The sequence below is a fragment of the Bos taurus genome, chromosome 10 (assembly GCF_002263795.3).
Source record: "Bos taurus isolate L1 Dominette 01449 registration number 42190680 breed Hereford chromosome 10, ARS-UCD2.0, whole genome shotgun sequence".
Classification (NCBI taxonomy): domain Eukaryota; kingdom Metazoa; phylum Chordata; class Mammalia; order Artiodactyla; family Bovidae; genus Bos; species Bos taurus.
The window spans coordinates 31,691,138-31,763,226 of record NC_037337.1 but is presented as its reverse complement, the minus strand read 5'-3'; the positions used below and the strand labels follow the sequence as shown (position 1 = coordinate 31,763,226).

Here is a 72,089-nt window from a genome sequence, read left to right as displayed (position 1 = left end):
TAGCATGGTTGTCTTCTTAATAGGATAAGCAGTTAGTTACCCTGTTGGCCTAATTGTAAGGGAAATATTATCTACAGTACTGTCTACTGGAAACCTCAAAACCTATTTAGGAGGCAGTATCTTTACATACTTGATTCTATGGCTACTCATCTTTTCAGCAGGTGTGCATTTACTGAATTAACTGTCCAATTTATTCCTTGAGTTTTTTCTTGGGCTTGATATTCAACATCCCTGTTAGAAAGAGTTATTATGCTTTTGTCCTCCTAATAGAAAAACATTTCTCTACCACAACCTCTTGTGATTAAAAGCATAGCCTTCAGGATTGCCCTCATACTAGGACATTTTGATAGGATGATACAAACTGAAATTTTCACTGTTATCTAACTTGAGCTCACTGCAGCAATTTGACACAAATACATCTTTAATTGCATTTTAAAGATATTGGTGCATTCTTTCCTATTGAAGTTTTATCCATATATTAAAATCCAGCATTAACCTCAAAATTTCTACACCTAGGCTATGCATTAAGATGATGTCTGTATATTGCCACACTTCACATTATGTTGTTGCCTTTTAAGTATCGTCCAGTTTACTAATGAGCATTTATGATTTCATAAAGGAATGGTCCATATTTTTCCCTAGCACTTTGGGTAATTGGTCTACAAAAGTGGCTGTGTTTTATAAATGCATAAATGTGAAACAGCAAAAACTCAATGTGAGCACACACTAGTTCATTTTGACAAGCATCTATAGAGGGCCTACTGTGTGCTAGGCTCTGCATTGTTCAGGGCACTGAGATCTACAAAAACAAAATGACAACCTCCCATTTTTTTTAGAGAAAACAGATATAAAATCATTTCAGTGCCATATGACATATTGAATAATGAATATTTCTATACATATGATATAGAACCAAAGTAGGGTCAAAAAGGAGGTGATAGCTGAAGAAGCTTTAGGCCAGGAGGGATCCACGATAATCCTCATTTTCTTTCTACTCTGGAAATAGAGAAGCTGGTAGAAATTATACTAGCACTAAGTACCAGCAGGCTTTAGTTTTATTTATCCAGGGTTTTGTGATTTGTGTAAAGGCATTAGGCCTTAATGATTTATTAGAGTCCTTTTATTTAATATATACCCCTACCAAAGAAATCCACATGATATATATCTTAGTTTTATGACATCATAAACTCATCCATTATTGTCTGGGAGCTAGTCATAATCCTAAACTTGAAAAATTAAAATAATTGACAAGAGAAAACATTGTGAAAGGCAGCCTTCCTATGTTGATAGTTTCTAAAGATGTAGTAAGAATTGAGATAGAGCACCCCTTGTTTTGGGGTTTTTGTAATTCAGAAGTGGCCTACTCGTTAGAGATTAAAACAAAGGACATAGATTTGCGTTGAAGAGCAAGGTTATGATCAAGTCAAGGAAAAGAGTTTGTTAGTAATTACATGGTATGCTACAGGAGAATTACTACTTATGTCATCTGGCTTTTATAACCTAGAGCTGGATTCATGATTCTGATTTTTGTTTATAAACTTATTTTTAGATTCACCAATATATAATGATATCTCATTTCACATAATGCTTTTAAAGAACTGATGGAAAAAATTTATTCCATAGTACTTGGGACATGCAAAGCATGACAGTTTGTATATCATTTTTTAAATGTAAAAATCACCCTCATATTAATAAGTATATACATTTTCTTTTGCCGAAATATTGAAAGTAAAGAGAGTGGTATTGGTTATTACTACCACCCCTGTGGTAGAGAAAGAATTTTTCATTTATGATACAGAGCTAAAGGTTTTTTAAAGTTGAAAGAGAGAGGGAAAGAGATGATTTGAAGGCCAGGGAAATATATAATTTCACTCTTTCTGTTGTTTGCTCTGTCTGCTTACTATTGATTTGTTTTTGAAAAGAAAAAAGTTGAAGCTGATATACCTCCACTCTGTGATTTCTAGCTACATTACATCTCTCAAATTCAACATTTCTAATCTATATCTTCGTTAAAAACCCCAAATTTAAATTTTCCTTATTTTTCATATGTTCCTCTACCTCTTCTTTCCTTATAACAGTCTCTCCTTCACTCTCCTGTCAGACAGTCTTTCTAAAGTTTATATCTAATTATGTAATTCCCCATTGCTTACCAAATTAAATGCAGTTTCCTTACCCAACCCTTTGAATCCAAGCAGACTGAATTCTTACTAAACTTTCGCTCATATAGCTGACAATCCTCTCTTACTGGATGATTCATTTTCCCCTGATGCCCCATAGCCTTATCCTGGGACTTCTACACATTTTGAAACCTGTCCTCAAGTGTCATCTGTCACATGAGAGTTTTCCTGATCACTGTTTGGTATCCCTCTTATTTGAACTCCAGTGGTATATGGTACATCTGCCATGGTGTTTATTTCCATACACATGTTGATGTGATCTAACTAGAAAGAAGTGTGCCCAGCAGCGAGAAATTAGGGATAAGTCAAAGATTCTGACACAGTTCCCAGGAAAAGACTGCAAACACAAAGAAGTGTTCTCAATACAGTGTTGATAAGTATTGTGTTGAGTCCAGAGCCCTGGAGGAGAAATAAAGAATAAAGGAAGAAAACAAAACCCTCAACTAAATGATTTGGGAAAGACATACTGAAGCAAATGGTATGACAGTGAAAGTGAAAGTCGCTCAGTTGTGTCTGATTCTTTGCAACCCCACGGACTGTAGCCTGCCAGGCTCCTCTGCGGTGGGATTCTCCAGGCCAGAATACTGGAGTGGGTAGCTGTTCCCTTCTCCTGGGGATCTTCCAATCCAGATATTGAACAAGGTCTCCCACATGGCAGGTGGATTCTTTACCATCTGAGACACCAGGGAAGCATGGGGGTGGGGAAGGGGGCACAGGGAGGAGCTTAACATTTGTATAGAAATTATCCAGGCTGGAAGGAAGAGGGAGTTTAAGCTATGTTAGTGCAGAAGGCATAGAGGTGGGCGCAGTAGGATGCTGAGCTGGGCTGTGCAGCCTCACAAGAGTTACTGTGAAATATTCAGGAACTTTAAGAGCTGTTTGTTCAACTGTTGATTGTTTGAAAGCAAGCTGGGAGTATATATATCATGGATATTGACAAACATTACAAACTAGAGGTTTTTAATTTGTTTTCAGAAAGCAAGTTAACCAGGACACCCCTGGTTGTAAGAGAACATGAAAGGTTCAGAGAATTGCAAGTAATTTAAATTTTACTCTAGTTGGAAATTTGCACATGGGAAAATGACCCTTGGATTAGATTCTAAGCTTCCAGAAGGAAGGAATGTTTCCTTATTCATCTTAAAATCCTCTTATTGTGCCTCCGATAAAAGTAGGTAGGTGGTCAACATAGTCCATCGATTCATTCTAGTTTAGAGAAGAATGAATCACTTCAGACAAAAAATGTGCTTCTTAAATTTTAGTTAAATGCATTTGCCTTTTACTGCTTACGATTACTTTCTCTCTCAATGAAAATAAACAGCTCTTAAAGTATTGGGTTTAGAAGCAGTTATCTGCCAGAAAGGACACTAGGGAATTATAGTGGTTTTATACAAAATGTTTAGTTTTTACTTGTATCTATTTAGCAGGATTTTCTAATAATCCTTTTCTTAAAACATTTTGCTTAAGGTTGAGAAATAATCAGTTGTCCAGATTAAGAAATGTTATTGAGAAAGGAGCTTTTAGAAAAGATAATTTCAAGGAGAACAGAAAGTTCTCTTACATTCAGTTCAAGTTTTCTGCTCACTCATTTATGTTCATGCCTCTGCCAACAACTGGCCCAGTTGACTGTAAGAATCAGCTGTAATGTTTGTTAAATGGATGGATAAATTATTTTTAAAATAACCAATATTTATCAAGTATTTTCTTGGTGTCAGGTACTGTTCTAAACCTTTGCATAATTATCTCATTTGGTACTTACAAGACCTAATTTCCTTTTACAAATTAGGAAACAGACTATCACATTTGGTAGGTCTTAAAGAGCTTTCTAATAATGAATGACCAAATGTCTGATGTAAATAATAAATTCTTTCACACTTGTATGAATATATGCTAACCTATTTCTGTTAGGCTTTAAGAACGTAAAATTAGATTAACTAGAAGTTCAGGGAACAGAGTTGTTGTTGTTTAGTCACTAAGTTATGTCCAACTCTTGGAACCCCAAGAACTGTAGCCCACCAGGCTCCCTCTCTCCATGAGATTTCCCAGGCAAGAATACTGGACTGGGTTGCCATTTCCTTTCCCAGGGGATCATCCTGACTCAGAGATTGAACCCGCTTTTCCTGTGGCTCCTGCATTGGCAGGCAGGTTCTTTACAACTTAGCCACCAGGGAAGCCCAGAGGGAAGAGTAGCTTATTGCATTTTCTGACTGTTAAAACTAATGCTTAAAAATAATTTCTAAAAAGTGGCTTCAAATTTTCTGAAGCAGATCCTCATCTAAATTCCTCTTTTAAAGTGATATAGATTATACGTATGGTTACTGGGGAATTTCATTTCTATTTTTTTTCCCCCCAAGACCTAGGTCACCACCATCTAGTGTAGTGTAGATGAAGGGAATTTAGGGGAATTTCTAATAAACTAAGACAACATGCCAATTCCTTCAACATATTTTATTATTTGTTTTTTTTAACCTGAAATTTAGGCAGAGTAAGATATATTTTTATTTAATATTTCAACTCATTCAGTTCAGTTCAGTTCAGTTGCTCAGTCGTGTCTGACTCTTTGTGACCCCATGAATCACAGCACACCAGGCCTCCTCCCTGTCCATCACCAACTCCTGGAGTTCACTCAAACTCATGTCCATTGAGTCGGTGATGCCATTCAGCTAACGCATCCTCTGTCGTCCCCTTCTCCTCCTGCCCCAATCCCTCCCAGCATCAGTCTTTTCCAATGAGTCAACTCTTCGCATGAGGTGGCCAAAGTATTGGAGTTTCAGCTTTAGCATCAGTCCTTCCAAAGAGCACCCAGGACTGATCTCCTTTAGAATGGACTGATTGGATCGCCTTGCAGTCCAAAGGACTCTCAAGAGTCTTCTCCAAAACCACAGTTCAAAATCATCAATTCTTCGGCGCTCAGCCTTCTTCACAGTCCAACTCTCACATCCATACGTGACTACTGGAAAAACCATAACCTTGACTAGACGAACCTTTGTTGGCAAAGTAACGTCTCTGCTTTTGAATATGCTATCTAGGTTGGTCATAACTTTCCTTCCAAGGAGTAAGCGTCTTTTAATTTCATGGCTGCAGTCACCATCTGCAGTGATTTTGGAGCCCAAATAAATAAAGTCTGCCACTGTTTCCACTGTTTCCCCATCTATTTCCCATGAAGTGATGGGACCAGATGCCATGATCTTCGTTTTCTGAATGTTGAGCTTTAAGCCAACTTTTTCACTCTCCTCTTTCACTTTCATCAAGAGGCTTTTGAGTTCCTCTTCACTTTCTGCCATAAGGGTGGTGTCATCTGCATATCTGAGGTTATTGATATTTCTCCTGGCAATCTTGATTCCAGCTTGTCCTTCATCCAGCCCAGTGTTTCTCAAGATGTACTCTGCATATAAGTTAAATAAGCAGGGTGACAATATACAGCCTTGACGTACTCCTTTTCCTATTTGGAACCAGTCTGTTGTTCCATGTCCAGTTCTAGCTATTGCTTCCTGACCTGCATATAGGTTTCTTAAGAGGCAGGTCAGGTGGTCTGGTATTCCCATCTCTTTCAGAATTCTCCACAGTTTATTGTGATCCACACAGTCAAAGGCTTTGGCATAGTCAATAAAGCAGAAATAGATGTTTTTCTGAAACTCTCTTGCTTTTTTGATGATCCAGCAGTAGTTGGCAATTTGATCTCTGATTCCTCTGCCTTTTCTAAAACCAGCTTGAACATCTGGAAGTTCACAGTTCACGTACTGCTGAAGCCTGCCTTGGAGAATTTTAAGCATTACTTTACTAGCGTGTGAGATGAGTGCAATTGTGCAGTAGTTTGAGCATTCTTTGGCATTGCCTTTCTTTGGGATTGGAATGAAAACTGACCTTTTCCAGTCCTGTGGCCACTGCTGAGTTTTCCAAATTTGCTGGCATATTGAGTGCAGCACTTTCACAGCATCATCTTCCAGGATTTGAAATAGCTCAACTGGAATTCCACCACCTCCACTAGCTTTGTTCGTAGTGATGCTTTCTAAGACCCACTTGACTTCACATTCCAGAATGTCTGGCTCCAGGTGAGTGAGCACACCATCGTGATTATCTTGGTCATGAAGATATTTTTTGTACAGTTCTTCTGTGTATTCTTGCCACCTCTTCTTAATATCTTCTGCTTCTGTTAGGTCCATACCATTTATATCTTTTATCGAGCCCATCTTAGCATGAAATGTTCCCTTGGTATCTCTAATTTTCTTGAAGAGATCTGTAGTCTTTCCCATTCTGTTGTTTTCCTCTATTTCTTTGTATTGATCGCTGAGGAAGGCTTTCTTATCTCTTCTTGCTATTCTTTGGAACTCTGCATTCAGATGCTTACATCTTTCCTTTCTCCTTTGCTTTTCACTTCTCTTCTTTTCACAGCTATTTGTAAGGCCTCCCCAGACAGCCATTTAGGTTATAGCTAATTAAGTCTTTAATATTAGCCTAGCGTAGACTGTGGAGTCTATATCACTCAACTTGACTAGGTTAAGTCATTGGTCTCTCTTGGTGACTGGAACTCGTCTGAGTTTACCTGAACTTTCTTTACTCTCAGAAGTATCCTTTGAATGACATAATATCTAACATCAAGAAAAACTTACTTGTAGATTCATAAGCTATTTTCTTCGTTTTAAAGTATTTTTTAAAAAGTTGTTCCTAATATCTTGGTTGTTTATTTGCCCATCTCTATCCCCATAGATTGTTTTGAAATTTGTGTGTCCAGTTGTTAAAGTCAAGATGATTCTTGTTCACACCCAAAGTTCCCATTGTGGAAGATTGTGTTGCCATTCCCCAATACTCTCTCTCCTCCTTGTGAAAGCATTACTCATCCCTGTCCATTGCTGTGTGATCCTTATTACCTGCTGTGAAGATGCAGCTGTATGTTGACTAAATAACATGCATGACATGACAGTTGTGAGTTAAGTTTTATTTGGGGCAAAATGAGGACTGCAGCCCGGGAGACAGCGCCTCAATTACTTCTAAGAGACTGCTCCAAAGAGGCAGTGGGGGAAGGTCATTATATATGAGATTTTGGTGAAGGGGGAGTTCAATACAATTAAGTTCTCATTTTACAAAAGGTTTTCTGCTAGCCATGAGGAGCTGATGTCATCATGAAGGGATTTAGTGCTTTTCTAGATATGAAGAGAAGCAAGGATTAGGATTATGATATCTGCTGCTGCTAAGTCACTTCAGTTGTGTCCGACTGTGCGACCCCATAGATGGCAGCCCACCAGGCTTCCCTGTCCCTGGGATTCTCCAGGCAAGAACGCTGGAGTGGGTTGCCATTTCCTTCTCCAATGCATGAAAGTGAAAAGTGAAAATGAAGTTGCTCAGTCGAGTCCGACTCTAGCAACCCCATGGACTGCAGCCTACCAGGCTCCTGTCCATGGAATTTTCCAGGCAAAAGTACTGGAGTGGGGTGCCATTGCCTTCTCTGATTATGATATCAGTTCCTGAAAATATCTGTCTAAAGTCAGGTCCCACCAGATTCCCTGGAGCACGGAGTGCCTCACTCCATTCTGAACTCCCTCAGGAGGTTTTGAAGGTCAACACCTGCAGCAGCACAAGGTTCAACCTCCATCCAGGCAGATGGCAAATGCCCCTGTTGTTCACTTGCTGGCAATAGTCCTGACAAGTGCCAATTTGTAGTTGACATATATGACTTACTTGGACAATGAAACGAAAGCAGAGATCTAAAGAGCCACCACATGGTTTTGTTAGTCCACTGCAATAAGAAGGCTTACCTCTGACAGAAACGGCTCTTTCAGCACAGACCCAGAAAGAAGATACCTCTCTCACTAGAGTTGCTGAGCAGAGATAGTCAGCTATCTCCAGCCAACATCTAACCTAAGCAGTCACTGTTTTGTTGGTATAAATCTCTGATATTTGAGAGGTTTGTTACTTCAGCATAAGTACTGAAAAGCTGAGTTGTACATCATGTAACATGTCAAGAAAAGCTCTGTGAAATTAATCAAGGAGAGCAGGTTGACTTCTCTCTTTGCTACTTGCCATGTATACTTGGTCACATTGAGCATAATTAGAGTTTATGATTCTTTCCTGGTATGAACTTCTACTGAAAGGACTTTAGTCATACTTCCCGTCTCCTGATGACTATGATCCTGGGGCACTGGCATGAAACTGTTTCTGTGATCCTTTTGCTGATTCTTTGCAAGTATGTTCTCCTATAAGTTCCACAATGATGGTAGAAAATATTCCATGTCCCTGGGAATAGATGGAATTGTCTCAAAGTCCTTAGGGCATAAGCTTTCTCATGAGACCTTCTCTTTTCCTGCAGAGACCTTATTGCACACACCCTAAGAAGGCAGTGATTCCTCCTTTTGTCTCATTTCCAGAAGAGTCCCTTAGTAATATATTGGCCTTAATTTCATGAGTATAGACTTCTTGCTTCTACTGACTCTAGATCTAGTTACTGCATCTACTCCCTGAGATATTTACCCCTTAAGACTATTTTCCTGTTGGGAAATTATTGCTATAAACTGATTAAGGGAGCCACCCTCTCCTTTCTTAAAGATAGGCTTAGTTATTACTTCAGAAGCAATGTGATTACATAAGATTAGTTAGATTAATCAATGCTTTACAAGGTTAGTGAGCTCTTCTAAATTGGATAGTGCCTTAGCCACTTCCTCATTTTGACCACTGCCAAGATAATTCAAATGTTTTGCTTTTTTTTTTTTCCCTCCTAAGAGGATCCAATTCTCATTACTAAATGTGACCCCCCACCCCCCAGCCCCGCCACCAGTGCAACTTGTAAATGAGAAGGTTGATATTTTCCCTGTTGTGTCGTGAAAGAATTGGTGATGTAGTTATTCTGTCAGAAGAATGAATGCCGTTCCTCAAAACTTGGGGCTTTCTTTTGGTCATTGGAAGACTTTTTGTTTTGGTTTGCCAGTCACTGAACTTTCAGTCACAATCCAAGCTGATAGGTCTCAGGCAGAGTCAATACTACAGCTTGTTAATGGTACTCCATCTGTTGACCTATGAGGGGGACCACAGAGTAAACTGTGCTCTGTGAGGCAAATTTTGATCACCCTTGAACTTAAGAAGGGTCAGAAACTGCCAGAATAATAACAAACAAAATGACATCCACTTTCAGCTTTGGTCTTCATCACCCCCCACCCCAAGCGTCTGACTCAGGAGTCACTTTTTACTAGTAGGATTTTCTCATGCATTTGCCTTTGAATATACATTGTACTTATAATTGTGCTCTGCTTCAAGAAGCCACTTGTAAAAACCTGTTACGATATTTTGCCTATATAAAGACACATTTTATTTGATAGAAGTATTGCTTAATTTTTAAGAGGAGGTTTCTTTTTTTTTTTTTAAGACATATATCTTTTATTTTTATTTATTCTATAAACCAGGCAACTTATTTTGTGAAATACCAGCAAAGCTGGATATTGGAATCCTATTCCTTCACATATGGTATTAATATATCTCTGTCTTTGCATTCATGCAACACAGCAACAGATGTCTAACATTTCTGGTTTCTAATAGGCATCTGATCTTGGGAAGGTCCTTTTTGGAATAGGCAATAGTATATGTTTTTAAAGCTACAGCTCATTTACAAGATTGTGTTTTATAGAATTTGTTTTTACTAATGATATAGATTTCACCCTCATTCTGAAATTTTCATTAAACATATAAGCCAGCAGCGAATTTGCTTGGTGTGCAGATGAACACTTGCATCATTAATATCCTTAAAAGGAAAGATTGGCTTTAACTCTACCTGGAAGTAGAATACGGTGACCTGTGGTTATGCGCCTTTAATTGATACAGCCTATTTTAACTTTTCACAGATGTGCTATTGGCGCAGCTCTTTCACATACGTTCTGACAGCTTTGGTCAAATAGCTCTGGTTTAGAATCTGTAGAGGAGATAGTGGAGGGGTAAAGAGACTTTTTTAGTGAAAGTTGAATTTCATTTTCACCATGGGATGTCACAGTGAAGACTGTCACTAATTTATTTATTTATTTTTTATTATAGCATTTCATACCTGGTTGAAAAGATTATGAACCATGCAGGGAAACTTTAGTTCACATGTTGTCTGAAGGGTTAGTCTATAAGGGACCATATCTTCGTTTTGATTAGTAAATGCTATAAGGAGCTTTATTAGCCTGATGATAATTTTATGGTGATATACTCTTGAGTCTAGCTTTCTATGAATATACTGGGTTGATCAAAAAGTTTGTTTGGGTTTTTCCATACCATCCTTCAGAAAAAAAACCAGACAAACCTTTTGGCCAAACCAATATCATATTAAAACAACAACAAAAAATGCTAGCAGTACTGGAAAACTTTCTGATTAACCCATACAATATTCAAATTTGAGATTTTTTATAGTTTTATTCAAAATGTCAACTACAGAGAACAAATGAGAATACACTTGAAATTCATCATAATGGCATGTGAGATAAGTTTACTGGCACCTGTAATTTCTATATGAGGATGGATTGAAAAAATTTTAAGATTAAAAAAATCTAATCAATGCCTCATACTCAAAACATTTTAGGGGAAAGACTAGCTTTTCAGAAAGATACTCTTTTAGACTATTTATTCAATGTTCCTTAGTTTTCCAGTTTTCAATTAAGTAAGAGAAGCAATCAAATTCAAGTGTTTTGTGCTTAATATTTCAATGCCTACTTTAAATATGAAATTGTTAGTTTAATAGAATGCTAAATTTTGGACATTGAGGAAAAAAGAGTGAGTGAGTGTGTGTGTGCGCGCGTGTGCGCGCTCTCCACTATTCACCTCAAAACCGGAATACTATAGGAAAATCAGCATAATAATTTCTTATTGCAGAAAATTGTGAGTGTAGGGGGTGTAGAATATTTGTATTTCGTTCAAGAGAAAAAATGCTTAATCGAGGATCAAACTGCGTAGAGCTAAAAGAATAGCCAGATTCAATCTGTTCTAATTTTTAGACCTTCCTATCATCAACCAAGATTTTAAAAAATGAATTAAATAAGACTATAAGGGAGATAATTATATCAATCTACCTTGGTGCAGAAAGCAATAAAATAACCTCACAAAGTTTATATGTTGGTTTGTAAAATTCTATTTGCCTTTATTAACAAGTGCTTAAGGCTAATTTCTCAGCCTAGATCATAATTTCATCCATTTCTCATGCTGTGCTTTCATCAGGGTTACACTGAGGGGCTGAGAAACCTCATTCTTAGGAAGGCTATAAGGAGGCTGCTATTTTGATTGTTTTTGATCGAGTGCCTTAATTAGGTCGCCAAAAAAGTGTATTTTAATAACCTTTGTCATTATCACAGAAAAGGGATTTAAATTCTACTCTAAAGAGCTTTCTTTAGTGTCAAACATCTGTTCTAAAACTTATCATGGCAATACAGTCACTGAATTGCATGAACAAATTTGATTAGCATCAACTTCTGGGAATGGTTTCTAGCTGATTGACCTGGGGACCCTATCTTTAAATATTGGCATTGTATGGATTAACCAAAATCCAAGAGAATGTCAGATATTAAGACACATAATTGCAGGTTAATTGGAAGATAAAGATACTTAATCTAATGGTGAGCTGGGGAAATATTGATGGTATTAACTTATTAGCTTGGCTGAGGAGAATAATCTTATTACCATAAGGAGAACTAAGGTAGCATTGTCTTTGTGTAAATGTTTCTTTCCTGAAATTTCTGTAATAAACAATTTGGGATTCTGACCCTAAGTGATTGTTTTATTTGTTTTTTTAACTGGTGCTCCCTACCACATAGTAACCAGCTGTATGAATAAAGAAATTTCAGATAAATTAGAATTTCTTAATTTTTAGAGAAACACAAATCGAGGTGCCTGTACAATGTAATAGCTCCCTTTCTAGTTGATATTTAAGGAACATAGTCTATTTTACAACATCTAAGGAAAATATTTTGGATATATTCACAAATTTATCGAATCCCAAATGGCAAAAAGATTCTAGTTTAGGGAAATGGGAAGAGACATGGAGACAAAACAGTAACTCTTGAAATGTAGGGGAAGAGGTTCAGTGTTTTAAATCTTCTGCTATGTTTTTGATGCTTTAAACTGCCTTCAAAAAGCTGCATCCAAAGCTAAGATTTATTTATACAAGACTGTTGCTCAGAGGTAAAGGGAGGTTCCCCGGGGCTTCCTAGGTGGCTCAGTGGTGGAGAATCTGCCTGTCCGTGCAGGAAATGTAGGAGACATGAGTTCGGTCCCTGGGTTAGGAAGATCCCTGGAGAAGGAAATGGCAACCCACTTTAGTGTTCTTGCCTGGAAAATTCCAGGGATAGAGGAGCCTGGCAGGCTACAGGCCTTGGGACCTCAAAGAGTCAGACACAACTGAGTGAGTGAGCATAAAGGGAGAATTAAAAGAAAAAATTGGAGAAGGCAATGGCAACCCACACCAGTACTCTTACCTGGAAAATCCCATGGACGGAGGAGCCTGGTAGGCTGCAGTCCATGGGGTCGCGAAGAGTCGGACACGACTGAGCGACTTCACTTTCACTTGTCACATTCATGCATTGTAGAAGGAAATGGCAACCCACGCCAGTACTCTTGCCTGGAGAATCCCAGGGACGGGGGAGCCTGGTGGGCTGCCGTCTATGGGGTCACACAGAGTTGGACACAACTGAAGCGACTTAGTGGCAGCAGCAGCAGCAGCAGCAAGAGAAAAAATAAGCTTTTTCTAAGCACCTGATAGAGTAGCCACTTTATGACTTGGGCGGGTGAGGAGTGGAGTCATTAAAGATCTTTTCAGGCTTTCAAGTTTCTTTCAAGTCAGGTAACTCCCTTGAGGTCACACAAATGTAAATGTGAAAGTGATATGGAACCCAGGGTTTCCTGATTTGAGAATTCATGATTCCACTTATTATGTTACAACTTTATGTGTAAGAATAAATTACTTGTGTGTCCAAGACACATCATCTCCAAATTCCTTTCTCTATCAGCTCTGTTCACTCTTGGTGGCTTCTATTTGGACATAAATGACAAAACAGAATAAGCAGTGTTGGTAAAGTGATGATCAAGGAAGCCTTATAGTAATGGCCCCAAGTGAGAAAGGCAATTCTATTTCAGTTTTAATAGGTTTTTCTTATGATTATGGCTCTGATGTGATCTAGTGATATGAAGTTAGACAAACGTAGTAACTTTATTTCATGTCCTGTAAAATTGTAGGGTTCATAATGGGATGGGCAGTGGGCTTTAGTGTAATCAGAGGAGAGTACTGGAATTGGGAGGATGGTTCTCTACCAAAACTGGCCAGTCCCCAGCTGATGCTGAGGCACCAGTAGTTTATGTAACAGTTAAGAAGGATAATTTCCTAGATCAGCTCCAGTTCTCAATGTTAAATCATAATTCTAGTTTTCATTTTTTGTAACAAAATTCTTTGTACCAGATTCATTGCATCAGTTCAGTTCTGGCTCCTGTCAGTTTTAAATCCATGGCAAGGCCCCATTGGTAAGGGAAGGAAGGAGATACAAAGGGGATATTCTGGATTTATAATACTTCAAAATCTGACATTTTTATAGCTAAACCATTTTAAAAATGCTGGAGACTCAATGCACCTAACTGTAATCATATAGGCTTTTCAGATGTGTCTCCATCATTTTTGAGAACTTCCTTTTTCTCTGCCACAATGAGACATTTTAAGTTCATTTGTTTTTTTTTTTAAATTTTATTTTATTTTTAAACTTTACATAATTGTATTAGTTTTGCCAAATATCAAAATGAATCCACCACAGGTATACATGTGTTCCCCATCCTGAACCCTCCTCCATCCTCCCTCCCCATACCATCCCTCTGGGTCATCCCAGTGCACTAGCCCCAAGCATCCAGTATCGTGCATCGAACCTGGACTGGCAACTCGTTTCATACATGATATTATACATGTTTCAATGCCATTCTCCCAAATCTTCCCACCCTCTCCCTCTCCCACAGAGTCCATAAGACTGTTCTATACATCAGTGTCTCTTTTGCTGTCTCATATACAGGGTTATTGTTACCATCTTTCTAAATTCCATATATATGCGTTAGTATACTGTATTGGTGTTTTTCCTTCTGGCTTACTTCACTCTGTATAATAGGCTCCAGTTTCATCCACCTCATTAGAACTGATTCAAATGTATTCTTTTTAATGGCTGAGTAATACTCCATTGTGTATATGTACCATAGCTTTCTTATCCATTCATCTGCTGATGGACATCTAGGTTGCTTCCATGTCCTGGCTATTATAAACAGTGCTGTGATGAACATTGGGGTACACATGTCTCTTTCCCTTCTGGTTTCCTCAGTGTGTATGCCCAGCAGTGGGATTGCTGGATCATAAGGCAGTTCTATTTCCAGTTTTTTAAGGAATCTCCACACTGTTCTCCATAGTGGCTGTACTAGTTTGCATTCCCACCAACAGTGTAAGAGGGTTCCCTTTTCTCCACACCCTCTCCAGCATTTATTATTTGTAGACTTTTGGATCGCAGCCATTCTGACTGGTGTGAAATGGTACCTCATAGTGGTTTTGATTTGCATTTCTCTGATAATGAGTGATGTTGAGCATCTTTTCACGTGTTTGTACTTCCTCAGCCCTGAAATCAGCCATTCCTCAAAGACAGCCTCTTTTCTTTAGTGAAGAGAATGGTACTTAGAAACAAAGCTCTGAACACAAGGCATGCTTTTTGCTTCCAGTTACTACTAGTACTCTTGGTGAACAGAACTAGGAAATATATGTGTGTATACATATGTATATCACATATCCACCCACACAGCCCTTTCTCTCCTTATGTGTGTGCAAACCCATAAACACACATCTATTTCTCTATCAATCTATATATAGTAGATAGGCACATATGTAGATTGATAGAGAAATAGATATGTATGGATACACATATGTGAAAATGTAGCCGCACAGTTGTGTCCGACTCTTTGTGACCCCATGGACTATAGCCCGCCAGGCTCCTCTGTCCATGGAATTCTCTAGGCAAGGATACTGGAGTGGATCACCATTCCCTTCTCCAGGGGATCTTCCCAACCCAGGAATTGAGCCTGAGTCTCCTGCATTGCAGGCTGATTTTTTACCATCTGAGCCACCAGGGAAGCCCCAAGGATATATATGGACATACATAATTCAGTGTATATGCACAAATATGTAGTTCATTGTGTATTATATGTATACACACATGTAGTCATGGGTTCATTCAGATAACTCTAATCTCAGCCCAATTCTGCTGGGTTTATCCTAGCTTCTCCCCTTTCCATATTTGTTTTCCTTTGGACAATGAGCTATCTGTCTTTCATTGTCCACAGTATATTTACCTATGTTACTAAATCCTAGATTACATAGAAAGTAATTTCAAAATTGCTTATTCATAACTCTGTAGGAGAAAAGAAGATTACCAAGAGGGTTTAACATTTGTTTATAATTCTTTTGTCTTTAGCTTGAGGACATGTAGCCCAAATACTATTGCAGAAATACTTATGTCCCCCACTCCCCCTCACTGTAGTTATGCTATTAACCTGAGATTGAGTTTGGTCCATTTGGTTCTGTTTATTTCTCATTTTGGAGATTTCTCCCTTATCCTTTCAGGTTATATACATTTTTGTTAGTTATATTTGTAACATGATTCCAAAAATGAGAACTATGCAAAAATGTATACTCAGAGAAATGTCTATCTGCCCATTCCATCCATCTCATGTAGGTCATCTGTATCTGTAGTTTTTAATTCACCCCTCAATTTTGCATATATGAGCAGACATAGGCATATTTTCTTATTCCACCTTTTTTTCTTACATATATCTTTCCTTTATGTTTTTTCTTATCATAGCATTATAAAATAATACAGGTATTTCTCATTCTTTTACACAGTTGCATAATACTCTCGAGAAACAAAATATAATCATGTTTATTCAACAACTATCCTATATATAGGCAATCGCATTGTTTATAGTCCTTTGAAATTACAAATAATGCTCAATAAAGAGCTTTGTCCATGCAAGTTTGTGTGTGTGTGTGTGTGTGTGTTTAGCAATGTATCTTTAGGCTGAATCCCAGAAATGGCACTAGTAGATTAAAGGTAAATAGTTTTGGTGGTAGTGGTGCTGGTTTAGTTGCTAAATCGTGTCCAACTCTTGCGAACCCATGGACTGTAGCCTGCCAGAATCCCTTTCCTTGGGATTCTCCAGGCAAGAATACTGGAGTGGGTTGCCAGTTTCTTCTCCAGGAGATCTTCCCAACCCAGGAATTGAACCTGGGTCTCCTGCATTGCAGGCAGATTCCTCACCAACTGAGCTACGAGGGAAGCCCAAATAGTTTTGGTAGATATTTCCAAATCTTCTATAAGAAAACTTGATCTTTTCACTAGCAAATTATGAGTGCCTGTTTCTCCACAGCCTTTCTCTAAAAGAGTGTATTTTCATACTTGGAAATTTTTGCTAATCTGATTGTTTCCTTGTGATTTTATTTTACTTTCTCTTGTGAGGGTGTTTGTATATCTTTTCATATACTGAAGAACTATTTTAGTAGCTTTCAAAATATTGTCTTGTTTATATCTTTGGCAAATTGGTCTATTAACGTTTTTAGTTCTATTTTCTTCTATTTTAAAGATTTCTTAAAATATTAGAGATCAATCCTTTACCTATAAGATATATTACGAATATTTTTATTTTTAGTGTCTTTGTTTATAGTAATTTTGACATGAACATAGCTTTTAATATTATGAATTCAACTTTGTCATTGTTTCTTGCATCTGTGTTTTGAGCAGTTAGATATGGAATGTTCTTTCAAGGCTTTTGTGTGTCCTTTGAATGTCCCTTGGTGTTCCACCCCTATTCAAAATCCTCTCAACCATGAAATAATGACTATTCCTTTCTTTTTGGGTTAATGTAAGCATTTTCTGTGATTTTTTTTACCATACATATTACAACCTAAACAAGGTATTATTTATTGTCATGTATTTTTGAACTTAGGATAATGTAAACACACATTGTACAATGTATATCTTTATCAGTCATATTTTGTGATTTACTGTCATTCAATACTATCCTGCTGAATTATTTATCTTGTTTCCCATAGCTTCACTGCTGTATAGTATTCTATTGCATTAAATATGATATAGCATTTGAGTCATTTCTAGGCTTTATTTTCCTACTATAAAAGAATATGAATTATATGAATGTTTCTTCACATACAGAAGTTTCTCTATATTCCTATATCTATATTCTCTATATATTCCTTTATCTAGGAATAGAATTTTTAAGTCACAGGTGAGAGTGGTTTTCAATTCCAGTATATATGCCAAAGTGCTTTTTATTATAAAATTGCTGCTGCTGCTGCTGCTGCTGAGTCGCTTTGGTCGTGTCCAACTCTGTGCAACCCCATAGACGGCAGCCCACCAGGCTCCCCTGTCCCTGGGATTCTCCAGGCAAGAAGACTGGAGTGGGTTGCCATTTCCTTCTCCAGTGTATGAAAGTGAAAAGTGAAAGTGAAGTTGCTCAGTCGTGTCTGACTCAGCGACCCCATGGACTGCAGCCTACCAGGTTCCTCCATCCATGGGATTTTCCAGGCAAGAGTACTGGAGTGGGGTGCCATTGTGTTCTCCGATAAAATTGCTGGTACCCATTTTTACTCCCACCAGCAGTGTATAGAAATTTTTCCTCAATCACATCAGAAACAATATTTGCTAGTTATTTATGAATTTGTTTATCTTTTTAAAGCATGTTGGCTTTTTTACTTTCCTTTTTAGGGAAGTGCCTGTCAAAATCTTTTGCCTTTTTTGGATTGCCTTTTTTCTTAGTGATTCACTAGAGTTCTAGATCTGAATCATTTGATTGTTTTGTGCTATTAATACAAGTATTTCCTCCAAGTCTACTCACTTTTTAGTATAATTTGATGAACTAGAAGGTTTTAATTTTCATGTTGTTGAAAATATCACTTTTTCCTTGCCTTGAACACTTCTTGTATCTTGCTCAAAATGTACATCCCTACCTTGAGGACAGAAAAACATTCTCTTATTGTTTCCTAAAATTTTCATCAATTTTGCATTCATAATTTAAGCTTTAATTCACCTGGAGTTGATTTTTAGTTATGGAATGACATAAGAACCAAATTTCTTTTCATTTGTATAACCAGGTGTCTCTCAAGTTATTTATTGAAAAATGTATGTATCTCATATTTACCTACAATACCAACTCTGCCATAAATCAAATATTCATAGTTCTACTCTATTTCAAGATTTTTTGTTCTGTTTAATTGCTATATCCCTTAAAAAGTACCACATTGTCTGAAATAGTACAGTATTATTTTAAGGTTGGATGTATGCTAAGACAATTGCCCTAACAGTCATCATCTTCAGGAACAATGTGTTATTTTTGTCCCTTTATGCATCCTCATAAATTTTAGATCAGTTTTCAAGTATTTCCCAGACTCATTCTCTCTCTCCTCTTCCACACACACACACCCTATTGGCATTTTGATTGGATCAACTTGAATCCATAGATTAATTTGGGGAAAATTAACATTTTTCCAATATTAAGTGATATAATTTTATAATATATCTCTATTTTTAGAACTTCTTACAGTAAAATTTATATTTTTTCCATAATGGGTTTGCACATTTTAAAAATATTTATCCTTTTATTTTTTATCTTTTATAAATACTTGCTATTTTATGAATTAATTTTTGCATTTTGTAAACAGAAATGAAATTGATGTGATATCTAAGAAATTTGTTAATATAAATTTTAATTTTAACAAATTACCTATTGATTCCTTTGGGAGAGTGTTGACAATCAAATTATTTGTCAATAATATACACTTTCTTCTTTTCCAATACTTATATCTTTTATACTTCTTTATTTTCTGCATCATTTGTTCTAGTTTCATAAAATATGGTGGAAGTTTTCTTCTTTTTCTGTATTCCTTAATTGTGTGTGTAACTTTAGAATTATTTTTTCCTTCATTACTAGATAGACTTAGAAAAATCTGAGACTAGTGTTTTCTTTTTTGGGAGGGTTTTTTGTTGTTATTTATTTTTGTTTTACTAGTATTTACATATATGCTAAATTTGACCTCAGTCTTAATATTTGGTTAAAAGTCACTATTTAGCTTCTTCCTCAACCTCTGGAAACCTCAGAAGACAAATACTACTTTGATAAGAAATGTGCAAACTAGAATTTATGCATGATCAATGATCATGTGGTCAGGCACCATTTCCATGCATCTATTGAGGAAAAACTGTCTCAATACAAATAAGTTGATATTCAATTTTCTATTAAAGTACAAATCTTCATGTAGATAAGCATTCTAGAAATATATATTTCTTCCTTATATATTAGCTATTTTTTCCTCTTACATGTTTATATCTATTTGAATATTTATATTAATGATGAATGCTAAAACAACTTTTAGACCCAACCTAGCATTCGCCATCAATATAAACATTCAAATAGTTAAGAACTAACATCTCCAATATGCTACTGGAGATCAGTGGAGAAATAACTCCAGAAAGAATGAAGGGATGGTGCCAAAGCAATACCAAGTTGTGGGTGTGACTGGTGATAGAAGCAAGGTCCGATGCTGTAAAGAGCAATATTGCATAGGAAGCTGGAATGTCAGGTCCATGAATCAAGGCAAATTGGAAGTGGTCAAACAGGAGGTGGCAAGAGTGAACATCGACATTCTAGGAATCAGAGAACTAAAATGGACTGGAATAGGTGAATTTAACTCAGATGATCATTATATCTACTACAGTGGGCAGGAATCCCTTAGAAGAAACGGAGTAGCCATCATGGTCAACAAAAGAGTCCGGAATGCAGTACTTGGATGCAATCTCAAAAATGATAGAATGATCTTTGTTCGTTTCCAAGGCAAACCATTCAATATCACAGTAATCCAAGTCTATGCCCCAACCAGTAATGCTGAAGAAGCTGAAGTTGAACAGTTCTATGAAGACCTACAAGACCTTTTAGAACTAACACCCAAAAAAGATGTCCTTTTCATTATAGGGGACTGGAATGCAAAAGTAAGAAGTCAAGAAACACCTTGTAACAGTAAATTATAAAAGTAAAAGTAACAGGTAAATTTGGCCTTGGAATATGTAATGAAGCAGGCAAAGGCTAATAGAGTTTTGCCAAGAGAACACACTGATCATAGCAAACACCTTCTTCCAACAACACAAGAGAAGACTTGCCAGGAGCCGGCGAGAGACATTCCGCTCGTGACAAAGGTCATGAGGAAGGAGGCTCGGCATACGCAAAGGCGGGATCGAGCCTCGGGAGTCTCCCCGGATATTCTCGAGTATCTTCCCCCAAAAAACCAGAGTCTGCCTACTTTATTGCTTTGTGCTCTCACCTCTGACTTTACTGGGGGCTGTCCCCTACCACCATCTCGCTCTCTCTGTCAAAGAGTTAACTTACAGCTCCAATTAATAAAGTTCCTGGGCAATTTGGAGTGTTTAAATCCAAACCCCTCAGATGGCTCTCTAACTCGCCTGACAAGTTTACCCGGACTCCTGCAGCTATGCATATGATTGTTTACAGTCTCCCAGCCTCGAGAGGCATGGGAAGCTTAAGATATTCAAATAGCTTAGAGCCTCTCAGAGACTTAGAAACTGTCAGAATAAGACTAGTAAAGGATTTCATTGATGAGTCAATGCTTGTTGCCAAGTTTTCACATCCCCTGAATTGTATCCTTGAATGTGTATTAATTAATAGTGGGTATGTAGAAAAAATAAGTAGTGGCCTTGGTGTTAGTAACTTTAGACCCTTAAGGTAATAAATTCTTTCCTTTGTTGTAAACCCATTACACATCCACCCTATAGGAATGCAATTTTATCTTTGGAAGATGGCGCCAAACCTTAAAATAATTACTCTTAGAGAAAGTAAGTCTTTGTTGATAAGTCCTTGTCAAGAGTCATAAAATGTTAGTAGGCCTTCTGGCCAGAAGATGATGTAAATCACCTAAACCATTTGTATACGATAAATTTGCAGGAAAGAAACCCTGGTTTTTGATAAGGATCAAAAACTGCTGACTTTGCATCCCCTATTATCCTCTATGTGTAACTTAGGGTATAAAAGCCCCTGTTAAAAATAAAGCTATGGGCCTTGCTCACCGATGCTTGGTCTCCCCATGTCATTCTTTCCTTTAACTTCCGGCTGAAGTCTCCATCTGGAGCGTGGATATCCTCTGCGACCACTTATTTGTCTGGGCTTCTAAGACCCACTCGAGAAGGTGTCTAAGGTGGGGCACCTTCCGCTATTTGAGAGGGCGCCTGCGGCCTCCGTGGTCAGAGCTAACCTGGTGTCATGGGTTATATTGATTTTCCGCGTAAACCAAGCTACTCAGCCTCTTTTCTCCACTGAATTTTCCTACTGAGCTATCCTCATTCTATTACTCTTTATATCTCTAATTACCATTTGAATAGGTCGCCGACGCCGTCTCCCCTTCGAATACCCTGGATCAGCCGGGGCTGGTCCTCGGCAAAGACTCTATACATGGACATCACCAGATGGTCAATACCGAAATCAGATTGATTATATTCTTTGCAGCCAAAGATGGAGAAGCTCTATACAGTCAGCAAAAACAAGACTGGGAGCTGACTGTGGCTCAGATCATGAACTGCTTATTATCAAATTCAGACTTAAATTGAAGAAAGTAGGGAAAACCACTAGACCATTCAGGTATGACCTAAATCAAATCCCTTATTATTATACAGTGGAAGTGAGAAATAGATTTAAGGGACTAGATCTGATAGATAGAGTGCCTGATGAACTATGGAATGAGGTTTGTGACATTGTACAGAAGACAGAGATCAAGACCATCCCCATGGAAAAGAAATGCAAAAAAGCAAAATGGCTGTCTGAGGAGGCCTTACAAATAGCTGTGAAAAGAAGAGAAGTGAAAAGCAAAGGAGAAAGGAAAGATATAAGCATCTGAATGCAGAGTTCCAAAGAATAGCAAGAAGAGATAAGAAAGCCTTCCTCAGCGATCAATGAAAAGAAATAGAGGAAAACAACAGAATGGGAAAGACTACAGCTCTCTTCAAGAAAATTAGAGATACCAAGGAAACATTTCATGCAAAGATGGGCTCGATAAAGGACAGAAATGGTATGGACCTAAGAGAAGCAGAAGATGTTAAGAAGAGGTGGCAAGAATACACAGAAGAACTGTACAAAAAAGATCTTCATGACCCAGATAATCACGTTGGTGTGATCACTGACCTAGAGCCAGACATCCTGGAATGTGAAGTCAAGTAGGCCTTAGAAAGCATCTCTATGAACAAAGCTAGTGGAGGTGATGGAATTCTAGTTGAGCTATTTCAAATCCTGAGAGATGATGCTGTGAAAGTGCTACACTCAATATGCCAGCAAATTTGGAAAACTCAGCAGTGGCCACAGGACTAGAAAAGGTCAGTTTTCATTCCAATCCAAAAGAAAGGCAATGCCAAAGAGTGCTCAAACTACTGCACAGTTGCACTCATCTCACATGCTAGTAAAGTAATGCTCAAAATTCTCTAAGGCAGGCTTCAGCAATACATGAACCGTGAACTTCTAGATGTTCAAGCTGGTTTTAGAAAAGGCAGAGGAACCAGAGATCAAATTGCCAACATCCGCTGGATCATCGAAAAAGCAAGAGAGTTCCAGAAAAACATCTACTTCTGCTTTATTGACTATTCCTAAGCTTTTGACTGTGTGGATCACAATAAATTGTGGAAAATTCTGAAAGAGATGGGAATACCAGACCACCTGACCCGCCTCTTGAGAAACCTGTATGCAGTTCAGGAAGCAACAGTTAGAACTGGACATGGAACAACAGACTGGTTCCAAATAGGAAAAGGAGTATGTCAAGGCTGTATATTGTTACCCTGCTTATTTAACTTATATGCAGAGTACATCATGAGAAACGCTGGGCTGGAAGAAGCACAAGTTGGAATCAAGATTGCCGGGAGAAATATCAATAACCTCAGACATGCAGATGACACCACCCTGATGGCAGAAAGTGAAGAGGAACCAAAAATCCTCTTGATGAAAGTGAAAGTGGAGAGTGAAAAAGTTGGCTTAAAGCTCAACATTCAGAAAATGAAGATTATGGCATCTGGTCCCATCACTTCATGGCAAATAGATGGGGAAATAGTGGAAACAGTGTCAGACTTTATTTTCTGGGGCTCCCAAATCACTGCAGATGGTGATTGCAGCCAGGAAATTAAAAGACGCTTACTCCTTGGAAGGAAAGTTATGACCAACCTAGATAGCGTATTGAAAAGCAGAGACATTACTTTACCAACAGAGGTCTGTCTAGTCAAGGCTATGGTTTTTCCTGTGGTCATGTATGGATGTGAGAGTTGGACTGTGAAGAAAGCTGAGCACTGAAGAATTGATGCTTTTGAACTGTGGTGTGGGAGAAGACTCTTGAGAGTCCCTTGGACTGCAAGGAGATCCAACCAGTCCATTCTAAAGATCAGTCCTGGGTGTTCCTTGGAAGGACTGATGCTAAAGCTGAAACTCCAATACTTTGGCCACCTCATGCGAAGAGTTGACTCATTGGAAAAGACTCTGATGCTGGGAGGGATTGGGGGCAGGAGGAGAAGGGGACAACAGAGGATGAGATGGCTGGATCGCATCACCAACTTGATGGATGTGAGTTTGAGTGAACTCCAGGAGTTGGTGATGGACAGGGAGGCCTGGTGTACTGCAATTCATGGGGTCATAAAGAGTCGGACATGACAGAGCGGCTGAACTGAATATATATTAAAATAAAGCCACTATATGAATTTAATAAGATTATTTTGATCCAAATTATGCTTTTAAAAAGTTAAGTATTAATATAAGGGGGAACAGTGGATATTGGATTATATTTTAATCCTAAACTTTGAAAGTTATTTATTTTGTCATAATTCCCATCAACAAATGGATTATAAATAGAATATAAATGTTATCAGCTATAAATAGTATGAAAAATAAAACTTCAATATAACACAAACTTTAATCCATGAGTGTACATATATAAACAAATAATACGAAGAAAATAATATGCTAGAGAAATTTTATTCTTGCTAATAAAACTTGGCTTGGATGTAATTTAAGATGATTCTTAGGGTTTTTATGGAGTCTAAAAATGTAAAAGAAAATATCTGTAAAATGATAGTCAAGGATTCATTACAAATTTTAGTAGCTAAAAGTATAAGAAGTTCTTTAAAAAAATTTTATCCAATTTTTAAATTCCACATGTGAATTTACTACTAGAAAATATTTTATGAAAAACTTTTTCCTCTGTTATATTCAGCCAGCTATAAAGAAGTTTGTTATGTTTTTAAATATGCCAGTTGGAAAAACAGCATATTTGGTATCACTACTATATAATAGCTTGGCTACATGGCAACTGACCCTAAAAAGAAATTACTGTTCTTTAGCCAATTATGAAAGTTTGACACTATAATTGCTATCAGAAACAAATATTTCAAATAAATTTTAGATTTACTACTATATTCCAGAAATTTGTTCTGTGATAATTTTATTTGAATTTTGCCTTGGCTTTGGTTGAATGTTTGTTTAATATTTGGCAATAGCGTATGACCAAAGTGAACTTTTAGTACAACTCTAATTATACAATCTTCAGATTTTCTATTTCCTCATTACTTTTTCTAAAAATTAATTTCATCTATGTTCTCAAGTGTAATGCTAAAAAGTTATATTTAGTGTTCACATTTTCTCTTTTAAATACATCATCTAAGTTGTATACTCTTTTATCTTAAAATTGTTTTATTCTCTCATTTTTCTTGGTCAATCTACTTTAATGCTTGTATATTTCATTTTCTATTTAGAAAACTTGTGGCTTTACTGTCTCTATTCTAGATTCATTTTTTTAATTAATTTTTATTGGAATATAGTTGCTTTGCAATGTTGTTTTAGTTTCTGCTGTGCAGCACAATGAATCAGCCATACATGCACACATGCTGCTGCTGCTGCTGCTAAGTCGCTTCAGTTGTGTCCAACTCTGTGCGATCCCGTAGACGGCAGCCCACCAGGCTCCCCGGTCCCTGGGATTCTCCAGGCAAGAACACTGGAGTGGATTGCCATTTTCTTCTCCAGTGCATGAAAGTGAAAAGTGAAAGTGAAGTCGCTCAGTCGTGTCCGACTCTTAGCAACCCCATGGACTGCAGCCTACCAGGCTCCTCCGTCCAGGTACATATATCCCCTCCCTTTTGGACTTCTTTCCATTCAGGTCACCACAGGGGATTGAGTTCCCTATGCTATACAGCATGTTCTCATTAGTTATCTATTTTATCCGTAGTAGCAATAGTGTATATGTCTCAATCCGAAATTACTTTTCATTGTTTTCTTAAGCCTTTCTGTTGAGGTATAGCATGTATACTATAAAGTGCACAAATCTAAAATATGCAGTCAAATGCATTTTACAAACGAATATTTCTGTGAAACCACCATCCAGGTCAAGAGACAGAACATTTCAGACAGTTCAGTTCCCTTGTGCCCCTTTTCAGTTATTCTCTTCAGAGAAAATTTCTGTCATTTTTATCACTACTGATTCATTTTGTCTGCTCTTGAACTTCATGGAATAAAACCATACAGTACATAACCTTTGCACCTGGTTGCTTTTAATCAACATTATATCTATGAGAGACATCCAGATTGTTGCGAAGGAATAGTAAGTAGTTTGTTCTCTTTTTTATTGCTATGTATTATTCCTTCTTTTAATCCCCACCCCCACTTCTTTTCCTAAGATATAAAATGTAAGTAATTAGCTCACTGATTGAGACTTTCTTCTTTTCTTTTATGAAAAGGTACTAATTTGGCTGTATTTCATTAATTATAATATTAAGTATTTTCAGTATTCCATTCTGAATATTTTTAAAATCCTGTGATCTAACTCATGCCTTATTTAGGAAGGCACTCATTAATTTTCAAAAGTACAGTGTGGGTTTTGTTTTATTAGTATCATTTTCTTATTAGTTCTAATTTCCTTGCACTATGGTCAAACAAATTTGTTATGATTTCTTTTTTTTTTTTTTTTAGTGTCCTCGGATAGAGGACGTATCAGATATTAAACTGATAAGAACAGATACTACACTTGATCTTAGCCAAAAGGCCGAGAAGCGATGTTATGATTTCTTTAAGGCTATGTTTATAATCAGTTTTCATAAATGTTTTGTGTGCTTAGAAGGAATATCTGTTACCGGTGTAGTGTATAATTTTCTTCTATTTTTCTTTTTCTATTTTTAGTGTATAATTTTCTATGTGTCTATAAAATCAAAGTTGCTTGTTTCTTCAGATTCTCTTTCTGATTTTTTTGGCCTATTTTATCTGTAAGTTACTAAGAAATATGTATTAAAATATTCAACTATGATGGTGAATTAATCAGATTCTCTCTGTAGTTTTGTCAGTTTTTACATGATATGATTTGCTTCATAAAGCTTAGAATTCTTATACATTTTTAATAAAGTGAATTTTTATCATTTGCCTCTGCCTTAAAGTCGGAGAAGGCAATGGCAACCCACTCCGGTACTCTTGCCTGGAAAATCCCATGGACAGAGAAGCCTGCTGGGCTGCAGTCCATGGGGTTGTGAAGAGTCATGACTGAGCAACTTCACTTTCACTTTTCACTTTCATGCATTGGAGAAGGAAAGGGCAACCCACTCCAGTGTTCTTTCCTGAGAATTCCAGGGACGGAGGAGCCTGGTGGGCTGTCATCTATGGGGTTGTGCAGAGTCGGACAGGACTGACGTGACTTAGAAGCAGCAGCAGCTGCTGCCTTAAAGTTTCTTTTGTCTGGTACAACATATCTATGAGGAGTTTATTTGGATAATTATGTGTCTTATATGCTCTTTAACACTTTCATTATTTAAATTAATTTTTATTGAGAATAGTTGATTTATAATGTTTTTCTGTTGTACAGCAAAGTGAATCAGTTGTATATATATAGAAGTATCCACTTTTTTATAAATTCTTTTCCCATGTAGGTTATTACAGAGTATCAAGTAGAGTTCCCTGTGCTATAGAGTAGATTCTTATTAGTTATTTATCTTATATTTAGTAGTGTGAATATGTCAGTCCCAATCTCTGAATGTATCCCTCCCCCCTTTTCCCCCTTGGTATGCATAAGTTTGTTTTCTACATTTGTGACTTTTTCTGTTTGTTAGTTTTTAACACTTTTATATTAAAGCATTTTTTATAGATTGCCCTTCTGTAAATATCATATAGCTTTTAATTTTTTCAGTCCTGTTAGACTTTGTATATTCAGGCATTTTGTATCCTTATATTTTAGATTGACTTCTATAAATATCATATATTTTTTAATATTTTCATTTCTGTTAGACTTTAAATATTAAAATAAATAATACTTATAATAAATATTATAGTACTATAATAAATAAACAAAGCTCTTTAAATATTTAAATGTAATCACATATTTTATATGACTGATATTTTTATTTTGTGCATTCTATTTGATCCACTGTTTTTATTTTCTCCATCTTGCCTTTTTATGAATAGATCAAATACATTATATCATTCCATTTTTAAAATCCTCTAATTTTAGTAAACTGATTTATACCATCAAATTTCTATCTTTTAGAATGCATTAATTTAAGGTTTACTTATTTCCTGCACAATACAAGGACCTTAAAACATCTTATCTCTATTTAAGATGGCCTGTTTGTTAACAGTATTTTAATTTCTCTCATATGTACTTTTTATTGAGCTATAATTAACCTATGGTTAGTTTTAGATATACAACATAATAATTTAGTATTTTTATCTATTGTAAAATGGCCACTACAATAGGTCTAGTTAACATCCATCACCATACAAAATTATAAAATTTGTTTATTCTTGTTATGAGAACTTTTAAGTTCTAATCTCCTAGCAACCTTCAAATATACGATAAAATATTGTTAGCTCTAATCACTATGTTGTGCATTAAAGCCCCATGCCTTATTTTGTAATTGAAAAATAGCAGTTTTTAACTCCCTTCACACTTTTCAGAAACCGCAAACCCCTGCCTCTGGCAACCACCTATCTGCTTCTCTGTCTCCAAGAGTTCATTAAATTTTATTCTAGATATAAATGAAATCAGATAGTATTTGTCTTTTTCTGCCTGATTTATTTCATTTAGCATAATGCCCTGAAGTTCCATCCATATTGTTGCAATTAGCAACATTTATGTCTTATGGCTGAAAAATAATCCGTGGTAGGTATAAACCATAATTTATTTATCCATTCATCCATTGATGGATGCTTAGGTTGTTTCCTTATCTTTGCTATTGTAAATAATTCTGCAATGAATATGGGGATATGTATATATTTTTGAGTTAGAATATTCATTTTCTTCAGATATATACACAAAAGTAGAATTTCAGAATCATATGGAGGTTCTATTTTTAATTTTTTGAGGACCCTCCATACAATTTTCACAAAAGCTACACCAATCCACATTCCTACTGTCAACTACAAATTGGCACTTACCAAGAGCATTGCCAACAACTGAACAACAAAGGCATCTGCCGTCTCCCTCCATGGAGATTGAACCCCTGCTGCTATAGCTGTGACCTTCAACAATCCGAGGGAGTTCAGGGAGGAGGGAGGCACTCTGTGCTCCAGGGAATCTTTAGATAGTTGGATGTGTTTAGGAACAGATTTTATGATCTCAATCCTTGCATCTCCTCCTATCTAGAGAAGCACTTACATTGACTTTCCCCCACTGCCGCTTAGGAGCAGTCTCTCAGAGCTCTCTGAGATGCTGCCTCCCGGGCTGCAGTCCTCATTTTGCCCCAAATAAAACTTAACTCGTAACTCTCAAGTTATACATCTTTTCTTTTAGTTGAAACTCCCAACAGTGCAGAGAGTTTCCTTTTCTGTAGATTCTTAAAAAAACTTGTTATTTCTTATATTTTTTGATGATGGCCATTCTAACAGATGGGAGGTGATACCTTACTGTGGCTTTGACATCCATTTCCCTGATCATTTGTGATGCTAAGCACCTTTTCATGTACCCCTTACCTGTATGTCTTCTTTTGAAAATATCTATTCAAATCTGCGCATTTTAAAATTAGATGGTTTATTTCTTGCTAATGAGTTGTATGAGTTATTTATACAGATTTGAAATTAACCCCTTATCAGATATATAATTCGCAAATGTTTTCTGCTATTCAGCAGACTGTCTTATCATTTTCCTTGATGGTTTCCTTTGTTGTGCAGAAGCTTTTAAGTTAAATGTAATCCCACTTTGTTTATTTTTGTTTTTGCTGCCTTTCCTTTGGTGTCAGATACCAAAAAAAGTCATCACCAAGATCAGTGTCAAGAGTTTACTACCCTGTTTTCTTCCAGGAGTTTTATGGTTTCAGATCTTATATTTAGGTTTTAAATCCATTTTAAATTAATTTTTCTATATGGTGAAAGATAGTGTTTCAGTTTCAGTCTTTTTCTTGTAGCTGTCCTGTTTTCCAAATATTGCTGATCGATAACAAAAAATTGTTACTTATAATGAATATTATTGAATAAACATTCCTTTACCTTTTGTATATTCTTAACTCCTTTGTCATAAATTAATTGATCATATATGTGTGGGTTTATTTTGGAGCTCTATATTCTATTCCATTGATTTCAGTGTCTGTTTTTATGCCAGTATTATACTGTTTCGATTTCTATAGCTTCGCAATACAGTTTGAAATCAAGGACCGTGATGCTTCCAACTTTGTTATTCTACCCCAACATTGCCTTGATTATTCAGGTTGTTTTATGGTTCCATAAAAACTGTAGGATTATTTGTTCTATATTTGTTAAGTATTATTGAAATGTTGATAGGGATTGCATTGAGTCAATTGATTGCTTTGGGAAGTGTGGACATTTTAAGAATATTCTTCCAATCCATGAACACAGACTATCTTTCCATTTATTTGTTTCTTCAGTTTCTTTCATAAATCTGTTATGGTTTTCAGTGTATATGTCTTTCATCTCCTTGGATAAATTTATTCCCATGTACTTTATTATTTTTGATGCAACTGTAAATGTGATTGCTTTCTAAAATTCTCTGTTTGTTACTATATAAAAATACAACAGATTTTATATATTGATTTTGTATCCTGTAATTTTTTGGAATTTGTTGATTAGTTCTTACAATTTTGAGTGAAGCCTTTAGGGTTTTGAATATATGACATCATGTCATTTGTATATATTGATCGTTTCATTTCTTCCTTTCCAATTTGGATGGCTTTTATTTCCTTTTCTTCCCTGTTACTCCTCCTAGGACTTCTAATACTATGTTCAATAGAAGTGGTGAGAGTGGGCTTCCTCATCTTGTTTTTGTTCTTAGGGGAAAAGCTTCCAGTTTTACATCATTGGGTATGATGTTAGCTGTGGCCATGTGATATATGGCTTTTACTTTGTTAAGAATTTTTTTGTACATGAATATTAAATTTTGTCAATGCTTTATTTGCACCTATTGAGATTATATGATTTCTACCCTTCATTTTGTTAATAGGGTATATAAAATTAATTGATTTGCAAATATTGAGCTTTTCTTGAATCCTTGAAATGAATCCTACTTGATCATAGTGTATGATTTTCTAATACTTTATCATATTCATTTTGAGGATTTTTGTCTCTATTTCCATTGGGGATATTGGCCTGCGATCTGGTGTGTGTGTTTGTGTGTGTGTGTGTGTGTGTGTGTGTGTGATCCTTGTCTGGTTGTTGTATCAAGAAAATGCTGGCCTAGTGAAATGATTTTGAACTGTTCTTTCTTTTATATTTTGGAAGAGTTTGAGAATGACTAGTATTGATTCTTCTGTAAATATTTGGTAGAATTTACCAGTGATTCATGTCCTTGACTTTTTGTTGTTATTGGGAGATTTCTGATTACCAATTCAATCTCCTTACAAGTAATCAATTTGTTTAGATTTTCTATTCATAATTTGGTCTGGGTATATTGTATTTTTCTAGTAATTTGTCTATTTATTCAAAGTTGTCCAATTTGTTAGTATATAATTGTTCCTACTAGTCTCTTACAACTATTTGTATTCTATGGTTTCAGGTGTAATGTTCATTTTTAAAATTTTAAATTTATATGATTCTTTGCTGCTTTCTTGGTGAGTCTAAAGATTTGTCAACTTTACTTACCTTTTCAAAGAATTACCTCTTAGTCTTTGACCTTTTCTTTTATCTTTTAAATCTCTATTATATTTATTTCTGCTCTGATCTTTGTTATTTCCTTCCATTAACTTTGGTTTTTATATCTTATTTTTTTTTACTAGTTCCTTGAGATGTCAGTTTAGGTTTTTTATTTGAGATTTGTCTTATTTCTGGAGGTATTAAATAGGCATTCATTATTATGTTTGTCTTGCGATTACTTTTACTGCATTCCACATGTTTTGATGAATTGTATTTCCATGTTTCCAAATTTTTTAATTTCTCTTGATTTCTTCTTTGACCTGTTGATTGTTCAGTAGTATGTTTTAAGCTCTACAAATTGGTGAATTTTCCAGTTTTCTTCTTGTAATTGATATCTAGTTTCATACTATTGTGGTTGGAAAAGATACTTGATATAATTGGAATCATTTTTAATATATTAAGACTTTTATGTGACCTAATATATAATCTATTTTAGATGACGCTCCATGATTGCCTGAGAAGAATGTGTATACTGTTGTTTTGGGATGAAATGTTCTTTATATGTCTGTGAAGTTCTTCTAGTCTAATATGTTGTTTAAGGCCGATGTTTTCTCAACTAATACCTATGTGATTGAACTATGTATTGATAAAAATGGAGTATTATCCTATTATAATTGAATTGCTGTCTATTTCCCCCTTTAGGTCGGTTAGTATTTGCTGTGTATAGTTAGGTGCTCCTTTGTTGGATACATAAATATTTTAAGATCTTATATCTTCTTGTTTGCTCTCTTTACCATAATGTTATAACTTCTTTGTCTCTTATAAAACTCTTTGTTTCAAAATCTCTCTTGTCTGATATCAGTATAGCTACTTCAGCTTTCTTTGGTGTCCGTTTTCTTGGAATATCATTTCCCATCCTTTCACTTTCAGTCCCTGTGTTTTCACATTTGAAGTGAACCTTTTGTAGGCAACGTAAAGATGACTTAGACGTATCCTTGGTGGCAGCTACAAATATCAGGGTGCCAGATGAGATCCAAGCTCCTTTCTTGGAGGTACCAGAGAGTTGCAATACGTCTAAGGGAAAGTACAAAGATAGCACCTGCCAGCCTTCATCCCTGGAGAGGACCACAGTTGGTTTTGTTAAATTAGATGCAGTCTAGTGTTTTGTTAAATTAGATGCCTGGCTCTCAGGATGGTGCTTTAGGATAAGCAAATACCCTTCTTTCACATACAGTCTTGATGCTTTTTAAACACTCTGCAGTGGGCCCTGGGAAGATGAATCCATGTATGAGCCCTTTAAGAATGATTTCTCAATTTACCATGACCTTTTAAATCTTCTAGATTCAAGCCCACTGGCTTTCAGAGCTAGATGTTTTAGGGGCTCATCTCTCAAGTGCTGTTCTTAAAAGATGAAGTATCCAAAGTGGGACTCAAACCTGTCCCTCCTCAGGGAGAAGCTCTGTGATTTGAGTTCCTTCTTGTAGTGGTCACTGCACTGGGGGTAGAATTATAGCAAGATTTTATCTTTGCCTCTCCTATGCACTTTGATGTGGACTTTTCCCCTCATTTTCCTGATGTGTAGGAGTCACTTACATAGTTTTTAGGTTGTTTTCAGAGGGAAACCATTCATTTCCCTAGTATTTTATATAAAGCATATTTTTATGGTTAGAGTTATCATTTAATTTTAAGTTAGAGAATACCAAGGTAGAATTGTTACTGATTAGAAAAGCAAAAACATCCTCCAGAAAGAATCTAGCAAATTTGGACTTTTTTTAAAAATTTTATTTTATTTTTAAACTTTACATAATTATATTAGTTTTGCCAAATATCAAAATGAATCTGCCACAGGTATACATGTGTTCCCCATCCTAAACCCTCCTCCCTCATCCCTCCCCATACCATCCCTCTGGGTCGTCCCAGTGCACTAGCCCCAAGCATCCAGTATCGTGCATCAAACCTGGACTGGCAACTCGTTTCTTACATGATATTTTACATGTTTCAATGTCATTCTCCCAAATCTTCCCACCCTCTCCCTCTCCCACAGAGTCCATAAGACTGTTCTATACATCAGTGTCTCTTTTGCTGTCTCGTACAGACCTCTTTTTATTTTAAGGAGAGGGTTAGCATGATTGTTTATGATGGAAGGGCTAGCTGTATTATATAAAATGAGAACATGTTGCTTTCACTATTATTTGAAAGGTAATTAAAAGCAGTTTGAGTGTGGAATCTACATACCTGAAGGGCTTGGCACTTAACTATCCTTTTCCAACTTTTTAATAATGTGTATTCACTTGGTAATGGTAAAGGAAGGCAATTTATTTCCCATCATCCCTTACACTGAGCATATACCTTGCATGGTCTTAGACCTATGTACTCATCTGAAACAAGCTTTGGTTACCATCTTTCAGGTCCTTTGAAGGCCTGAAAACTAAAGCTCAAGATGACCCAGGTTTAGTAAGACCCAGAGTAAAAGTAGGCTTCTGTTCTCTGCCTGCCTCTCTGGGTTCATATTTCCATTTTCACCTTGAGAATTCTTGCTAGCCGATCAATACATTAAAATAGCAAAACTGTCCATAGTTTAGGTGAAAATCAGTAGAACAGTAGTTTCAGAGTATGGCTTGTCAGGTGGTAGTAGGGAATCTGTGAATGGTAAATATTTTGGTCTTTGTGTGGCTGAAATATATGTGTGTGTGTATGTATGTGGGCTTCCCCGGAGGCTCAGCAGTAAAGAATCAGCCTGAAATGCAGGAGTTGCAGGAGACACAGATTCAATCCCTGGGTTGGGAAGATCCCCTGGAGGAGGGCATGGCAATCTAGGCCAGTATTCTTTCCTGGAGAATCCCATGAACAGAGGAGCCTAGCAGGCTGCAATCCATAGAGTCACAGAGTCGGACATGACTGAAGCAACTTAGCATGAATGCACATGTATGTATGTATGTGTATGTATATATATATATAAATATATACATATATATATATATAGAGAGAGAGAGAGAGAGAGAGGAGAGAAACATCTGACAAAGCCACATCTGAACCAGGAAGTGCCCATTTGTATGGTGTTGACTAGGGGTTCTCTGCCACCCTGCCCTCTACTTCAACTTCCTAATAAATCATCTAAGAGAATGAAGTCAGTACTGCTGTGCTGGAACACTGTCCATGGTGCTTCAGGAAGTGTCTGACTTAAGTCTCCTTATGGAATAATGGGCTTTGAGAACACATTTATTGATGTTACTAAGCTTGTGATTTTTTTCTATAAGCCTATGCCTCTGTATCATATCTTGCTAGTGCTATGCACTCATGGCCTTTGTATGCAATATTTTCCCTCTATAATATTGAATAATTAGTACCCTCAGAATTTTAGATATCCTTTCATTATCATCTGATCTCTATTATATTTTACTTTTTATAGAAATATAGTTGATTTACAATGTTGTGTTAGTTATATATATATGTGTATATATATATATTAAGAAGAGGTGGCAAAAATACACAGAAGAACTGTACAAAAAAGATCTTCATGACCAAGATAATCACGATGGTGTGATCACTGACCTAGAGCCAGACATCCTGGAATGTGAAGTCAAGTGGGCCTTAGAAAGCATCACTACCAACGAAGCTAGTGGAGGTGATGGAATTCTAGTTGAGCTATTTCAAATCCTGAGAGATGATGCTGTGAAAGTGCTACACTCAATATGCCAGCAAATTTGGAAAACTCAGCAGTGGCCACAGGACTGGAAAAGGTCAGTTTTCATTCCAATCCAAAAGAAAGGCAATGCCAAAGAATGCTCAGACTACTGCACAATTGCACTCATCTCACACGCTAGTAAAGTAATGCTCAAAATTCTCTAAGGCAGACTTCAGCAATATGTGAACCGTGAACTTCCCGATGTTCAAGCTGGTTTTAGAAAAGGCAGAGGAACCAGTGATCAAGTTTCCAACATCCGCTGGATCATGAAAAAAGCAAGAGAGTTCCAGAAAAGCATCTATTTCTGCTTTATTGACTATGCCAAAGCCTTTGACTGTGTGGATCACAATAAACTGTGGAAAATTCTGAAAGAGATGGGAATACCAGACCACCTGATCTGCCTCTTGAGAAATTTGTACACAGGTCAGGAAGCAACAGTTAGAACTGGACATGGACAACAGACTGGTTACAAATAGGAAAAGGAGTACGTCAAGGCTGTATATTGTCAGCCTGTTTGTTTAACTTATATGCAGATACATCATGAGAAACACTGGACTGGAAGAAGCACAAGCTGGAATCAAGATTGCCGGGAGAAATCTCAATAACCTCAGATATGCAGATGACACCACCCTTATGGCAGAAAGTGAAGAGGAACTCAAAACCCTCTTGATGAAAGTGAAAGAGGAGAGTGAAAAAGTTGGCTTACAGCTCAACATTCAGAAAATGAAGATCATGGCATCCGGTCCCATCACTTCATGGGAAATAGATGGGGAAACAGTGGAAACAGTGTCAGACTTTATTTTGGGGGGCTCCAAAATCACTGCAGATGTTGACTGCAGCCATGAAATTAAAAGACGCTTACTCCTTGGAAGGAAAGTTATGACCAACCTAGATAGCATATTCAAAAGCAGAGACATTACTTTGCCAACAAAGGTTCGTCTAGTCAAGGCTATGGTTTTTCCTGTGGTCATGTATGGATGTGAGAGTTGGACAGTGAAGAAGGCTGAGCGCCGAAGAATTCATGCTTTTGAACTGCGGTGTTGGAAAAGACTCTTGAGCATCCCTTGGACTGCAAGGAGATTCAACCAGTCCATTCTGAAGGAGATCAGCCCTGGGATTTCTTTGGAAGGAATGATGCTAAAGCTGAAACTCCAGTACTTTGGCCACCTCATGCGAAGAGTTGCCTCATTGGAAAAGACTCTGATGCTGGGAGGGATTGGGGGCAGGAGGAGAAGGGGACGACAGAGGATGAGATGGCTGGATGGCATCACTGACTCGATGGACGTGAGTCTGAGTGAACTCCAGGAGTTGGTGATGGACAGGGAGGCCTGGCGTGCTGCGATTCATGGGGTGGCAAAGAGTCGGATGTGACTGAGCGACTGATCTGATATATATATATATATGTTACTTTGCTATATATGTATGTATATGCATTAATACATACATATTCTTTTTAAATTCTTTTCCATTATATGTTATTAAAAGGTATTGAATATAGTTCTCTATGCTGTACAGTAGCCCCTTGTGGGTTATCTATTTTGTAAACAATAGTGTATATATTTTACTCCCAAACTCCTTATTCATCCCTTCCCACCTTTCATCTTTGGTAACCATAAATTTTTTTTCTATGTCTATGAGTCTATTTCTATTTCATAAATAAGCTCATTGGTATAGTTTTCTTTAGATTTCACATACAAGCAATGTCATATGATATTTGTCCTTATTATGTTTGAACAGTTTGCTGTCAGTTCAAATACATTCCTTTGTAGGGTATCAACTCTTTCTGTCTTGTTTTTGTTGCTCACTAAGTCATATCTGATTCTTTGCAACCCAATGAACAGCAGCACGCCAGGCCTCCCTGTCCTTCACCATCTCCTGGAGCTTGGTCAAACTCATGTCCATTGAGTCAGTGATGCCATCCATTCATCTCATCCTCTGTCCCCCGCTTCTCCTCTTGCCCTCAATCTGGTAGCTTCTAAAATAATTTTGTCTATTCTGCAATTTAACTTTGCTGTTCCAGAGTTTTTTATTTTTAATTATATACTTATATTTACCCTGCTTATTACTTTGAATCCACTTTTGATCTTAGGACAGTTGGTAAATTCTCATTTCTTCAATAATTTCCTCTGTGCCATTTCCTCTGTTGTCTTCTTCTGAAACTATAATATGATAGAAATTAGGACTGCACATCACAATCTGTCCTCCATGACTTTCCTATCTTCTACCCCACCTGCCTTCCTTTTTGTTGTTATCTTGCATGCTGCATTCTGGGTGAATGTCTCTTTTAATTCACTAATTTTTTCCAGTGCCAAGTTACTACATCATTTAATGTTTGATTATGAAGGCTGCGTAACTCCTTTCCAGCATTTTTAATAGAATTTGTTTCATATTTTGTTGATTGCCTCATGTCTGCCTTTTTATTTGTTTGTTTCATGTTGTTGCTTTTTAAAATAGAAATTATACTTCACTTATATGTGGGCACTAAACATTTATTTTAAAGATTTTCAGACTGTTTCATCATATTAACTTCTTGAGACAATATAGGTTTCTTCAGCTAATATTTGTGGCTTAATCTTCTCAGCATCCACCTTAGTTTGTATTCTCTGTAGAGAAGACCTTGAGGAAAAAACAAAACAAAACTGAACGCAACTAGTTTATTTGGAAAGTTAAGTCACACCAATAGACAGTAGATTAATGGAGAAGGGAGACAGGGAAGGAAACAGGCAATAAAACGAGGCATCACCAAGTCAGGACCCCTGTGTGTAACTAGAGGTCACTTCCACTAGGAAAATTTTGGGATTGAGTGTACAATAGACCTCTCAGAGTTATCGTACTCATATTGTGAGAACATTTATGCACAAATTTCCTTTAGTCAGTGTAAAGATGTGCCTAGAAGGCATTAGCTATACACCACTTCTAGTTTATCAGACCAATGGGCAAAGCAGGCCTCAGAGACAGTAGGGAAACTAAAATAATAAAATGCAGGGCTCGCTGGTAGCCCAGTGGTTAGGACTGCACGCTTTCACTGCTGAGGGTGTAGGCTTGATTCCTCGTCAGGGAACTAACATCCTGCAAGCTGGCAGGGCAAAAGGAAAAAAAATGCAAGTATTGAAAAGTCACACCAATGGACACTCAGGCAGTGAGAGGACGGAGATGGAGGCAAGGCACCAGGGCATCTATTGCAGGGTTAGGTCTTTTCCTGTTTTGGAATTTGGTTTGTGAGAGAAATTTCACTTGTATTTTGTTCTGTCCCTTTATCTATGTCACAGATGGTTTAGCATAGCATTTACCCAGCCTTCCATCCTCAGCCCATATGTGTCCAAGAGTATGTGATGACCTAATGCAGCTCCTATCTCACTCACTGAGGATAATATAGCTTCAGTCAGTAGGCTGGTATCTAGGCTTCTCTGACCACTGCCTTGTTGCAAGAATGTATCTACCTTCTCACTCCCAGCCTGCCTTGTTAAAAAGCCTTAGCTCTAGCTAATGTCCAGCAACTTTTTTTCAGTCCTATTTTATCCAGAAAGCCTCGTCTCTAAGCAGTCTTGTTTACAACGCAGAATGTTAGAATGCTCATCATCACCTGCTTCTTACCTTGGAGCAGAGCAAGACTGGGAGTTCAGACTCTCATTGATTTGCATTTTTTAAGCTTTTACTTTGCAAAGTTATTTTCCTTTTTAATCTGGCTGTGTGTTTTGGTGCTCTATGTTTATCCTTTATTGATCATTTATATATGTATTTGGGCAGAGAAATACTACAAAATGTAATTTTACTGTGGTATAATGGCTAGATGCTTACTGCTTTTTATTTCAGATAAAATCATATAATTTTAAAAATTTAGATGATGTGTTCTTGAATTCATATCTAAATTAAAGAAATGGTGCCTAGTGGAAAATAGTAGTTACACAAAGCTCGTGGAAACCATTTTCTTCTGACATTTTATTTTGTGTGTTTTTAATTAGTTTTTTTATATGTGAGTTTTTTAGCGGGGGAGAAGGGAAGATCTGCTTTTTTGTACCCTCTTGTAGCTCAGTTGGTAAAGAATCTGCCTGCAGTGCAGGAGACCCAGGTTCAATCCCTGGGTCAGAAAGATCCCTTGGAGAAGGGATTGGCAACCCACTCCAGTATCCTTGCCTGGAAAATCTCATAGACATAGGAGCCTGGTGGTCTGCAGTCCATGGGGTCGCAAAGAGTTGGGCACAACTGAATGACTAACACTTACTTACGAACACTAAATTGCAATGAGAGAGTCTCAGTTTGGAGTTTTCAAAGTTCATTTAGAAAAAGTTATAACTGTAATCTTTTCTGTGTCCTAAATATGTCCTCCTAAAAATAAATCAAAGCTTCGGAGAGTCACTGTTGATTTAGATGTGCTAAAAATAATAGCTTCCCCAATATTTAAGGTATAGATAACTTAGAAATGGCCTCAATAGAGTAAATGAGACTAGTAAAAGTTTGAGAAATGAAATATCCAAGAATGGAGAATTAAGAATTGCAGAGAATAATTCAGAGGGACTTGACCACTTTCTCCAACTACATCAACATCTGTAGTGTGAGCAGAAAGACTCTACCTCAGTTCCTCTCTCCAGTCTTGCCCACACCCACTCCCCTCAGTCCTTACTCCAGAGCCTTCCGAGTTGGGACAGTTCCTGACCTCACACGGGACAAGAGTTCCTCATGACAGCTGTGTATTACATGTGTGAAAAAAGGACAGAGGAGACTACACAGACTTGCCAGGATTGGGGATGACAGCTATAAGAACAAAAGAAAAAAATATCCTGGACAAAAGTAATTCTGATCAAAAAAGAATGTCATAGTAAGACCTAATTACATTTTTAAAAATTTTATTTCTTTTGTGTGTGTGTGCGTGTATGCAAAGTTGCTTCGGTTGTGTCCGACTCTGTGACCCTATGGACTGTCCCACCAGGTTTCTCTCTCTGTGAAATTCTGCAGGCAAGAATACTGGGGTGGGTTGCCATTCCCTTCTCCTGGGGATCTTCCCAGCCCAGGGATTGAACTTGAGTCTCTTATGTCTCGTGAATTGGCAGATGGGTTCTTTACCTCTAGAACCACCTGGGAAACCTATTTATTTTTTATTGATGTCTAATTGATATATTAGTTCCAGATGTAGAACACAATGATTAGACATTTGTGTATGTTGGTGTATGTTTGTTGAGTTCTTTTCAGGGAGGGGAAAAGACCTGAGGGCAGCTGAGAGAGCATGCAGAGCTGGGCTTGCCTGTCCCTAGCATGCACCCGTGCAGGCCCCAAGCTGTGCGCCAAACAGAAGCCTTCCTCTCAAGCCAAAGCTCTTGGACAAGCAAAAGGCCTCTTTTGCAAAAATACTGAGGATGTGTTTCAGTGTGCTGTCTGTGCAGGGCCCCAGGACTGATAGCTGGCTGAGACTCGCTGTCTAATTGTTACAGCCCCATGGGACGCAGGAAGGTAAGCTTACCTAGAGGCATGTAAAGCACCCTCCAGAGATATCAGATATACATTCTCTGGATCCCAGCGAAGGGAGATGCAAACAAACCAAAACAAAACAAATCACCTGCACTTGGAGATTTCTGCAAAGTATTAAGTCAGCCAAAGTAAAGTAGAAGTCGCTCAGAAATGTCGGACCCTTTGTGACCCCACAGACTGCAGCCCGCCAGGCTCCTCTGACCATGGAATTCTCCAGGCAAGAATACTTGAGTGGGTTGCTATTTCCTTCTCCAGGGGATCTTACCAACCCAGGAATTGCACCCAGGTTTCCTGCATTGCAGGCAGACTCTTTACCATCTGAACCACCAGGGAAGCCCCACCTGTGTTTAATCAGAAGCCTGCCACTATGGAGATAAGCTATTAGAAGTCCTTTTACAGAGAGACTAGGGTCCTGAGTCTGTTTCCTCCTGGGGTGCTCTGAGGGTAGTCGTCACTTAAGAATCTTTCTCTGTTGGTTATTCTCCTGTGGGACCCACGAGTGTAGTCTCCACTGGCCTTCAGAACCGAGTGGTCTAGAGGTATCACCAGTGGAAGACACAAAAGTTGGGGCAGCAGAGGCGGGCACAAGCTCCTTTCTGGTGCTACTGGTGAGCAAAGAGGACAAAAATGGTGCCTGCCAGCCTCCTTCCCCAGAGGGTACCCCAGGAGGCCCCTAGGTGTGTGCTAGATTAGATGAAGCAAATAAGCCTCTGACACAAGTCTGGGTACCTCTCAATAGGCTGCTCCTGTGCTGAGCTCTGGAGGAGAGAGCCTGAGCACAAGGCCCCTGTGACAGTCATTTCTCCAGCTCCCTATAGCCTTGGATCTGGTGACTATGAGCTCCTTCGGTTTTCAAAGCTGGATGTTTGGGGATCTCATCTCTCAGGTGCAGGTCCTAAAAGCTGGGGTGCCCAGTGTGGGTTTCAAATCCTTCAGTCCTCAGAGAGAAACTCTGGGTGGGAGCTTCTTAGCTGGTTTTTATAGTTTTTTTCCCCAGAGAAACATTTTCCACATGTAGCTCTGGATTCAGTGTGTCTATAGGAGGAGGTAGGTTCAGGATCTTTCTACATCACACCCTGACCTGGAACCCCTACATTGAGTTAATGTTGAAATACATTTCTTTTACCCATTCCCTATTTTTACTCACACACCACGGTAACTGGATTAAGAGGTGTTCTAATTCAGGGTATCCTGGTGCATTCCAAATGAGAGAAATGCTGACTTTCTTAACAAAATACAATGATTTCTTTCACATGATCCATATTTTTGTATTGGATAGAACAAATAACTATAATATAAAATTAATTAAACACTGGTAGGAACGGAAAGTTATGACCAACCTAGATAGCATATTCAAAAGCAGAGACATTACTTTGCCAACAAAGGTTCGTCTAGTCAAGGCTATGGTTTTTCCAGTGGTCATGTATGGATGTGAGAGTTGGACTGTGAAGAAGGCTGAGCACCGAAGAATTGATGCTTTTGAACTGTGGTGTTGGAGAAGACTCTTGAGAGTCCCTTGTACTGCAAGGAGATCCAACCAGTCCATTCTGAAGGAGATCAGCCCTGGGATTTCTTTGGAAGGAATGATGCTGAAGCTGAAACTGCAGTACTTTGGCCACCTCATGGGAAGAGTTGACTCATTGGAAAAGACTCTGATGCTGGGAGGGATTGGGGGCAGGAGGAGAAGAGGATGACAGAGGATGAGATGGCTGGATGGCATCACTGACTAGATGGACATGAGTCTGAGTGAACTCCGGGAGTTGGTGATGGACAGGGAGGCCTGGCTTGCTGCGACTCATGGGGTCGCAAAGAGTCAGACAGGACTGAGCGACTGATCTGATCTGAGGAACTACTACCGGAGAAGGCAATGGCACCCCACTCCAGTACTCTTGCCTGGAAAATCCCATGGATGGAGGAGCCTGGTGGCTGTAGTCCATGGGGTCACTAGGAGTCGGACACGACTGAGCGGCTTCACTTTCACTTTTCACTTTCATGCATTGGAGAAGGAAATGGCAACCCACTCCAGTGTTCTTGCCTGGAGAATCCCAGGGATGGGGGGCCTGGTGGGCTGCCGTCTATGGGGTCGCACAGAGTCGGACACGACTGAAGCGACTTAGCAGCAGCAGCACGAACCAGTGGAGAAATCCCCAAATCCCAAAATTCCCATCCTTAGAGAATTTTTTTCAAAATAATATTAAGATCCAAATAGTCTTCCTGAAGACTAAGACTAATATTATGGAACTCCCATCACTATTTTGTGCCAGATAATGTGTTACAGAGGGGTGTGTGTGTGTGTGTGAGAATGTATGATGTTTGTGTGCGTGTGCTCAATCTTTAAGCATTACTTAGAACTTGCCAGCCAAATATTAAGTTTAGAAAGAAACAGATTCAGAGAGCCAGAAAGGAACTGAGCCAGCATTCAAATCATTTCCATCTCATTTAAAAACTTATACTCTCTATGCTACAGTGTGGAGGTACAGTGTGAGGGCTAGACATACTATGTGCATATTTAGCACATAGTATGCTAAATATGCACATAGTATGGAAGGACTGATGCTAAAGCTGAAACTCCAGTACTTTGGCCACCTCATGCGAAGAGTTGACTCATTGGAAAAGACTCTGATGCTGGGAGGGATTGGGGGCAGGAGGAGAAGGGGACGACAGAGGGCGAGAAGGTTGGATAGCATCACTGACTTGATGGGCATGAGTTTGGGTGAACTCCCAGAGTTGGTGTTGGACAGGGAGGCCTGGTGTGCTGCGATTCATGAGGTTGCAAAGAGTCGGACACGACTGAGCGACTGAACTGAACTGAACGTGAAATAAATGTTAGCCATCATTAGTTATTACACACTTCCTCCAAATGGATTAGCACAGGTCCTGTGCTACTTTTATAGAGGTATTTTACAGAATATTTGCTTCCCACTTTTAGAACACATTGTGGCCACTATCTACTTGAATACAAAATAGTCATTGTTCAGTCGTTCAGTCATGTCTGACTCTGAGACCTCACGGACTGCAACATTCCAGGCTTCCCTGTCCTTCACCATCTCCCGGAGCTTGCTTAAACTCATGTCCTTTGAGTTCATGATGCCATCCAACTATCTCGTCATCTGTCATCCCCTTCTCCTGCTACCTTCAATCGTTCCCAGCATCAGGGTCTTTTTGAATGAGTTGGCTCTTTGCATCAGGTGGCCAAAGTATTGGAGCTTCAGCTTCAGCATCAGTCCTTCCAGTGAATAGTCAGGAATTTCACTTGGGATTTGCTCTGACTTGAAGCGGTTGGAAAGAGGCTTGACAAAAGTGGAAGGAGAGTCTATTCCACAGGGAACTTTCTCCCTCTCTTTGTCAGCCTTTTCCTCTCTTTTCAGCTATTCTTAGCTGCTTATCCCTTTGCCACAGAGTATTTTATTCAGAAGACCAGAGGACCTACTTGCATAGTAAACTCAGTGAAATAGCTAGGATTGACTGGTTGGATCTCCTTGCAGTCCAAAGGACTCGCAACAGTCTTCTCCAACACCACAGTACAAAAGCATCAATTCTTCAATGCTCAGACTTTATGTCCAACTCTCAGATCCATACATGACTACTGGAGAAACCATAGCTTTGAGTATATGAATTTTTGTCGGGCAAAGTATTTTGCATATTTGTATGCAAAATAGAGACAGCCTAATTTGCTGGGGCGTTCGGAGAAAGTTATCCCTCCAGAGGCTCAAAACCCCTGACCCACTCCTCACAGCTGTATACAGTGAAGCTTAGAAGTTGTGAATGGGTCTCCTGGTTAGACTCTCAATGTTGAATTTGACACTGTCAGCTCTTCAAGTTTACTCAGTATTAGAGAAGTGCCAGGGAAAAGTGCTTCTCTGATGGCTCAGATGGTAAAGAATCTTCCTGCAATATAGGAGGCCCAGGTTCAATCCCTGGATGGGGAAGATCCCTTGGAGAAGGGAATGGCCACCCACTCCAGTATTCTTGCCTGGAGAATCCCATGCACAGAGGAGCCTGGCAGGCTACAGTCCATGAGGTTGAGAAGTAAGGGTAGAATGGATCATTTAGCTATTTGGGAGAATGAAATGCCAAATGAATCACCACGGAGTAGACAAGTATCTGCTTAGGATTCCCTGGGGCTTTCTGAATGAACAACCAAGAAGGGCTGAAAAATGCACTTGGGATTTTCTCTGACTTGAAGTGCTTGGAAAGAGGCTTGGTGAATTTGGAAGGAGTGACTATTCCGCAGGGAACTTTCTCTCTCTCTTTGTCAGCCTTTTCCTCTCTTTTCAGCTGCTCTTAGCTGCCTGTCCCTCACCACAAAGTATTTTGTTCCTTTAAATTATTTTTTTCTTTATAGACCAGAGGCCCTACTTGCATAGTAAACCCAATAAAATAGCTACATTTTAATTAAATTTACACAGCTTTTATGACACCAGTGGGTAGCCCTCACTGGTACCCAGAGAAACCCCAGAGCCATCAGATATACTTCATATGTAATTAATCTCTAATGTTCGATTTTGTAAGATATGTAATAATGCTGCCTGGATAGAAATGAGAGCTTCAGAGAAAAGTCATATGAAAGATGAAGAGAGAAGCTTTAGGAGGAATTGGTTTTCAAGAGAGCAACTAAGTGTGAACTTTATTAAAAGGAAAAGAAGTAATGGGGATATCTCGCATTAAGTAAAAATGCTTGACATCTTCAATTTTTCAGTTTCTTTTATTTTGCCCCAGACAAATGTTTCAGAGTTTGTTTTTATAATGTATACCATGTGTAATGTTACTTTTGTAGCCTCATAGATATAATATTTGAGCAAAGGAAAGATTTGCTGTATTCAGAAATTACAGAGAGAAAACCCCCACTGTGACTAAAGCTTCGATAGAATTTAAATCCCTTTCCCTGCAAATGTTTTGAGAAGTTTTCAATCAAGTCTTTTGTTTTAAATTTTTTAAAGCTTTTTATTTTGTATGGAGGTATTGTTGTTGTTTAGTTGCTAAGTGATGTCTGACTCTGTGACGCCATGGACTGCAGCACACCAGGACTCCCTGTGCTTCACCATCTCCCCAAGTTTGCTCAAACCCATGTCCATTGAGTCGGTGATGCCATCCAACCGTCTCATCCTCTGTCGCCCCCTTCTCCTCCTGCCCTCAATCTTTCCCAACATCAGGGTCTTTTCCAATGAGTCAGCTCTTCACATCAGGTGGCCGAAGTATTAGAGCTTCAGCTTCAGCATCAATCCTTCCAATGAATATTCAGAGTTGTTTTCCTTTAGGATTGATCTCCTTGCTGTCCAAGGGACTCTCAGGATTCTTTTCCAGCACCACAGTTCAAAAGCATCAATTTTTGGTGCTCAGCTTTCTTGGTGGTCCAACTCATATCTGTACATGACTACAGGAAAATCCATAGTTTTGACTATATGAACCTTTGTTGGCAAAGCATTGGGCTATAGCAGATTTACAAACAATATTATAATAATTTCAGGTGAGCAGCAAAGGGATTCAGCCATACATATACATGTATCCATTCTCCCCCAACTCTCCTCCCATCTAGTCTGCCACATAACATTGAGCAGAGTTCTGTGTGTTTCAAGTCTTTGTTTTTAATTATCAAACTAACAAATGACAAAATATTATCCGAATCAGTTGTTCTACACCTTATCTCAGTACATGCTCAGATGTTTCTGACTCTTTGCTACAACTTGTAGTTTTCACTAAAAGTTCACCATTATCCTCACACACAGTGGGAGAAGAGAAGAGAGAGCATTTTTACTCTTTCCATAAATTACAAAATAGCTGCTTGTGGAGATCAGGTTATTTTTCCAAGGTCAACCAAATGGCTGATGAAGACTATGAGTTCTGATTTACAATCTAATGGCTTTTCAATTCTACCATCCCTATCTTTTATTTTTTTATTTATTTATTTTTAATTAATTTTATTTTATTTTTAAACTTTACATAATTGTATTAGTTTTGCCAAATATCAAAATGAATCCACCACAGGTATACATGTGTTCCCCATCCTGAACCCTCCTCCCTCCTCCCTCCCCATACCATCCCTCTGGGTCGTCCCAGTGCACTAGCCCCAAGCATCCAGTATCGTGCATTGAACCTGGACTGGCATCTCGTTTCATACATGATATTTTACATGTTTCAATGCCATTCTCCCAAATCTTCCCACCCTCTCCCTCTCCCACAAAGTTCATAAGACTGTTCTATACGTCAGTGTCTCTTTTGCTGTCTCGTATACAGGGTTATCATTACCATCTTTCTAAATTCCATATATATGCGTTAGTATACTGTATTGGTGTTTTTCCTTCTGGCTTACTTCACTCTATATAATAGGCTCCAGTTTCATCCACCTCATTAGAACTGATTCAAATGTATTCTTTTTAATGGCTGAGTAATACTCCATTGTGTATATGTACCACCACTTTCTTATCCATTCATCTGCTGATGGACATCTAGGTTGCTTCCATGTCCTGGCTATTATAAACAGTGCTGCGATGAACATTGGGGTACACGTGTCTCTTTCCCTTCTGGTTTCCTCAGTGTGTATGCCCAGCAGTGGGATTGCTGGATCATAAGGCAGTTCTATTTCCAGTTTTTTAAGGAATCTCCACACTGTTCTCCATAGTGGCTGTACTAGTTTGCATTCCCACCAACAGTGTAAGAGGGTTCCCTTTTCTCCACACCCTCTCCAGCATTTGTAGACTTTTGGATTGCAGCCATTCTGACTGGTGTGAAATGGTACCTCATAGTGGTTTTGATTTGCATTTCTCTGATAATGAGTGATGTTGAGCATCTTTTCATGTGTTTGTTAGCCATCTGTATGTCTTCTTTGGAGAAATGTCTATTTAGATCTTTGGCCCATTTTTTGATTGGGTCATTTATTTTTCTGGAGTTGAGCTGTAGGAGTTGCTTGTATATTTTGAAATAAAAGCAAAAATAAACAAATGGGACCTAATTAAACTTAAAAGCTTCTGCACATCAAAGGAAACTATTAGCAAGGTGAAAAGGCAGCCTTCAGAATGGGAGAAAATAATAGCAAATGAAGCAACCGACAAACTACTAATCTCAAAAATATACATCCCTATCTTTTAAAATCTCTATGTATATCCCAATATAAACTTCGTGTTAAAATCATTCTAATGATGCTTAAGCTTAGGGGATAAATTACCTAGAAGAGATGACTCCATCCCTTTCTAAAAAATACCTCTGTTGTAACCTGTATAGCTTTTGTGACACAAGACCTCTTTCTGATACCTCCTTGGCCAGTTCACCCTTTTCTTGGATTCTCCATGGGCAAGTAGTATCTCTATCCACTCTGGAGGCCATGCTACACTTTTCTTGACTTTCTTCACTCACTCACCCTATTTAGTTACCAAGTTCTTTAATCCTGCCTTCAAAATGATCCCAAATAGCCTTCATTCTGCTCATTTCCACTGTCACTGCTAAGATTTAAATTCTTATCTCTTTCTGAAATTTGCCTATAAATCATGATTCTAATTTTTCCACACTCTATCCTCCTTACTGTAACTAGAATTATCATTGGAAAATTTTGCTTCAATCATGATTCTTCTCCACCGAGAAACCTCTACTGACTCTATTTACAGGGAGAGTAACATGCAAATATGCTAATGAGTTATGTGAGACTCTCCATACCTACACTCAACCTCTCTTTCTGCTCACTTCCTTCCCATTATTCACTTTATCCTGTACCCACAGTGGACAAGTCCCTGACTCACCATTCCGTGAATGTTTCATGATGTCCAAATGCTGTGCCCTTGTTTGTAGCTAGCTTCTTTTCCTTTACAAGCTCAGACCCATCTATAAAGTCCTAATCAATTTCTGGGACTCAGTTCAAATGAAAGTTTCCCTGACAGTTCCCACAACCTCAAGGAATTTCTCACCAGCTTCTCTCTGCTTCCCTTCATGTTAAACATGCCTTTATTTCAGCCCTTTCAAATTACATTTTATTTATTCATTTTTTTAATTAATAACTGGTGGTTGGGAAACAGATTAAATGGGCTTTGTGGGAAGAGTCAGGTCTCCATAAATTAACCCTAAATTATTTGAGTAAATGTAATAGAATGAAAACTTGCATAGCCCACACTCTGAATTAGTAACATTTAGACTTCTTTCCCTACCTTTCAAAAAATACCTTCTAAGCCTCCAAGGTTGAAAGGGCAAACTTAATTGTGACTTCACAGACTGTAGCCCACCAGGCTCCTCTATCCATGGAATTCTCCAGGTAAGAATGATGAAGTCATTATCCATTCCCTTCTCCAAGCAATCTTCCCTACCCAGGGATTAAACCCAGATCTCCTGCATTGCAGGCAGATTCTTTACCATCTGAGCTACCAGGGAACCCCTTTTAAAAAGGCAAGAGGGAGTAAAAGGAACCAGTCCAGTTCTATTTATATCCAGCAGAGCTTAGGTGCTGGTGTCTCATTTACAGTCACTCAAGTAGACAAGGTAGAGTAATAAAGAGTTAACCTGAGTGATAGAATTACATATGCTCTGGTGAACCATTCCAAACTCTACCTGCTCTCCCACTATTCTAAGAGCAGTGTGTGTGTTATGCATGAATCTCAGTTCTCCTTGATTAGTCCAGCTATTCTATCCTTATCCATTAACTGATAGTGTTAATAGATGATGAATATTCACCCCAACACCTAAAGATACTTGTGCACAGAAAAACCCAAGCCTATTGGATGCATCCTTAGGCACCTTTTCAGACTGTCTATGCTTCAACCATATCTAGTTTCAGCCACTCCTGTGGTGACCAACAGTGAGTAGGCACCAGTCATATTCCCCCCTGAAACAATCGTATTGTTCTGTGGTTGGAGAACATGCTCTTTATAATTTTAATTCTCAGAATTTTTGGAAGACTTGTTTCATAGCCCAGAGTACGATCCATTTTGGTAAAAAAAAAGTCCATGTGCACTTGAAAAGAATGAATACCCTGCCATTGTTCAGGAGTGCCTTCTGGGTGTCAGTAAGGTTAATTTTGTTATTTGTTATTTTCTATTTTCACATGAATTGTTTGTCTGCTTATTGTCGCATGTTTTCAGTACTGATAGTCTTCTAATAGGACTGCAGATTTTTCTATTTCTTCTTTTGTTTTTTGCCCTATATGTTTTGAAATTGTATTATTAAAATACATAAAAACTTAGAATATGTATCTTCTCCTTGTAAATCAAACTCCTAATCATTATAAAATATTCCTGCTTTTATTTTACTGTTGAATCTTGCCTAAATATTTGGGAGCTACATTATTAGGTACATAAAAATTTAGAATTGTTATGTTTTTCTTATAGGTTTAGCTGTTTTTTAAAAAAATAGGTTTAACTTAATCATTATGAAATATTCCCCTTTAATTTTGATATTGAATCTTACCTAGGATATTTGTCTGACTCAGCTTTCTTTTGGATATTGTTTTCATGGTATTCTTGTTTTCGACACCCTACTTTCATCTTTGTATTTAAGATGCACCTCTCACATGGGCCATATATATTTTTTAAATTAAATCTACTTTACCATTTATTGTCCATTTATATTTGATGTAATTATTAATTTTTTAATCTATCATCTTATATTAGTTTTCTGCTTATTTCACCTGATTTGTAAATTAGTAATTTTTAGCCACTTTTAAGGTAATGCTAAAACCTTTAGGGTGCTCCTCTCATTGCTTTTTTGTGTCATGCACTTCAATTCTATTATAAATACATCTCAAATCTCACAAGACATCATTATAATTGTTTTGCAGTCATTATACCACATTTTAATCATATCTGTTTATTGTCATCCCTTCCTACATCTTGGAGTTTTAATATAGGAACATTTTTTCCTTTTACTTCAAGAATTCCCTTTAGTATTTACTTCAACTGGGATATATTGGAGATAAGCTATCTCTGTACATGTGTGCCTAGAAATTTATTTTTGTCTTCCTATTGAAGATTATCATCACCAGATATAAAATCCTAAACTTGAAGTTTTAATTTGCTCCAGTACTTTGAAGATAGTACTCTGTTGTCTTCTGTATCATATCATTCCTGTTGAGAAACCAGCTATAAGTCTTAATGTTGCTCCTCTGAAGGCATTGTGCATTTTTCCCTCTGCTGCTGCTAAGTCACTTCAGTCATGTCCGACTCTGTGAGACCCCATAGACGGCAGCCCACCAGGCTCCTCTGTCCAAATCTTGTGGCTCAGCTGGTAAAGAATCCGCCTCCAGTGTGGGAGACCTGGGTTCGATCCCTGGGTTGGGAAGATTCCTTAGAGAAGGGAAAGGCTCCAGTATTCTGGCCTGGAGAATTCCATGGACTGTATAGCCCGTGGGTTGCAAAGAGTCAGACATGATTGAATGACTTTCATACATATATATATTTATATATATGGTCATGGACTTCTGAATCTTTCACATAATGACTTATGTTAGGTCTGAAAAATTCTTGCCCATTCTCTTTAAAAATTGATTCTCTCCATTTTCTGTCTCCAACATTTTTGGGACTATAATTGCATATAGTGATAAGTTAGACCTTTTCTTACATGTTCCATCTATCTCCATTGATACTTTCTGTACCTTCCTTCTTTTTTACTCTCGATGTGTGAGTTTGGATACTTTATACTCATCTCTTTTTCTTTGTCCAATCTGATATTAAAGCCAAATGTTAAATCTGTAGTTTCAGTGACTGCATTTTTCAGTTTCAGAGTTTTCACTGAAATATTTTTACAGATAATATATATACAAATATATATAGTGAAATTCTTCATCATTTTATCCATTTTTATTGAACAAATTAACCACAGTCATTTTCAACAGTGTCTTAGTTAGTTGTAGGTCTGTTTCTATTGTCAATGTTTTCTTTGGGTCCTCTTTACTGGTATGTTACGTAATCTTTGTTGAATGACAGACTTTGTATTTGAGAAATTGCAGACAATGGGTGTTATCTCTCAGTACAGAAGATTCCCTTTTTTTCTGGTAAGCAACTAGAGTAGAGTAGACATCTAAACACAGTGGGAAAATGATTTGATTTCAGACTGAGGCTCAGAGCTCCTAATATCAATCCTACCTCTATTTCACCTCAACTCCTAGGGTGAAGGCCCCCAGGGGCCCCAAATGAGATTCTAGAGTGTTTATTAGGGCCTTTCATATTTGCTGGGCCTTGAACTCACATTTTTCTCTTTGAAGCACTGAGAACAATCACAAGTTTTACTGAGTTTTTTTGGTTGCCTTTTGTACCACACAACTAAGAATTATCAAATTATTCAAAAGGGAAACTAGCGTGGAGTGTCAAGCTTACTTCCCTATACCTGTCTTTTCTCCAACATGCTAGTCTCTCAAATCCTGGTTATCTTAAATCCTAATTCTAATTTTTGTCTCCTTAATGCCATGAGGTCATTAAAACTTTGCTTATACTTCTCCTCCTAGCAGTTACTTTTTTTCCTGGCTTCTCAGCCTTCTATCCTGTACTGCTTAAGAACTGCCATATGTCTCAAGGAGAAAAGTAGTAAAGCAGACTGTGTGGATCACCTCAGTGAACTCTAGAATTTTGGTCCCTCAAGTTGTGAACTCCCCGGAAGCTCCCTGCTGACTTCAAACAATTTTTTTCCCCAAATTTTATTCAGATTTTCTAGTTACTAGCTGACGTAGAAATACATTGCTGCTGCTGCTAAGTCGCTTCAGTCATGTCTGACTCTGTGCGACCCCATGGACTGTAGCCCACCAGGCTCCCCTGTCCCTGGGATTCTCCAGGCAAGAACACTGGAGTAGGTTACCATTTCCTTCTCCAATGCATGAAAGTGAAAAGTGAAAGTGAAGTCTCTCAGTCATGTCTGACTCTTAGCGACCCCATGGACTGCAGCCTACCAGGCTCCTCCATCCATGGGATTTTCCAGGCAAGAGTACTGGAGTGGGTTGCCATTTCCTTCTCCAATGCATGAAAGTGAAAAGTGAAAGGGAAGTCGCTCAGTCGTATCCAACTCTTAGCGACCCCATGGACTGCAGCCCACCAGGCTCCTCCATCCATGGGATTTTCCAGGCAAGAGTACTGGAGTGGGGTGCCATCGCTTTCTCTGAGAAATACATTAACTTTACCAATCACAGCTTTTTGCATTGTTTCTTTTTCCACTCTCAAATGAGGCTGTCTCTTATAAGAAAGACTATGGTTTTGAAGAAATAATATAGGTGTGTAAACTCATTTAGTTATGCAAATTTACTGAGTGTCCCAGTACTGTTCTGATGCTTTGCTAGTTGCTAAAAATAGAGTAGTAGCACAGTCTTCATCCTCAAGGATTCTCAGTTCGGTTACGTGATAAGAAGGTAAACACATGATGAGTACAGGTGTTAAGTGTGGTCTTAAGATAGGTGCACAGGATTCTCCAATAAACAGGACAAGGAGACTCATTTAGTCAGACAGCTGGGGAGGGAAACAAATCTTGTCACTTTGGCACATTCTGATTTTCTCCATTTAGAAGGTCCCTACTGCTACATAGGATCAAAGAGTACAGCTCTCCAGGTAACACAGAGATGGGTCAAAGTATTTTTAGCTCGTCACTGTCCACTCCAGATTGGTTTCAAAAACACTGTGAGAAAGAAATGAATGTAACCTATATATCAGCTGGGGCCTTCCTGTCCTTTGGATTTCAGGGTATAAATTGACCTGGAATCCAGAAAATTTCCACAGCTTACATTATCTGCTAATTTTGAAAATTTATAATTTCAAGGCCCATGGCTTCTGCCTACTACAACCTTGTACTGTGTATAGTTTTACTATAAACATATGTCAGTTTGGGATCTTTATGTTGCAAATAATAAGAATTCCAACTCAAACTATAAGAGGCTTAAATATTAAAGGTGCTTTCCTGAATTACCTATCTGGAAAACTGAATTGAGAAGTGAAGGTTAGTTAACCCAACATCCCCACATTATTACCTCTGTGCTCTGCTATTCAAGTATAAGCTTCATCTAAGCCTGACTCCCTCAGGGTCATAGGACACAACCAGAGCTGCATTATCATTTGTTCAAGCCCATGTGAGAGGATTTTCCTCTTAGAATTCCAGCAAAGTTCCTAACCCTCATTCTGACTGCACCAGGTAAGTTTAGGAGGAGGACGAGGAGGAATAACACATGCTCAGTTGTGTCCGACTCTTAGCAACCCCGTGGACTAGCCCACCAGGCTCCTCTGTCCATGGAATGTTCAAGCAAGAATACTGCAGCGGATTGCCATTTTTTACTCCAGGGGATCTTCCAGAACCAGGGATTGAAACCACGTCTCTCTATCTTCTGCCTTAGCAGGTGGATTCTTTATCACTAGTGTCACCAAGATTACATGCCCACTATTGAAGCCCCAACTATGGGCAGGAAAACAGAAGGCACTGTATGGAGTTATTCTTCCACAAGCACAGGAACTGTGATTGAAGGATGGACGCCAGAATGAAATCTGGATTTTGTTAAGAAAGGAGAACAAGAGACTACTGATTTTTGGTACATAAGCAAAAATGGCCACTATATCCACTGACATAAAAGTCAGTTCCCACTGGAGTTCCTTCCAAAGGAACTGCCTACACACAAATCTTACTGAAAAATGTAGGTGTTACCAAAGAGTTTCTGAGCGACAAAATTAGTTGTTCAATATGCATATCACAGTGCATAATTTATTTAAAAATTTCCATCTTAGCTATGGCTGCCTTCCTGTCCCAATTTTCTTTTCAGCCGTCCCTTATCTGGTGTCTCAACTGTCCCTTACCTGTTCCTTACATTCTTCCCAGAGGAAGTGTCCAGATTCTCTGATTTCTTTTCTTTTGGGGAAGTCTTGATGCCAGGCAGCAGTGGATTTAAAGTTGGAAGTTCGAATAGACCTCTACCCTAACTCTTATTCACATGTCTCTCAAAAACTACAGTCTCCTTAAAAGGAATTAATGGAGAATAAAAATTTGCCCATCTTATTACACTATTAAATGCTCCTTTGTATTAATAAAATGGAAATATTTCCACACAATAATTTGTATACAAAGATAGCAGTATTATTTGTTATAGCTAAAAAGTGGAAACATTCTAAATGTCAATCTGTGGGTGAAAGGATACACAAAATGTAAAATATTAGTACAGTAGAATACTACTCAGCAATAAAAAGGAACAGTTACTAATACACATCGTGTTGTGAATGCACTTGAAAAACATTATACTAACTGAAAAAAAGCCGGATGAAAAAGGCCATTTATTTTATTCTATTTATCTTTAATGCCTAGAGAAAGAAAATCTATGGAGACTGGAAGGAGACCATTGGTTGCCTGGGCCTAGAGTAGGAGTGGAGAATTGGCAAATGAATGTGCAGAATCTTTTGGGGATGAGAAATATGTTCTAAAATGGGATTGAGGTAAAGGGCATGCAGCTCTGTAAACTTACTAAAAATCACTGCATGTTTAAAATGGGTAAGTTTTACGGTGTATCAATTATACCGTAATAAGCCTCTGTAAAAAAAAAAAAAAAAGTAGGTATGATTTGTGCTTTGGTCACCAAAACGTGAGTAAATTGAACATGTCACTTTAAGGTGAAACATCTACAGCCTGCAAATGAGTCTTATCATCTCTGTCCTCTGATTCAGTAACCACGGGGTAAATGTTTCAGTAGAGCTTCCATCAGCCCTGCCCTGCTCTCTGTGTGGTGACAAAGAGCAGAGCCCCCACCACCCCATGGTGAACATGGCCATGAGCAGGAAACAGACCCTTCATTTGATAAAGCCACTGTGGTTTATACACACACACACACACACACACATATATATATATATATTAAAAATACACAGAATAAAATGAGAGGTATTAATAACACCACAATGCTTTTCATTAAAAACTCAGATTTTTTGGTACCATATAAACAGCCTATTGTTGGACGTGAAATGGCTTTAGACTGCTCCTCCTATGCCATCAGTTAATTAAGGCTTTGAGGATTCCATGAAGGGGGGGGAACGCCTATTTTGCCTCATAAATGCCACAAACACAGGATGTGAGACATAAGTTTCACCTGCTTCCTCAATTTTTCCAATCTCAGAGTCTCATGGCAATGAGAGAGAGCGAGCCATGCAATACTTTGAGCTTCGAAAAATAATTAGAAGCTGCAAGGTGTCTGTGTCTTACTCTAAAGTCAAAATGATTTATGCTACTTATTATTTAATGACTGATGCTTTGACATCCTCATTTCACACCTGCAATCAAAAAATATCACATTGTGATATTTATATTGTTGAAGGCAAGCATTTTTGTTTTTATACTTTGTATTTAATTCATTCAACAACCTTTTCACTTCATTGCTCCCTCTCTCCCTTGGCAAGAACAAACTCATGCACAGAGCTCAGATCAGCTGTCAGTATCTGTGAGCTCTGAAAGGGCCCTAAATTTGGCAGGATATCCTCCCCTTTGCAAGAGATATTCCAAATGAACCAGCCAAATGCTGGGCTTTCCTCTGCTTGCAACCCACATTTTTCAAAAGTCTTTAAACTCCTTCCTTCTCCCTTCAACTCTCAAGGGGAATTGCACTGATAAGGTTTCTGTTCATCAAAAGAATGGAATGGCAGTGGCTCTGCTATTCCCAGGACACCTCCTTCTGGAAAAGGGCTGCTTCTCCCCTGAGAAGCTATTATAAAGAACAGGAGTTCTCCAGCTCCCATCATGAATGTATCACTCCACTTCAGTTATTGTTTCTGTGGATTCCTTTTCCTCCTGTCTCTCTCCCCCACCCTCAAGCAGTTTTTAAAATCCATTACCTAGGGAGTTTCAAATTGTATCTGACCTATTGATTCCATGAGATGGCCGTGTCCAATGGGCATGCAATGCAATATACAGCTTGGAGCCCAGGAAAAGGCAACTCACTGATGAAATAAGGAATACAAAACAGTAAACCACAATTTGGAATTTCTAGGGAAATGAAAGAAATATTTATTAAGTATCCTGAGATGGAGTTGGGGAATGAACTATGGAAAGTAAACTAAGTAAACTAAGTAAAGAACTATGGAAAGCATTATGCAGATATAAGATGTTGTCTTTATTAATAACTAGAAAATCTAATCTTAGTTCATTAGGGGCTACATGTGTTTCATCCACATCTCTCTTCTGGATTTTAAGATATTTTGTTGCTGGCATACACCTGTAATCAGATGATGCTTAAAAGGGAGGAGGGCATTATATTAAAACTTGTCAGTTTTCACCCTTTTGCAAATTGAGGGAAAGTTTTGTGGGAGGTAACAACACCTCAGAAACAAACACTGGTTAAACGACCCTGTGATGCAGGGCATCTATCAAAAGAAGGGTCTGCTAGAAATCTGCCTCTTTTGCTCTCATAGTAGATATGACTGTCTGGTCTGAGATAACGGCTATGTCATGGACCAAGATATTGGATAATTCATTCTGTTTAATTCAACCAAATCTTTATTTTGTGCTAACCTGTGACCCAAATGCTGTGTTCATCTCTCTGGGGATATTAAAAATATGTAAGACATGGCCCATAACCTCAAGGAGTTAAGATTATAATTGAAGGAACTTACGATCAAATTGGTTTTAAAATGGAGGAGGCATTACAAATGGTTAAGATTGATTCTTCATTTTCTTTCTCTAACATATTAGCTTGAACAATCAAGAAATAGTCATGCTTTGGAGGAAAAATGAACGTATTCTAATAAAATGGAAACACAAGCTTTTTATATTGTGCCTCAAGTAACAAAGCTTCCCTTTTTTCCATTCGGCAGAATGAGTGGAGGGACCTACAGGATTAGATATATAATGTGTGGCCACTCTTCAGTAACCACTATTGAACTTCAAAATGAGTTTAGTCATTAGCTTTGACAAATGAGGAGTCTGTTATTGATTTTTACACATGTCTATCATGGGATCTATTTAAAAAGATCAGTCAATTCCAAGAAAGATTATGTTAATCTTACCGGTTTGATTTCCTAATGGGAGGAGGCAGAGCAGGAAGTCAAAGGAGAGGTCCAGAAACTGGCAGTATCCGTATCATTTTCTTAAATCCATTCAAAAAAGAAATTGGGAGAAAAAAAAATCAAGTGTCTCTGTCTTATATAAAAAAGTGAAGAAGTTATTGATAAATCATTCCAGACAATGTTAACCAACAGCTTGAGAAGTTCACGAAAAAGGACAATGACAGGAGGGATACAATTACTAATTTATTTGTCTTTTTATGGTTCAGTTAAGAGTATCTTAGGTAGTTGAGCACATGGCAGCCCGTCAGACTTCACAGGGTAGCTGTCAGAGTTTTGACTGATGTATAAACACTACTTGCTCGCATTTGCCCTTCCTTTCAGTGGAGTGCACTGAAGACAGCTTGTTGGTAATTTTTATTTAATGCTCCCAGGATCTTGGCTGCACTTTGATCGAAAGTTCTGACAATAAAACACCACTCCCTGAAATTTCCAAGGTTTCTGCTATAAGCACTTCTCCACTTAAATGAGATCTTCCTCTGGGATTAGACAACTGTTTAGGGTCTTTTCTGATGCTTTCTGATGTCGGAAACAGTTGTTTAGCATGTTGGAGAGCGTTTTGTTTTGTTTTTGATTAGCTACCTAAGAAAGGCTAAAAGAAAAATAAAACTCAAGGAATTAGCAGTGCAAAGACTCAGCAGGGTTGTAGGGAGGCCTTCATAATTCCGAATTGGCAAATGACAAGGTTCACCCACTCTGACAATTTTCAACCTTATTCCCTCTCTTCATTCCTCACCTTCAGTCTAATCCACTCATTACGGGAAACTGTTGATGTCATAACAGTCTGTGATGTACATATAGAATTTATCTTTGTTTTCTCAAAATTGAGTCTTCTGGTCCAAAACCTCTTTCAAAGAGTCTTGGACTGTTTGGTATTTGATCTGCTGCTGCTGCTAAGTCGCTTCAGTCATGTCTGACTCTGTGGGACTCCATAGACGGCAGCCCACCAGGCTCCCCCGACCCTGGGATTCCCCAGGTATTCGATCAGAAGCCTTTTAATTATATAGGAATTACAGACCAGTTTTTATACCATTTACAATCCTTGAGCACTTGTTTGAAGGTAGTGAATTGTAATATGGCCTTGAAATCCCTTTACATAATAAGGCAGCCACCTAGTACGCACCATCTGATAACCTCTTCCATCCATAGAAGATCCTCTCAGTAGTAGTCTCAATATTCAGAGACTGTGTTTCTAAAGCTACCATGATTCCCAATGCAAAACCCAATTGAGTTGTACTCTCATATAGAAAATCTGAAGTGCTATGACATAGGCTTAATGAGCAAATCTTTTGAAGGCATACTTTGGCAGTAACTGGGGTTAATCTCTCCTAAACTGACAGTCATATGGTATATTTTTATTGTATCTATTTATTTTTGTATTAATATTTGCATAATTCCAACATTTTGGAATTCTACCCCTAACAAAGTGATAATCATTTCATACAGGAAATGATATTTTATCATAGAAAAAAAATGTAGGAAGAATATAAACTCAGAATAAAGTCCAGTTCTTTAAATTGAACAAATTTAGCTTCATGAAAGTATCATTTCATTGTTATATCAGTTAAGTTTGATTATTCTGTAGAAAAAAATCCTAAAACCTTAGAGCCCTTAAAATGCATTCCTTGATCAAGCCATGTATACACTGGGTGTTTTTTTGAGGGATCTCTACATTTTTCCATAATGTGAGAAGCATGGAAAAAGTAAGAGAATGAGAGCCAACCTACAGGCTGAAACTTAACATTTCTGCAAGGAAGAAATAATACGATCTCCATTCATATTTTATTGTCCAAAGCAAACCACATGGGTTCAGCCCTGACTCAACAAGGTAGACGTGTATACATACTTTTGCATGGAGTGACTCTGGAAACTCATGGTTACTATGTAGTCTATACTTTTCACCTTGAAGAAGCCCCAGTAATTTCTCACCTCTTTATCCTAAATGCCTATCACTCCATCTGACCCAGAGTATTAGTAATTGATTCAAAACTTAAACCCAGGTGTTTTGACTCAATTTCTTCCCCACCTCAAGACCTGTTCCACAGTAGCTGATGTACAAAGATAAAGATCATGTTTATAGAGAAGTCCTGAGGAATGCTCCTCATTATATTTTTGTTTCAGAACAATCCCCCAAGATAATTATGACAGCTGTTTTAATCCTGATTCTGGATTTAAGGAAACTGAGGTTTAGAGGAAAGGAAAGTAGTTCACCTAAGATCCTATAATAAATGGTGAAGTGAAAGCTCAAGTCAAGATTCCTGCCTGAATCACTGAATCCTACTGAGTTGACAGGTATAATGTGTATCAGCAGCCCAGTGGCAGCAAGCCCCAGGATTAGAAGTGCCCCTGTGACATCTGTTGCCCAGCATCTGTTTCGAGGTCAGTTCTCTTCAAACCTTAGCTTTGTGAATTTCTTATCATCAAGTTCTGATTCAATTTTGAATGGGAAACTCTAGCCTCAGTTTCTACAGATGTGCTGAATCAGTCCTTTGCTCTGACATCTCTCCCTAGATTCCTTGGGCAGGCAGAGAATACCCATCTCTGTGGGGAGGTGAAAGTGAAAGTCACTCACTTGTGTCCGACTCTTTGTGACCCCATGGACTATTACAGCCCATGGAATTCTCCAGGCCAGAATACTGGGATGGGTAGCCGTTCCCTTTTCCAGGGCATCTTCCCAACCCAGGGATCAAATGCAGATCTTCGGCATTGTAGGATTCTTTGCCAGCTGAGCCACCAAGGAAGCCCCATGGTGAGGCACTAGAGCTCATATCAAGCTGAAGATGTAGCACTACATGTTTCCCTTAGGATATGAGCCTGAGACCACAGTGTGGGCAAAACAACCTAAGATGACAAATTGCTTATGGAAAAATGCCTCCACAAATTCTGCTTTCAAACTTTTTTGAGATTTACTTACAAAAATGTTTCAAAATATTATTTCTGATAATAATCAAATACTGTATAATTATAGTGATTTCTTTGTTTTAGTAATTCTTTGATTTTTTTTTTTAAATCATGCAAGCTGTTTTCATTTGTTCCTGTCATGTTACTGTATACTTTCTATGTTTTATTGGCTGAGGAAATTTCAAAATTATCTCCCTTTTACTGTGAGACACCAGGAAGATACAAGAGAATACTGTTTGTAACTCTCAACTGAAAAGAAACCTGTTCTATTTTCTAAATTTTCATTGATATTCAGTTCAGTTCAGTTGCTCAGTCGTGTCCGACTCTTTGCGACCCCATGAATTGCAGCACGCCAGGCCTCCCTGTCCATCACTAACTCCCAGAGTTCACTCAAACTCATGTCCATTGAGTCGGTGATGCCATCCAGCCATCTCATCCTCTGTCGTCCCCTTCTCCTCCTGCCCCCAATCCCTCCCAGCATCAGAGTCTTTTCCAATGAGTCAACTCTTCGCATGAGGTGGCCAAAGTATTGGAGTTTCAGCATTAGCATCAGTCCTTCCAATGAATACCCAAAACTGATCTCCTTCAGAATGGACTGGTTGGATCTCCTTGCAGTCCAAGGGACTCTCAAGAGTCTTCTCCAACACCACAGTTCCAAAGCATCAATTCTTCAGCGCTCAGCCTTCTTCACAGTCCAACTCTCACATCCATACATGACCACTGGAAAAACCATAGCCTTGACTAGATGGACCTTTGTTGGCAAAGTAATGTCTCTGCTTTTGAATATTCCTTCCAAGGAGTAAGCATCTTTTAATTTCATTGCTGCAATCACCATCTGCAGTGATTGATATTCAGCTATACCTATATGCTGCCAAAAGACTGTCTCTCTTGTCAGCCTATTACATCTCCCTGAGATTCTATCTCTAGGTTGAAGCAATTTTGACTCTTCAGAGAATGTTTGCCTCAACCTCTCACAAAAGTATGGAAAGATCAGATAGCTACACTCATGGGAAATAGATGGGAAACAGTGGAAACAGTGTCAGACTTTATTTTTTTGGGCTCCAAAATCACTGCAGATGGTGACTGCAGCCATGAAATTAAAAGACACTTACTCCTTGGAACGAAAGTTATGACCAACCTAGATAGCATATTGAAAAGCAGAGACATTACTTTGCCAACAAAGGTCCGTCTAGTCAAGGCTATTCTTCCAGTAGTCATGTATGGATGCAAGAATTGGACTGTGAAGAAAGCTGAGCGCCGAAGAATTGATGCTTTTGAACTGTGGTGTTGGAGAAGACGCTTGAGAGTCCCTTGGACTGCAAAGAGATCCAACCAGTCCATTCTGAAGGAGATCAGCCCTGGGATTTCTTTGGAAGGAATGATGCTAAAGCTGAAACTCCAGTCCTTTGGCCACCTCATGTGAAGAGTTGACTTATTGGAAAAGACTCTGATGCTGGGCGGGATTGGGGGCAGGAGGAGAAGGGAACGACAGAGGATGAGATGGCTGGATGGGATCACTGACTCGATGGACGTGAGTCTGAGTGAACTCCAGGAATTGGTGATGGACAGGGAGGCCTGGCGTGCTGTGATTCATGGGGTCGCAAAGAGTCGGACACGACTGAACTGAACTGAAATGAACTGAAGAGCAAGGCTGATATGTTTATATTTTAATTGTAGTTACAGAAAGAAACATTTTCTTAGAAAATTATTTTATTCTGAAGGGAATGTGGTTGGTTTAGATGTTGAAGGACTATTCCTTTCCCTGTGGTTTCTGGGAAGTTCAAATGTTTTCAAGATGGTATTATGTATGAAAACTGCATATTTAGGAAGATCCAACCTCTTAGACTTTCTCTGGAGGTAAATAAGCTTAACATTTTGATGTTCTTATGTGAATATAGAAATTAATATAATGAGATTTTGCAATGTCTTAGAAATTAAATATCATTTCAGTTATGTCCATATAATCTCTTTAAAGTTATTATAATATGCCAGTAAATCTCACTTAACATATATTTAGGGACTAATATGATAATCAAAATGTCAATTTATTGAATGAAAATTTTAAAAAAATGTCAAAATTTATTTGTTCTGAGAATATTGTGAAGTCCTCTCAATATTTAGAAAAATAGAGAATTTACTTTAAAATGAGATAAAATTTGTATTTTTCTTGTTTGTAAAATGGTGTGACAATATCTTTCAAACTAATATGAATATTAGATATATTAGCATTTAAAGTGAAAGTGGCTCAGTCATGTCCAACTCTTTGCGACCCCATGGAATATATGGTCCATGGAATTCTCCAGGCCAGAATACTGGAGTGGGTTGCCATTCCCTTCTACAGGGGATCTTCCCAACGAAGGTATTGAAACCAGGTCTCCCTCATTGCAGGCAGATTCTTTACCAGTGGAGTTACGAGGGAAACCTTTAAGACAATGGCAACTTTACAGACATCGGTTTAGAAACTTTTTTCAGCAGTAACTTTATAAATCAAATGCTTACATATTTGCGAGTCTATCTGGACTCTATTCTGTTCCATTGATCTGTTTATCCTTGTACCAGTTATTGTTGTTGTTGTTCAGTCACTCATTTGTGTCCAACTCTTTGTGACACCATGGACTGCAGAATGGCAGGCTTCCCTGTCCTTCGCTATTTCCCAGAGTTTGCTGAAACTCATGACCACTGAGTCGGAGATGCCATCCAATCATCTCGTCCTCTGTCTTTCTCCTCCTGCCTTCAGTCTTTCCCAGCATCAGGGTCTTTTCAAATGAGTCAGTTCTTCACATCATGTGGCCAAAGTATTGGAGCTTCAGCTTCAGTCCTTCCAATGAATATTCAGGGTTGATTTCCTTTATGATTGATTGGTTTCATCTCCTTCCTGTACAAGGGACTCTCAAGAGTCTTCTCTAGCACCACAGTTCAAAGGCATCAGTTCTCTGGTGCTCAGCATTTTTTATTGTCCAGTTCTCACATTCATACATGACTCCTGGAAAAACCATAGCCTTGACTAGACAGACCTTTGTTGGCAAAGTAATGTCTCTGTTTTTTAATATGCTGTCTACGTTTGTCAGATTTTTTCTTCCAAGGAGCAAGTATCTTTTAATTTCATGGCTGCAGTCACTGTCCATAGTGATTTTGGAGCCCAAGAAAATAAAATCTGTCACTGTTTCTATTGCTTCTCTATCTATTTGCCATGAAGTGATGGGGCTGGATGCCATGATCTTAGTTTTTTGAATGTTGAGTTTTAAGCCAGCTTTTTCACTCTCCTCTTTCACTTTCATCAAGAGACTCCTTAGTTCTCCTATGCTTTCTGCCATAAGGGTGATATCATCTGCATATCTGAAGTTATTGATATTTCTCCCAGAAATCTTGATTCCAGCTTGTGCTTCATCCAGCCTGGCATTTAGCATGACGTACTCTGTATATAAATTAAGTAAGCACAGTGACAATGTACAGCCTTGACATACTCCTTTCCCAGTTTTGAACCAGTCCTTTGTTCCATGTCTGGTTCTAATTGTTGCTTCTTGACCTGCATACAGGTTTCTCAGGAGGCAGGTAAGGTGGTCTGATAGTCCCATTTCCTTAAGAATTTTACATACTTTGTTGTGATTCACACAGTCAAAGGCTTTAGCATAGACAATGAAGCAGAAGTAAATGTTTTTCTGTGATTCTCTTGGTTTTTCTATGATCCAACAGGCAATTTGATCTCTGGTTCTTCTGCCTTTTCTAAATCCTTTTCTACATCTGGAAGTTCTTGGTTACATACTGTTGAAGCCTAGTTTGGAGAATTTTGAACTTTGCTTTGCTAGCATGTGAAATGAGCGCAATTGTGTGGTAGTTTGAATATTCTTTGTCATCGCCTTTCTTTGAGATTGGAATGAAAACTGACATTTCCAGTCCTATGGCCATTGCTGAGTTTTCCAAATTTACTGCCATATTGAGTGCAGCCCTTTAGCAGCATCATCTTTTAGGATTTGAAATAGCTCAGGTGGAATTCTATCACCTCCACTAGCTTTGTTTATAGTAACTTCCAAAGACTCACTTGACTCCACGTGCCAGGATATCTGGCTTTAGGTGTGTGATCACATCATTGTGGTTATCCAGCTCATGATCTTTTTTGTGTAGTTCTGTGTATTCTTGTCACCACTTCTTAATATCTTCTGCTTCTGTTAGGTCTTCCTGATAGCTCAGTTGGTAAAGAATCTGCCTGCAATGCAGGCGACCCCTGGTTCGATCCCTGGTCAGGAAGATCTGCTGAAGATGGGATAGGCTACCCACTCCAGGATTCTTGGGCTTCCCTTATGGTTCAGCTGGTAAAGAATCCGCCTGCAATGCAGGAGACCTGGGTTTGATCCTTGGGTTGGGAAGATCCCTTGGAGAAGGGAAAGGTTACCCACTCCAGTATTCTGGCCCAGAGAATTTCATGGACTGTATAGTCCATGGAGTCGCAAAGAGTAGGATATGACTGAGCGATTTTCACTTTCACTTTTCACCTTCCATTTCTGTCCTTTATTGTGTCCATCTTTGCAAGAAATGTTCCCTTGGTATCTCTAATTTTCTTGATGAGATCTCTAGTCTTTTTCATTCTACTTTTCCCCCCTATTTCTTTGCCTTGTTCACTTAGGAAGGCTGTCTTATCCATCGTTGCTATTTGGAACTCTGCATTCAGATGGGTATATCTTTCTTTTTCTCCTTTGCCTTTTACTTCTCTTCTCTTCTCAGCTGTTTGTAAGGCCTCCTCGGACAACTGTTGCCTTTTTGCATTTCTTTGTCTTACGGATGGTTTTGATCACCACCTCCTGTACAATGTTATGAACTTCATCCATAGTTCTTCAGGCAATCTATCAGATGTAATCCCTTGAATCTATTTGTCAATTCCACTGCATAATCATAGCAGATTTGATTGAGGTCATACCTAATGGCCTAGTCATTTTCTCTACTTTCTTCAATTTAAGTCTGAATTTTGCAATGTGGAGATCATGATCTGAGCCACATTCAGCTCCTGATCTAATTTTTGCTTCCTGTATATAGCTTCTCCATCTCCGGCTACAAAGAATAGATTCATCTGATTTTGGTCTTGACCATCTAGTGAACGTTCTAACTTATGTAGATTTAGAAGTCTTATATGCGGTAGTACAAATTGTAATGCAAATCTTCTGAATATGTTCTTGACTTTATTTCAGTTGTTTTGGTCCTTTGTGCTTCCATAAAAATTTTAGAATGTTGATATCCACAAAATAAAATTTTCTAAGATAATGATTGGGTATCAGTTTTCCCAAATTATAATCTTCATCTGTAAATGCATCATATTTCCCACTTGTTCAGTCCTCTTTAATTTTTCTAAGAAATGTTTTATCATCTTCTGTGCAGAAGACTTTCATGTCTTTTTACTCTCATGTTTTTCATGTGGATTTATTCCCAGTATTTTATTTTATGCTCTTGGAAGCCGTGTTGCTTTTAGGTTCCATTTTCTAAATGTCTGCAGCTGGTACATAAGAGAAATGTACCTTGTGGCCAGGGATCTTGGTAAATTCACTTGATATTAATCCTGTTGGTTTTCCTGTTTTGTTTTGTTTTCATTTTCAGGAAAACAAACATTTTTTGTGTGTGTAAATAATTGCTGTTTTATTTCCACATGTCCATTCCATATCCTTTATTTTTTTCCAGCTTTATTGAGATGTAATTGACATATAACACTGTATAAGTTTAAGGTGTACAGCATGATTTGATATCTTTATATGTTGTGAAATGATCACGGTGGTAGGGTTAGTAACACCTATATCACCTTATATAATTACTATATTTTTCTGTAGTGAAAACATTTAAGATCTACTCTCTTAGCAATACATTACTGTTATATTACAACTCAAACTTTTAAATGAAAGTTTTGCGCTCCCTGTAACTTTTGTTTCTATTTCTTGACTAGGACCTCTAGTATAGCATTTAATAGAAGCATTATGTTTCTAGGTTGTTTTTTTTTTTTGTAAAAGAAGTTCCTTATGATTTCTTAGTTTGCTGAGTTGGTTGATGTATGTGTGTTTAAATCATGAAGGGGTCTTGGATTTTGTCACAGACTTTTCTGGATCTATTGAAATTGTAGGATTTTTTTTCCTGTAATATGTTAACATGGTTATATGCAAGTTTTTTAATGTTCTGTCAGGTTTTGGTCACCCTGTTATACTATTCTCATGACTTGGAAAGCATTCTTTTTCTATCCTTGAAAAGAATTGTTTGGTGCTATTTTTTCTTTAGATATTTGAAATTATTTATCTGTAAAGATATTTGGGCCCATTTTCCTTGTGGAAAGATTGTAAATTCAATATTCTGTTTCTTTAAAAGATATCAAACTTGAAGTTTTCTCATTTTATCTTTTGTCCATTTTGGCAATATGTTTTTCAAGGGAATTATTCATCTAATTTTTCAAATATATTGATAAGTTGTTCATCATATCCTTGAATAATCTTTGTAATGTCTATACCTCAAAAGGAATACCCTATTTTTCTTTCTTATTAAAGCTATTTGTACTTTTCCCCCTTTACAATAAAACCTATATTTCAGATGATTATTACTTATATTCATCTTCCAAAAAAACTTTTAAAAAAATTTCTTCATTAATACGTGCTTTTTTTTTTAAACAAAATATTTTGGTTATTTTGACATTGACATTTTGCTACAGATTATAATTATGGTCAAAGAATATGCTCTATATAATTTGAATATTTTGTATTGGTATATGTTCTGTTTACTCCTGAAAATAAAGTGTATCTTATAAGCTATTGGATATAGGATTCTATATCTATCAATTAGAACAAATCTTGGTATTCAAAATTTGTATTTATTTTCTCCTTTCATGTTCTATCACTTATTGAGAGAGATGTTTTAAAATTTCCTATTAAGATTGTGGATTGTTTTTTCTTATCAGTTTTTGCTTTTTAAGTCTATGTTCAGTTCAGTTTAGTCGCTCAGTTGTGTCTGACTCTTTGCAACCCCATGAATCACAGCACGCCAGGCCTCCCTGTCCATCACCAAGTCCTGGAGTTCACCCAAACCCATGTCCATCGAGTCAGTGATGCCATCCAGCCATCTCATCCTCTGTCGTCCCCTTCTCCTCCTGCCCCCAATCCCTCCCAGCAGCAGAGTCTTTTCCAGTGAGTCAACTCTTCACATGAGGTGGCCAAAGTAAATATAGAATTATTATATCATCCTAGATTATCTAGGACCCCTCATTATTAAATGCTCCTTTTGTACTATATCTTGTCTTAAATTCTACTTAGAATGATACTAAATTGTGTAGTTATACCAACTTTCCAAAAGAAAATGTTTGGTAATTTTTTTTATCCTTTTAACTTTTCTCTATGTTAAAATTTAAGGTATGTTTCTTGTGATTAGTGTATTGTTAACTTGCAGTCTGACAGAATTTGGTTTTCCAGTGTAATGTTTAGTATTTACATGAAAGGCGATTAGTAATATTTGTGAATTGAATTTGATTATCTAACTATACTTTTCATTTTGTCCTGTTTTAATTAAATCCCGTAGCAACTTGTAAATATGTAATACATTGTTAACTTGAATCACCATAGTGTACATTATATCCCCGTGACTTATTTTACAACAGGAAGTTTATACCTTTTGATCTCCTTTACTCATTTCACCAAATCTACACTCTGTCCCCCCAAACCACCAATGTGTTCTGTTTCTATGAGTTTTCTTTTCAAAACTGACATAAAATTAAGATCATATGGCATATGTCCTTCTCTGACTTAATTTTACATACCATGCTCTCCTCAAGTTCATCCATGTTGTCACAGTTGTCAACTCTTCCTTCTTTTTATGGCCAAATAATATTCCACTACATGCATATGCCACACTTGCTTTATCTATTTATTCATTGACAGGCTTTAGGTTATTTCCATACATTGGCTATTGTAAATAATTCTACTGTAAATATTTCTCCTGGTAATCTTGATTCCAGCTTGTGATTCATCCATCCCAGCATTTTGCATGATGTATTCTGCATATAAGTTAAATAAACAGGGTGAGAATATACAGCCTTGTTGTACTCTTCTCATTTTTGAACCAGTTGGTTGTTCCATGTAAGGTTCTAACTGTTGCTTCTTGACCTGCATGCAGGTTTCTCAGAAGATATATAAGGTGGTCTGGTATTCCCATCTCTTAGTTTTCCACAGTTGTGATCCACAAAGTCAAATGCTTTCACATAATCAATGAAGCAGGAATTCCCTTGCTTTCTTATGATCCAACAGATGTTGCCAATTTGATCTCTGGTTCCTCTGCCTTTTCTAAAACCCAGCTTGTACATCTGGAAGTTCTTGATTCACATACACCTGAAGCCAAGCTTGGAGGATTTTGAGCATAACTTTGCTGGTATGTGAAATGAATGGAATTGTATGGTAGTTTGAACATTTTTTGACACCACCCTTCTTTGGGATTGGAATGAAACCTGACCTTTTCCAGCCCTATAGCCACTGCTGAGTTTTCCAAATTTGCTGACATATTGAATGGAACACTTTAACAGCATCATCTTTTAGGATTTGAAATAGCTCAGCTAGAATTCTATCACCTCCACTAGCTTTCTTTGTAGTAATGCTTCCTAAGGCCCACTGACTTCACAGTCCAGGATGTCTGGCTCTAGGTGACTGACCACACCATTTTGAATACCTCAGTCATTAATACCTATTAGGTATACTTCTGTTGGATTATATGGTAGTTTTACTTTTTAATTTTTTGAGGAACATCCAACTGTTTTCCATTGTGGCTGCAACAACTTACAGTCCCACAAACAGTGCATAATGGTTTCCTTTTTTTGCCAACATGTGGTTCAGTTCAGTTCAGTTGCTCAGTTGTGTCTGACTCCTTGCGACCCCATAAACAGCAGCACGCCAGGCCTCCCTGCCCATCACCAACTCCTGGAGTCTAACCAAACTCATGTCCATTGAGTCAGTGATGCCATCTAACCATCTCATCTCCTGTTGTCCCCTTCTCCTCCTGCTGTCAATCTTTCCCAACATCAGGGTCTTTTCAAATGAGTCAGCTCTTCATATCAGGTGGCCAAAGTATTGGAGTTTCAGCTTCAGCATCAGTCCTTCCAACGAACAGTCAGGACTGATTTTCTTTAGGATGGACTGGATGGATCTCCTTGCAGTCCAAGGGACTCTCAAGAGTCTTCTCCAACACCACAGTTCAAAAGCGTCAATTCTTCGGTGATCAGCTTTCTTTATAGTCCAACTTTTGCATCAATACATGACTGCTGGTAAAATCATAGCCTTGACTAAACAGACCGTTGTTGACAAAGTAATGTCTCTGCTTTTTAATATGCTGTCTAGGTTGATCATAACTTTCCTGCCAAGGAGTAAGCGTCTTTTAATTTCTTGGCTGCAGTCACCATCTGTAGTGATTTTGGAGCCCCCAAAAATAAAGTCAGCCACTGTATCCACTGTTTCCCCATCTATTTGTCATGAAGTGATAGGACGGGATGCCATGATCTTAGTTTTCTGAGTGTTGAGCTTTAAGCCAACTTTTTCACTCCCTCTTTCACTTTCATCAAGAGGGTCTTTAGTTCTTCCTGACTTTCTGCCATGAAATATTGTGTTAATTTCTAACATACAGCAAAACAATTCAGTTATTGATTTCAGTTCAGTCGCTCAGTCGTGTCCAACTCTTTTGACTCCCTTGGACTGCAGCACGCCAGGCCTCCTTATCCATCACCAACTCCCGAAGTTTACTTAAACTCATGTCCATTGAGTCAGTGTTGCCATCCAGCCATCTCATCCTCTGTCATCCCCTTCTCCTCCTGCCTTCAGTCTTTCCCAGCATCGGGTCTTTTCAAAAGAGTCAGTTCCTCACATCAGGTGGCCAAAGAATTGGAGTTTCACATTCAACATCAGTCCTTCCAATGAACGCTCAGGACTGATCTTTAGGATAGACTGATTGAATCTCCTTGCAGTCCAAGGGACTCTCAAGAGTCTTCTCCAACGCCACAGTTCAAAAGCATCAATTCTTCGATTCTCAGCTTTCTTTACAGTTCAACTCTTATATCCATACATGACTGCTAGTAAAACCATAGCCTTGACTATCCGGACCTTTGGTGGCAAAGTAATGTTTCTACTTTTTAATATGCTGTCTATGTTGATCATAACTTTCCTTCCAAGGAGTGTCTTTTAACTTCATGGCTGCAATCACCATCTGCAGTAAATTTGGAGACCCCCAAAATACAGTCAGCCAGTGTTTCCCCATCTATTTGCCACGAAGTGATGGGACCGGATGCCATGATCTTAATTTTCTGAATGCTGAGCTTTAAGCCAACTTTTTCACTCTCCTCTTTCACTTTCATCAAGAGGCTCTTTAGTGCTTCTTCACTTTCTGCCATGACGGTGGTGTCATCTGCATACCTGAGGTTATTGGTATTTCTCCAGGCAATCTTGATTCCAGCCTGTGCTTCCTCCAGCCTAGTGTTTCTCATGATATAATCTGCATATAAGTTAAATAAGCAGGGTGACAATATATAGCCTTGACATACTCCTTTTCCTATTTGGAACCCGTCTGTTGTTCCACGTCCAGTTCTAACTGTTGCTTCCTGACCTGCATATAGGTTTCTCAAGAGGCAGGTCAGGTGGTCTCGTATTCCCATCTCTTTCAGAATTTTCCACAGTTTATTGTGGTCCACACAGTCAAAGGCTTTGGCATAGTCAATAAAGCAGAAGTAGATGATTTTCTGGAACTCTCTTGCTTTTTCGATGATCCGACAGATGTTGGCAATTTGGTCTCTGGTTCCTCTGCCTTTTCTAAATCCAGCTTGAACATCTGAAAGTTCATGGTTCACATACTCTTGAAGCCTGGATTGAAGAATTTTGGCAATTTCTTTGCTAGTGTGTGAGATGAGTGCAATTGTGCAGTAGTTTGAACATTCTTTGGCATTGCCTTTCTTTAGGATTGGAATGAAAACTGACCTTTTCCAGTCTGCTGAGTTTTCCAGATTTGCTGGTATATTGAGTGCAGCCCTTGAACAGCATCATCTTTTAGAATTTGAAATAGCTCAACTGGAATTCCATCACCTCCACTAGCTTTGTTCATAGTGATACTTCCTAAGGCCCACTTGACTTCACATTCCATACATTCTTTTTCAAATTCTTTTCCATTATGGTTTATCACAGGATATTAAACATAGCTCCATATGCTATACAGTAGGAGCTTCTTGTTTATCCATTCTGTATATAATAGTTTGTGTCTGCTACCCAAACTCCCATACCTTCCCTCCTCCACCCCTCTCCCCCTTGGCAACTACCAGTTGATTCTCTATGAGTCTGTTTCTATTTTGTAGATAAATTCATTTGTCATATTTTAGATTCCAAATATAAGTGGTATCCTATGGTATTTGTCTTTTTCTGACATATTTCACTTGGTTTGATAATCTCTAGGTCCATCCAAGTTGCTGCAAATGACATTATTATTTTTTTTAATGGCTGAGTAGTAATATTGTACCTGTGTGTGTGTGTGTATAACCACATCTATTTTTATCCATTTCTCAGTTGATAAACATTTAGATTGTTTCTATGTCTTGGTTATTGTAAACAGCGCTGCTATGAATGTGAAAAGTGAAAGTGTTAGTCACTAAATTGTGTCTGACTCTTTGCAACTCCATGGATTATAACCCACCAGATTCCTCTGTCCATGGAATTTTCCACGCAAGAATACTGGAATGGGTAGCCATTCTCTTATCCAGGGGACCCTCCTGACCCAAGGATCAAACCCAGGTCTCCTGCATTG

General features: G+C 38.0%; 1 long non-coding RNA gene and 1 pseudogene across 1 annotated transcript; both read right to left on the bottom strand.

The window, feature by feature from the left end:
• Positions 1–26,168: 26,168 nt before the first annotated feature.
• LOC112448631 (uncharacterized) lies at positions 26,169–26,280 on the bottom strand (annotated as a pseudogene).
• An 11,199-nt stretch (positions 26,281–37,479) lies between these two features.
• LOC132346303 (uncharacterized) lies at positions 37,480–48,676 on the bottom strand. The gene is made up of 2 exons (XR_009496093.1): positions 48,165–48,676; positions 37,480–37,587 (listed from the first exon to the last, which is right to left on the bottom strand). It is a non-coding gene; the product is annotated as an uncharacterized lncRNA (long non-coding RNA).
• Positions 48,677–72,089: the final 23,413 nt, after the last annotated feature.